The sequence below is a fragment of the Helianthus annuus genome, chromosome 16, assembly GCF_002127325.2.
Source record: "Helianthus annuus cultivar XRQ/B chromosome 16, HanXRQr2.0-SUNRISE, whole genome shotgun sequence".
Lineage (NCBI taxonomy): Eukaryota > Viridiplantae > Streptophyta > Magnoliopsida > Asterales > Asteraceae > Helianthus > Helianthus annuus.
The window spans coordinates 14,880,076-14,952,164 of NC_035448.2; the positions used below are offsets into that span (position 1 = coordinate 14,880,076).

Consider the following 72,089-nt stretch of genomic DNA (forward strand, 5'->3'; position numbering starts at 1 on the left):
CGAACGAACGGTCGTTCAATCGAGTAACAATCTGATTGGTTGGACACTTAGTAAGAACAAGTTCACTACAGTTTGTCACGCGATCGGATTGCAATCCGATCGGGTGGCAATCCGTTTGGAACTGATATGCATTTAAGTGTTGAAGTTCAAAAAATCATATGGTCGGATGGTCGTTCAATCGGATGGCAATCCGGTCGGACGGCAATCCATTCGACGTATAAAACTTTTGAAAAGTTGAAACATAGTTTAAGTGTGGAACCAAGTGCAAGCCGATCGGACGGCTGTCCGATCACGTGGTAATCCGATCAGATGGTGATCCGATCGGACGGCAATCCGTACCGACGGCCTCAGATTGTCTTGACACTTGATTGTTTTGAAAGTTTTTCTCGAGACGGTATGACAACGTGCCAAACAACAGAACCCTATCAACACCCAGGTGATCCGATCAGGTAGGAATCACCATAGTCCGGTCGGTCAGCTGTTCGAGACGATGGTCCGTGTTTAACCCGAGATCGGTTGTCCCGTTGATAGAACACAGATCTTGAACCGACAAAACGCTAAGAAGGAGTAGAAGATCAGAACGAGCTCCGATTCTATCAGTTTTGAGTGCATTGAGTGTAAAAGAGTTGACAGAAAGTTAATAACCATCTTTCAATCCTTTTCACCATGAATTCCTTCATTGTGTCCCACGGCCCATCACCAACTCCAACTAATAAAATTAATAGTGGAAGGTTGTTGTAAAAAGAATGTTAACCACTTCAGTTGTAAACTATAGAAAGACTTTTATAACTTATTAAAGTTGCAGAAAAGTACCTTCCATCAACTAAGGCATCTATAATTTTATGTTTTTGTGGACTCAATTGACCACGCCCATTATCCACACTTCTTGTTACCTATATAATTCACAAAATAGTGAATTCCACACAATTTAAAAGTAGCAAGCTTTAGATATGAATCTTATTGTCATCAAGCTGCACCTGAGACTCGAACCCACCGAAACAGCTTCAAATCTTCCAAACAACACGAATCTGACATCCTTAAAAGCCACCATCATGAATTGCCACTGACCGGTGGATGTTCATCTTATTAGTATATGAAAGAAAATGGCCAAAGAGGCTCAACCTCATATACTATCAACACAATTCTGACATCCTTCCACATTTCAAGAAACTTAATCAAAACAAACGGCATGTATTATACTCAAAGAACAACAAAGAATGAACAATGCCTCAACCAACCTAAACACAAAAGACAGAAAAAATGAACTAACCGATGAACGACGCAGAGGAATTGCAGACAATGTAAGTCATGAGCTGAAATAACAACAAAACAACAAGTTACAAAAATGCTCTAATCTTCATAAGATCAACGACACGAAACAGAAATAATTACAATTCAAAATTCTCCAAACCTATCCTTTAATCATCTGCGATATGATCCTCATTTAACCTCCAGACTACATATACATCAAATTATGTTAAATTAGGTTATGTAAAACATATAAATACCTCGAGATTAACATGCTCAATGATTTAGTCATTAACCGACACATCAAGTATAATTTCTAGATAAAATAGAAAAAGCAATCAAAATATTATATTTGGTCAACTTAACCAACATTTCATGACTTAACTAAAATAAGAGAAACAATAACAAACCACCTAAAGTATATGACTATTCCAGCAATTATGAACTCATTTATTCACTCTTTCTTTACACCCATACCATGAGTTCAACTTCATCGAATAAGGGACCTATTTGACCACATTCTAATAAAAGGACCAAAATCGAAAATCTCCACTAGAGGAGGTATTGTGATGCCTGCAATCGAATTCAAACCAAAAGAAATTTCATCCTTAAATACCAAAAAAAGAAGATTAGTGATGGCTACACATGATTGAAGCGTGTAACTCATTTACTTTTATTATATTCAATTACAATTATATTTCAGTATAGAACAAATGTTATTAAAAAAATTGTATGCATGTTCTCTTTGGCATAACATCAAGCGGTTGGTACACATAGATAAATGAAAAAAATGCTCAACAAAGCCCTTGTATCCAAAAACACCAAACTTTAAAACCCGTGGTTTTATCTATATCAATTGATTCGATACGGGCGTATTAGTAGTTAAGTCAGTTTTTACCTATAACGGGTACTTTTATAAACACCAATAATCAAACATAATCTCTTACTCTTACAAATGTTTAAATAATTAAGAAATGACATTTGCGGTGTCACTGAAAGAATATACCTACAATATCTTATACCAATTTTACCAACTTTCAAACTCGTTCAAATACAGTTTACAATCTACACACAAAAAAAAATGTATTTACTTACTCCCTAAATTCTTAGATTTGAAACATATTTGATTGAATTTACAAGAAATCACCTCCGATGACGATGACGATGACGATGAAAACATGATTGTCGTTGTAGAAGAAACATCAGCATCCATCACTATGTCAATGAAGACGGAAGCCTTTTTAATTTTTAAGGGAGACTTCTCTTAGTCCACATTAATATATTATTCTCCCTGATGGTTGATTAATTAGATGATGATAGAGATCTTATATACTACATACAAATTCAATTAGCTTGATGAAGATTTTGAACTGAATACATACAAAATCATAAACTAATACCAAGAACGGAAACAAAACTGATGATCGAAACAATTAAAATGTATGGTAAACATGTATTACTAACCAAAATTCTTCTGCTCCCAAACTATCATCATCTTCATCTTCCATCTTTCTATCACACATTTGCAATCGTCTTCACCTTGAATCACAACCAACACTCTGAATCCACAAATAATGAAACAAATTAAGTGTATATAACTACAGTTCAATCGATCTACTTAGATTCAAGCATAATTAAGTAATAAGGCGCATAAAACATGAACCAAACTATCCAGACGAAGGAAACGACTTACATATTTTTCGTAAAAGAAGAATCATGTTATACATCTAGGGTTTATAATAGATAATGGAAACAAAATCATAGATTTTAAGAAAAAAATGATTTGATTGAAAATGGATTTGGAGTTTTGATTGGAAAGATAAGAAGCGTGGTGAAGAAGGGTTATGTGAAGGAGAAAACAATTTGCCGCAATCGGAGGAACGAATGATTGTCAAAATCGTCTTCTAGGTCTTCAATTTCTTCTTAAATCTTGAAACGCATTCCAATTCTCCTTAGCAAAATCATTTGGCAATTGAAATACATTGGAAAAAGAAGAAGGGAAATAGGGAGAAAGAAGGATCTCATAATTTTGGCAAGATTGGATTGGATTGATGAAGAGAGAGAGAGAGAGAGAGAGAGAGAGAGAGTGAAGGAAAAGAGAAGAAAAATAATGCCGCTCAAATCTTAATTCTCTGCATCAAGAGCAATGTCACATAATAGTCAAATAATCAAAGTTATTTTGCTTTAATAATAGAGATAAATACGTACAAAAAGAAAATAGATTTGATGATATTATATTGCCATAGCACTTAGGCTATGCGGTATGGTGACCATCCTCCCTTGGAGGATGATCCGCCACGTAGGCGCCACATCATAGTTCCTTTGAGAATGATCCAACACACTGAAACACTGGAAATGGGAGGATGATCCTACCCCACAAGTTTACTTTTTTTTTATTCATCTACTTTTTTTTTAACATTTAACAAATAAGATAGAAAAATAAATTCATTAATATTAAAAAACATTACATAAACTTAAAAAAACATAAGCTTAAAAAAATCCTAAGAACTTAAAAAATATTAAAAAAAACTACTAGTCTTCATCCGGCATGTGGTCGTCAGGTTCGTTTTGTGCGTTGTTCCAAATGTACTCCACCAAGTCCGCTTGTAGGTTATGATGTGTGTACTCGTTACGTAGAGAGAACATGTTTAAATCTTGTTGTTCCAAACTAACTGGAACAGAATTCCCGTTAGACGCGTTTTCGTCGTACTCACATATCGCTCTACCTTCGTCTTCAATGAACATGTTATGAAGGATGGTACAAGCGTACATAATGTGTCGTAACCTCTTTGGTGTAGCAGAACGTGCTGGATGTTCAATGATATGCCATTTTTTTGTAGAACCCCAAAACACCGTTCAATATCTTTTCTCGCACCCTCTTAATACTTTGCAAATTTCTTTTTTTTATCGTCTGTAGGGTGCGGAATAGTTTTAATGATTTTCGAGTACGTTGGGTATATTCCATCCGCAAGGTAGTAACCCCGTCTGTATTCCACCACCGAAACCGTAAAACTTGTGTCTGGACATGTTCCTGCCACTACATCGTCAAATATCTGTGATTGGTATATGATGTTAAGGTCATTAAGCGAACCAGGTAGACCAAAAAAAGCATGTCAGATCCAAAGATCCTATGACGCAACAACCTCTAGAATTATAGCGAGATGACCATGATCTCCCCGAGTATACTGAACTTGCCAAGCAGTAGGGCAGTTCTGCCACGGCCAGTGCATGCAATCAATGCTTCCGAGCATTCCTTGAAAACCATGTCTTTGTTCGTGTGCTGAACGTCATTTGCGTTTGGTTTCCACAGGTATTTCTTACTATATAATTTGACGACCCATTCGCAAAACCTGTGCAAACATTCACGTGCGGTTCTTTCGGACATCCTTAAATACTCGTCCAATGCATCGGGTGCGTACCTATATGCGAGTTGGCGAATGGCCGACATACATTTTTGTAAAGTAGTGAATCCCCTTTGCCCCCTAGCGTCGTATCGCAGTGTGAAAAAACGGATCAGACTGGGCCAAGTCGTCTGCGATACGTAAAAAAAGTCGACGACTCATTCGGAACCGACGTCGAAACATCTCGTCCGTGTACACAGGTTCGTTGGCAAAATAATCGGCCACTAGTTTATCGTGGGCGGCTATATATTAAATACGCAAAATAAATTAAATTCATTTTTAAATTTAAATAAACACACTCTAAAAAATTAAATTACCTTCTTTGTCTCGGTTTAATTTGGCTCTCCTAGTTTGCCATTGGGACGACACTTCAGAGTTTTCATCCTCGTCCATGAACATCTGAGCCGCGTACATAATGACGTTCGCGAAAAATGCTTCGTTCTCACCCGAAGATGACGAATACCACATTGAAGGAGAAGATGAAGACATGACTAATTTTTATAAAAAGTATGAAAGTTGAGAGAGAGATGGGGTTGTAGTGGGTAAAAAATGAGATAAAAAGGTTGAATTTATATAAAACTTTGAAGGATTTTGGGTGAGTTTGAAATATAGTCGTTTTTTATTTAATAAAGGCAATTATTTTTTTAACGGTTATAGCATGGAAAATGGGGAAGCTTTTGTCTTCTGGTGGAGCGGCTCCAACGTCTCCAAAGAGACGGAGAGGACGACGACGCGCGCGCGCGCACGCGCGCGGGGGGGGGGGGGGGACGGTGTTCCACCCGGCGCCGGACCAAGACGGAAGGGGAACGGACCTGTACCGTCAAGCCTTACATAACCGATCACGTCTAATCATAAAAGATCTAATGTGAGGCTAGCCCATTTGATAGAGTCTTATCTCTTTTGGAGAAGCCGTCTTGGTTTAATTTAGGCAATGATTAGTAATTTAGAATTATTAGTTTAATAGGTTAAAATCAAAAGTTATCATTCCAAAAAAAAAAAAAAATTAATTATAAAAGAACACTAAATGTATTTAAATAGATATAGTATAAGGAACAGGATGAGAACAATAGGGAACTAGATTACAAATGATGAATTATACGAGTTTTTAGCTAACAATTCTTAGAATGATATATACACTAGTGTCTGCACTCTATAAAACTTAAACTTCTAACTTTTGAACATCATTATAGTATACCACTTAATCACAAGCTCATCCCCTTAGGAACAAGTTTTCATAAAAAGAAATGTGAACGAATTCAAAAATTAATTAGAATAAAACATGTGATGATATAGTACCTCACTTATGACCCTCCTTATAGAACCAATCACTTCTGATCATAAAAAAGAACAATATAAATGTATTTAAATATACGTTGATAAACATGTAAGAACAATAAATGAATTTAAATAGTAAAAACATTTAATAAGAATAACAAAACATTAACTTATACGAACCCACCGACATGATTGTTGTTATGAAGGTTAGGGTGAAGGGGGTGGAAGTGGGGAAGTGAGCGGGGTGTATTTTTGCCGCATGAGGGGTGCACCGACAACAAGGAAATGTCGCGCGGTGAAGGAGATGTGCTGGGAGTTGTTGCCGCATGCGAGGAAGAGGAGGGAGTGGTGAGCCCCACTCTCTTTCAACCAATCATTATTTTTTTAAATGGTTTGAGTGAAACCACCTCTTATGTTTTTTGGGCAAGAGTAATGTATGAGAGAGTAATTGACATGACACATTATGATTGAGTGAGTGGAAATTTCCCCCTATCTCATAAGGGGTGCACCCGTTTACCTTTAGGCCATGTGTAGTCATAAAGTCCCTTTGGGGGCGTTATGCGACACATGTCATGCCACGTCACACATGGGCTTTATAGAGCGTTATATCACTAGAGTCCGTAGTTATAAAACCCCTAAATCATCATTACTCGATTAATTAATTTTCAATTTTTAATTAATTTCTAACATTTTTAAATTAAAAACCATTACATTAAATTAAAAAAAAATTAAATAAAATAACTTTTCATAAAGTTATTTTACAAGTACTAAAACTATCACATTTTTAAAGTTATAAATAAGAGAAAAACAAGTTTTAAAAACCAATTTTAGATATTTGAGAAAATATAGGGACCAAATGTTTGTTAGAAAAATAACCACTGTTTTGTAACCACTGATTAGAAACCACTGATTAGATTGATAAACTACTGATCAGTTTGACTAACCACTGATGAACTTAACTACTGATCAGTTTAAGCACTGATCAGTCTAACCGCTGATCAACCACTGTCTATTAGAAGCAGTGGCAAGTTGAAACAGAACCACTGATGAGAACAGTGGTTAGAGAAGATTGCAAACAGAAGTAAAAAGAAACAGTAAACGAATTAACCGGGCTTGTGTTTGACACAATTCCCTTAAACAGATTCGCCGTCTGTTCCCAGGGTACGCCGGTTCGAAACAGCACCGAGCGCTGCCGGACTTGAACACTTGCCTGAAAAATAAACCGGAGAATGCTGCAGAGAGATCGAGAGAAGAGATTGTATTTCGGTGTGTCTAACTGTGTTGGTCTGCATTGGGTTTTATAGGCACAGATCATAACTGATTCTGGCCTCATCATTGCAGAGAATTAACTCACATAATGGCTCAGCGGTTTCGTAACTGAATAGTATAATGGTTCTCATTAAAACTGAAAATCATTTCAGTTAAAGACCTATTAAGACCAACCGTTTTAAAGACTAAAAAATAATTAGTCAGTCTCGAGTGCAAAAACTGTCTCCCGCGAGCCCGGGTTTTCGGAGCTGCATTCGTGTCCGCAGGACGTGCGGGCGTACACGAGTTCAACTAAATCCGGTTCCATTTTTTGCACCCCCCCTGCGTGCGCGCGGGTAGGACTTGTGGTAAAACATGTCATAAGACTTCAAAGGCTTCATTAAGGTTTCTCCTTATATCTAGCCTATCTTTTCACTCCCACACCGATGTGGGACAAAGTGAATTACCAACTTGAGACTTTCATTCACACTAAACTTCCAACAATGTTTATAAACCAAAAACTTTCAAAATCAAATACCGCATCCTGGCTTCTTCTCCGATTTTCCGGCCAACTTTCCGGCCGACTTTCCGGCAAAAAACAAATCAATACCGCCTCCTCTGTCTTCTTCTCCGATTTGCAGGGACCAAATGTGTATAAACCAAAAACTTTGAACAACCTTCACGCCGCTATGCAGATAGCGCTTTCATCCAAAACCCACCCCATAGCGCCTCTTGTTATGGTGTGGCATGCGCTATGGGGCGCCATCCACCACAAAAAATCCTCCATCACGCCCCACTACGGATGACGTTATATGAAACAAGAGCAAGAAAAGAAGTAAAGTCTAAATCATGTAAAGGTACATAGAAATCATGTATTTAAAAAGTATTTTCTAACACAAAAACGTGTAGCTCGCACTTTGAAACCAATACGAATTATTTTCTTTTTCCTTTGTATAAAAGCTCAAATTATGTTAGAAACATGAACCCTAACATGATTCGCATATTTGTGGGCTGACATGCACACAAGCAAGCTAGAGGTGTTTTTTTAATCCAAACCTAGCCGAATTAACCCAAACTATTTAGATGGAACTGGAAACCCAATCGTATAGTTTGGTAATTGGGAGTTAATCGGGCTAACATGATTAATTCGCTTTACATTAAAGAACACCAATTATACCTATACATACATAATCAACAAAAAAATTATGGTTTTCCTCCCATTTGTTTTGTTTCAGTATTAATAATTTAACAACTTGAAGAGAAAATTGTATAAGGTGATCTTTACATATACTTAATATCGGACTGAAAAGCGATGAATCGTAGATCGATTTTTGTAACGTTTAACCAAACAACTATACACCCGGATATATTCCTAGCTCACTTGATAGAGCCATATGTCTTTTAGAGATGAGGTGTCAAGTTTAAACTTGGGCAAATGTATCCGTTTAGGATTATTGGTGTAAATGAGTAATATTTGCCGTAAAAAAATCTGTATAACTTCTATTTACTTTGGGAAATATAAATAAAAATTCGTTATGTTGTAGGTTTGTTATTTTAATATATGTGTACACGGTTTACCCACGTGTATACGAATTAATACTGAAATCTAATAATTTAATAAACATGTTTCGAATGATACATGTCCGGTGGGTTATCAGTTTTTTTTTTCAATCTTTTTAAAACATAAGAGATAGATACAGAGTACCTATACCATCAGTGACGGAACTAGGAAAAATTTTAAGGGTGTCCCAATTTTTTTTATCTAAGGCCGTCTCTGAGAATTCGAGAGAAAAAACCAACTAAATTGCAAGTGTGTAAACTTAAAGTTAGAGGTTGTAGTGTAATTTATTAAAGTTTAGGGGTGAAATGTTAATGGGTTAAAGAAAAGGGAAGGTAGAAAAAGCTAAACAAATTGAAAGGTTGTAAACTACAAGTAAACTAAAGTTTAAGGGGTGTTTTTGCCTGATAGTGATAATATATCACTTCATCTTCTTCATGTTTAAGAACTGCCACCGCTGCAAGTGTTCTTCCACTGGAAAATTCCGTTTCCATCAACCGTTTAAGGGGTGTTTTTGCCTAATCAAATTGCAAGGTCCGCCCTTGGATTACACTACCGATACGAAGTTGAGCCCTGTCCCGTGCTACGGCTCGTTGTATGCTGGTTCCGCCCCTGTATACCATAACTTTAGTAAAATATAACTGCTCCGACTATTCAAGTATATATTTCATTTGTGAATTGGATGAATGTGATCGGTTACTTAATTTGACACATTTATTATTCATTGGTAAGGGTGCAAGTTATAATTTTTGTTTTTTGGTTTCTTACGCTATGCGGTATGGTGATGGTCCCCCTTGGAGGATAATCTGCTATGTAGCCGTCATGTAGGATGGGTGTGGGGATGAAGCAAAGGAGATGAAACTAAGGAAATGGGGGGATGAGTCTTATATATATATATATATATATATATATATATATATATATATATATATATATATATATATATATATATATATATATATATATATATATATATATATATATATATATATATATATATATATATATATATATATATATATATATATATAGGACAAAGATCCGTTAGGAACCACCCTTTATTGCGAGAACCGCGAGAACCAATGTGAACACATGGCACTATTGTAAATATATTGAACTACAACACAACGCGGTGGCATATATTGTAAATATATTGACGTCCCCTGTTTTAGGGTTTCTCTAGTTCAATTCAATCATTCCTAAACCACAATCTGCATCATCAGCCATCATCGGCAGCGACACATTGAGGGATCACGGCTGTTCACGGCGGCGTACAGGCGGCGCACAAGAGTGTACGGTGGTTCTCACGGCAGTAAACAACGGTTGATCCCACAAATTTCACAGGTTCGTTCGTATCTCATCGGCCGTTCACGGATTTTACGGTGGAGCGGCAGTCGGCGTTCACGGGTTCCACGGCGGGGCATAAGTCGGCGGTGGTGATGGTCTGGTGGTGGTGAGCATGACAACTGTGTGTCTAGGGTTCCGGCGAGGGTACCGGTGTCTCTCATCGACCGATCTAGATACAGAGTGTGACACTTGAATGTGATCTTGAACAACCGCAACGTCATTGACTTGAATCGACCGATCTATATACAGAATGGGACACTTTGAAGGTGATATTGAAGTCAGAGACTTGAATCAGATACTTGAATCGGTGTTCCAGCGAGAATTCAGGTAATCTCTTTTCGTTTGCATTATACATCTATTCTTGTAAATTATCTATACTTGTGAATTATACTACTGCATTAAAATGATAAGCAATAAATTATACTGCATTGAATGGTATGTAAATGTGCATTATGTTGACAAATACATTATGTCGTTATATATTAAATGATAATGCATATGTGCATTATGTGACAATTACATTATGCACGTGTGCATTATGTAGACATTATTATGTTGTCAACTACATTGTGCACATTTGTGCACATGTGCATTACTTCGACAATTAAACTATGTAGACATTTAACGACAATCCGTAACCATCACAAATTAATCATCACATATAAACTTTTAGCCAACCCAACGGTACATAACTATACATATGTTTAAACATCACTAATACCACCTATTTATCATTAATAAACATCAAACAACTAACTTATTGTTTTCTTACGTATATTACTTATCATGCACATGTGCATCCCATTACCACACCCCCACACCCTGTAATAATTACAAACTTTTAAACAACTTTTATTTATTATTTACACAGGAACAATACAGGAATAGTACGCCTAATGGCGCCTAATGGCACCCCATATTGGATACCCAATGTTGACGATGATCCCGAAGAATCTGCATACATACAAGAATCTAATCTACATACATACAAGAATCTGAGCAAACTCTTAGACGTTCAACCAGACCAGAAGTCCGTAAATCAACCAACCCGACTTATTATTCTTGATTGAAGTATTTACGACGATAAACGTTTTGCACTATATGTTTGTTTTCAAATGTTTATGATTATCATCGTTATATTTTGTTATCAATTACCTATTGTATGTGTTATACTTTGTTACCAATTACCTGTTATATGTAATCGTTTCATATTTTATTATTATCCATCTAACATATATGACCAAACTTACTATATTGACAGAAAAAATGCACATGTGCATACATGTTTACTGTTTGATTCCATATGGTTACTGATATGAAAAAAATGCACATGTGCATACACTTATTTAATAATGCTCATGTTCATCCAAACATATTTTGTTTAACAACGTAAAACACAACACAACGATTTGATAAGCATATACATCGATCACGTGTAGATATGCATACACATCGCTCTCATATACATACTCTCATATACATATTACATCGCTCTTGATATGCATATGCATATACATAACTCTAAAATACATGATGCACACAACTACGAAAAAATCAAGGCTGCCAAACTTGCTGCACGAGCAGCTAAACGTGTTGTTGCTATTGCTGTTGGACTACCTGCTCCGTCTGAATCCGGTTCTGATGATGTTGATCTTGATGACACCGATGAGTATTCTGATGAGAATTCTTCTTATTCTGACGATAACCCTGATAATACCCTTGAAGTCCCTACATATGTGCAAGAACCTGAGCAAACTCTTAGGCGTTCGACCAGATGTCGTAAATCAACCAACCCAAACTCGTGATTCTTGATTGATTTATTATCTATTACAACTTATGATTATCGAACTTAACTACTTATGACTATCAATTTTTGTTTTGATTATGTTTCTTAATGGACTATTTATGCGTTTTTTAATATATTCATCATTGCCATCATCCTAATTTGTTATAAATTATGTATTACATGTAATTATTTTTGATTTTATTATTACCCACTTAACATAATGTAATTTTATTACTACCCATTTAACTTACAATATTAATATTAATGCCTAACTTACAATATGCACATGTGCATATGTATCTACCAGTTGTATCTAACAGTTGAATCCACTTGTTTACTGACATACCATTGTTTATTATTATACTTGTTACTAATATTAATATAAAACCATTTGTTGTACCTTACATATAACTATACCCATTTGTAATACATTACATACTACACAGTACGTTATATAACTTTATGCACATGTGCATACCCATCATTTAATTTATTAACCAACATAATATAACATATTTTAACAATCGTGTACATCTATAACACATTATATATTACTAACACGCATTTAATCATTACTAACATTCATTACCAACCATCTTGTTAGTTTAACCATTTTAATGCACATGTGCATAAAGAACAACTACCAATACGAACTCCAAACATCGATTACTATATCAGCTAAAATACCAACTGATTACTATATCAACTATTATACCAGCTGTTGTCAACCACATTTAACCAAAACTATAAACGACATCATAACAAAGTACCATCTAACGTGTTAAAACAAACAAAACAAAAAACAAAGTACTAGTTTCATTAACATAAATCACCAACAAAACAGAAATACTATATGTTCCTACAGTTAATAACCTGCTGTGTTAACTCATACCCTCAAACTTTGTCCTCGTTCTTCCATTTGTCAAGCATGTTCCAACATTTGTCTTGTTTCATCGCCTCTTTGTCTAACATTTTCCGCATTTTTTCATCTCTCAAACCAGGTGTTGTCTCTTTTGCAAGTTACATAACAGTTTCCTTGTACATGTTTGCCTCTAATAGTAACAGTTTTGTTGCTATCTTCATCCTCAAGTTTTTCAATCCTTTACTTGTTTCCTTGTACATGTTTGCCTCTAATAGTAACATTTTCTTGTTTCCAGCGCCTCTTTGGTGTCTTTTACTTGTTTTCACGATTTTACAATCCTTTTGTTCTTTGTCTTAGATGTTACGTCCAAACCTTTGGTTGTTTCTTCGTGTTTCCGTTTGCTTGTCCTTCTTTCTACAACAATACATTTAGTTGCATCATCTCGTTTATGTATGCTTTTGTCCTTTTGTGCGTTCTTTTCTACCTTTAAAATACCTGAATTCAAAAAATTAATGCGTTTGCGCGAGTTATAACATTTGAAAAAAAAACTGATAATGCACATGTGCATAAATGCATATTGCGTCATTAACCCTAACTAATAAACACAAATTCAATAACATACCGAAATCAGAACGTTTATATGCACATGTGCAAACAAATCAACAATATGCAAACGTTTATGATACGTTCTTACATGCTAATGCACATGTGCATAAAAACATATCCGAATCAAAACAATTATTATAAATAATCAACATGATATAACCTTTTTGTTTATTATTCATATTACCTTTCATTGCCACTGTTGTGTATGTGTCCGCATCCGTGTCGGGCATCTTTGACGCTTATGTGTCCGCATCCGCGTCGGGCATCTTTGACGATCCTTCATCTCTTGGTTTTAATACAAACGTGACTTTCTTCAATTTTTTTTCCGATTTTTTTCCATTGCTGATATACAATTGACATGTTGAAAAAAGCACAGACAATAAACCCAGTAGCCAGTACCTCAGACAGACAGTAAGCGAATGTAATATAACTATGCACATGTGCATACAGACAGTAAAGAGCGGATGTAATATAACTATGCACATGTGCATACATACAACAATATTATGCACATGTGCATTCCAAAACAAACACAAACACATAATCGTATTTATATACCAATATTATGCACATGTGCATTCCAAAACAAACACAAACACGTAATCAACATAAACACGTAAACGTATTTACATGAATAGTGTTATGCACATGTGCATTCCAAATCAAACACAAACACGCGATCATATTTACATTAACAATATTATGCACATAGAACAATATTATGCACATGTGCATTCCAAAACAAACGCACATGTGCATTCCAAATCAATCACAAACACTTAATCGTATGCACATGTGCATTCCAAGTCAATCAAAAACACATAATCGTATCGGTATTGACCTACATCGACTGTAATCTATATGAACAAGCACATAATCAGATGTAATCTACATGAACAAGCACAACTCTGTAATCTACATGAACAATCACATACATGAACAAACACAACATAGTATGAACTTACATCAGTATGAACTTACATCGGCTGTGTATGAACTTTCAAGTGCGTAAATCAATGCAACGACGACGTATGCTCTTCGTAATATATAAACCTCGCCGAATATGCCGAGTATGACCGTTTTTTGCCCTAACTCGATTCGGTATTTGCCCTAAATCGATTCGATTCGATATGGCCGTTTTTTGCCCTAATTTCGAGCCGGCGATTAATGTGCGGACGGCGATTGAACAGCGACGATTATCGTATGGCGAAATTGCTGATAAACTGCTGGAATTGGGAGCGTCAGCGAGTATCGGCGATTGAGTATTGAGTATCGGCGATTGAGTATCGGACGACTGAATTGGGAGAGTTGTGATAGTTGTTTGGAACTGAAACTGTGATATAGATCATAATTTAATTCAACGCTGACGTCCGGGGAGCGCGGGTTTCTAATTTTTTTTGTATTATTTACAAAATTGCCATCCGTTCACATTGGTTCTCGCGGTTCTCGCAATAAAGGTGGTTCTCGCATGAACCTCACCCTATATATATATATATATATATATATATATGTATATATATATATATATATAGGGGAATGCTAGATAGAAAACCCTTAAATTCTTAGGAAACTCTGGAAACTCAAAGCTCCCGACTTTTTTTTTTTGAAAAAAATAACATATGTAATATACATGTTTTTAAGAGTTTTGGGCAAAAAAAAAAAAAAAAACAAAAAATCGCTAAGTACTTTTTTTTTAAAAAAAATAAATAAGTTCCAAAAACTTCGTTGACTAACATGTGTTAGACAAAAAATGCTGAAAGTTGCTGAAATTTGTTTTTTTTTTTTTTAAAAAAAACCCTTCGGCGCTTTTTTGATTTTTTTGGCCCAAAACTCTTAAAAACATGTATATTACATGTGTTATTTTTTTCAAAAAAAAAAAAAGTCGGGAGCTTTGAGTTTCCCGGGTTTCCTAAATATTTAGGGTTTTCTATATAGCCCAACCCTATATATATATATATATAAGTTGTATGTATAGGTGTGTATAGAGGAGAGGTCCGTCAGAAATGTCCGCAGGAAGACACCGAGGACGCCACAACTGGGGGGAGGGGGCGAAATAGAGAGGGGCCGGCGCCGGTGAAGGACGGTTCAAGGCTGATCTCCGCACCGTGAATCCTTATTTTCTTTTGGTTCTTCATCCATTTCTAGAATGTTGACACATTTTCTTTTTGGAAGTTTGTAAATTATGGGCACAACTACAATTTCTTTTTGGAACAGCAGCAACATAAAACAAAGCCACCAAAATGACCAACAAAGCTCGATATCACCAAAATGACCAACAAAGCAACATATACTTGCGTCCATGTGGCATTTTTTTTTTTACCTCAAGTGGCTATTTTTAGTTGTTTAAGTATTTTTAAAAATCTCAATTTTTAAATATTTGTAAAAATAATTTTTTGTACCTTTAATCTTTATATATTTTTAAATTGTACGTTTTTAATATTTACAATATTGAAGTTTTAATATTTATTAAGTTTTTTTACAATTGAAAAAAATGTTTTCAATTATTTAAGTTTCTAAATATTTTAAAAATTAAGTTTTGGTAGTATCAAGTTTTAACAATTTTTAATAACAATAAGTATTAATAACTTTAAGTATTTAAAGGGTTGAGAAAGGCTAAGTTTTAAAATTAAGTTTTGGTAGTATCAAATTTTAACAATTTTTAATCACAATAAGTATTAGTAACTTTAAGTTTTTAAAGGTTGAAAAAGGCTAACTTATTAAAAGTCGAACGTACTTTTAAGTATTGATTAATAACTTTATGTTTTTGAAAAACTAAGTTATACTTATTTAAGTTTTAAATACTTTTAAGAAGTAAGTTTTAATGATTTTTAAACTAATTAAGCTTTAATAATTCTTAAGTTTTAGCTGTTTTTAAATAAAATTTTATTTATTTTTTATTAAATGATGAAAGAAATCACCAAATCATGCGCTAACGTGGCGCATGATACATTTTTAAAGAAAAAATGGCACAAGATTATCATAGTTCTGTGCCGACATCATGTAAGACTTGACATTTTGGTCATGTGTCATCGACGACAAAATTCTTGGTCAAGAGTATTTCAATGGTTAAATTTTGTGATTTTCCAAATATAAAAAAATAGGGCCATTTTTCTAAGGTTTGATCTATTTTTACTCTATTTTTATTTTGGTTATGGATGTGCTCTCTGGAATGCTTGAAAGGGCCAAGATTGATGGTTCGATTAAGGGGCTGATGCTGCCCAACAATGGTCCGTCTATATCGCACTTGTTTTATGCCGATGACGCGATTATCATCGGGGAATGGTCGAAAGATAATATCGCGAACGTGGTTCGTACCCTTAGGATTTTCCACTTGTGTTCGGGGCTGAAAATCAATTTAGACAAATCAAGTTTGTTTGGTATGGGGGTTAGTTCGGAGGAATTGGTGGACATGGCTTCTTTTGTCGGATGCAACTCGGGGTCGTTCCCTTTCAGCTATTTAGGGCTTAAAGTCGGAGCGAATATGAATCGGGTTGTTAACTGGGATGCGGTGTACAAGATCTTTGATGCTCGATTGGCTAGCTGGAAGGCTGCGCTTCTTTCTATTGGTGGGAGAGTCACGTTGATCAAGTCCGTGCTAGAGAGTCTCCCGAGCTATTATTTCTCGATATATAAAGCTCCCAGTAAAGTAATTTCGGACTTGGAGACAAAAATTAAGAGATTTTTATGGGGAGGAAATGAGGAATCCAAGAAGTTGCATTGGGTGGCTTGGGAAGTGGTTACGATGCCTAAAAAAAGGGAGGGCTTGGATTGTGTAAGCTCAAAAATATTAACGTGGCGTTACTCGCTAAGTGGGGGTGGAGACTGAAGACGGAAAACAACAAACTCTGGGTTAAAGTTATTGAGGCAATTCATAGTACGAGACTTAATTGGGATTTTATTCCTACTAGAACGTCCATGGGGGGGGGGGTTTGGTGTAACATTTCGCGGGTTCTCTTCAAACAAAAGGTGGACGAGATTCCTTTAAGGAATTTTTTCAAAAGCAAGGTTGGAAATGGTGACTCCACGGCGTTTTGGTTGGACCCGTGGCTGGGTAATGAACCACTCAAATTCAAGATGCCGGAGTTATTTAAGCTGGAGAAATGCAAGAATTGCAAGGTGTCGGATCGGGTTAAAGCTCCGTTGGGAAGCAGCGTGTTTGGCCACGAGTTTGTCTGGGATTGGAGAAGAAATATTTCAGCTGGGGTCGAAGTCGATGAGTTGGCAGAACTGTACAGCAATCTGTCACGGGTCAGCTTGGGGGACGGTCCGGATAGGTGGGAATGGATTGGTGCCGAGGACAACCAGTTCAGTGTCGGAGCCGTTAAAAGGTTATTAAACAGTCAAGGTCAGCATAATTCGCTTTCTTTGGTCCCTTTAGAAGAATGTAAGTGGATCCCAGAGAAGCTAAACATTTTCATGTGGAGATCGGCGCTTAACAAAATTGCGACTGTGGAGGCCCTTCACCGCAGAAATATCCAGGTGCAAGACGATAGGTGTGGCCTTTGTAATGAAGGGGATGACTCGGTGGACCATATTTTTTGTTCGTGTTATGTGGCTTCAGTTGTTTGGGGTTTTATAAGCAGGTGGTGTAGTATTCAAAATCTATATTTTTTTAGCTTCAAAGACATTATGGAGGCCCATAATTTTGTTGGCCTGTTTGGGATAAAGAAGGAAGTGTTTAAAGGCATTATCAGGATTGTGGTTTGGTGTATTTGGAAAGCGAGGAATAAAAAGAGGTTCGAAGGAAAGGAGGCTCGCATTGGGGACATTATCAACGACGTGAAAGCATTAGGGTTTTTATGGTTTAAAAATAGAGGCAAATGTAAAAACGTAGAGTGGATAGAATGGTGTAAATTTGTTTTTTAGTAGGTTTGGGTGGTTTTTTGGCCCCTCGATTTGAGGGTGTCGTTTTGGTGTTTTTTTAATGAAGTTTACTTTAAAAAAAAAAAAAAAAAATCTAATCTAAGTCTTCTATTAAACTTTCTAGAATGCTAGGGCTAGCCACTCAGTATATGCTAAAGTATTCATTCGGGTGTGTGAGACAAACAATTTGGTAGTTAGTCTCATATTTTTTGTTTTTTCGCTTTTGGATGTGATTAAGTTGGTCTCATATTTGGCCAAGTCGAATGCTAAGAAGGAGAGGATATATGGAGTAATTATTGTGGCGTGTTGGACTATGTGGAAGACTAGGAAAGATAAAGTCTTTAATAGGAAAGATACGAACGTGGCCCAAATTGTTGCGGACGTCAAACCCTTGGGATTTCTTTGGTATAGGAGTAGACATAAAGAGGGATCGGTCGATTGGCGAAATTGGTGTAATTTTATTTTTTCCGTGATGTAATTTATTCTCTTTTTTTTTGGCGGTTCTTCTCTATCTTGGAGAAGTTCGCCTTGGTTGGTTTTTAATGAAGTTCACCTTTTGAGAAAAAAAACAATTTGGTAGTTGCTAATGGAGGAAAGGATTTCATCGATTTTTTATCATCATTATCCTTCATTCAGTCGATTTTGTCATCATCGTCATCAATGACTTTATTCTAGGGTTCGATTTGTTACCATCTTCATTCGTAAATGTTATTAGACTAAATCATTTGACTTGGTTGCTTAAAAGAATAAATCTGATTATACAAATAGAATATTTTAAAAGGGGAAATCTAGATAAGAAATCACCATATTATTTGTTGGTTTGTTTTGGTTATTTAGAAGTTGGGGATTTAGTGTCATCAATGCATTTTGGTTAATTGGGATTAACTTAAAAAGAAATGAAAATAAACATTGTTATAAGTAAGGATGTATGAAATACACACTTGTATAAAACTACTATTGTTTTTGATACCTTAGAACACACCTAATGGTTCGCTAGGGGTTCCAAAGATATCCTTTAGAAGGGTGCAATGGGCACAACCTCTAGCTACGGTTGCGCCACTTAGTCAACATAGAAATTGTGTATTTTGAATGGCTAATGAAAAGTTGCATATTAACGACCATATATAAGGTGGAAAGTAAGTTACAACTAATCATTAGTAGGGACTATAACTAGTGGCAAATTCGATCAATGACAAGTACGATCGAGTTGTTGCAGTTATAATCAATGGCAAGTACGATAAGAGAAGTATGACCATTGGTAACTAAGAACATTTGTCAACCCCCTCCCCTGTTGAAGCTAGTCTTAGAATGATATGTGAGTTGTAGGGTCAAAACTCAAAACGTATGATTATATATGGTGTTTTTATTGGAATACCCGTCGATGCTAAAGTGGTATGACATGTCTAACTGAATTGTTAAGCATTTTTGGGTTATTGAATTTAAATAACTTGAACTTTTATTATTTGGACCATGTCACTCAGAACTTTCAACAGATATTCCTACGACATTCTCAAACTAACTAAACCCTAACTCAATTGGTTTTTTGCTGACGTGACACTTTTTTAATGACGTGGCATATGGCGTGACATTTTTATGACGTGACATCTGATGTGACACTTGTTTAGTGAGATAGCATCTGACTCAGCTAACTGGGTTATTATTCAATTAATTTGGAGGGCCAGAGGAAAATAGTTGAAAGTTGAAAGTGACGTGATACAATATCGGTCAAAAGATGAAAAGTTTGAGTTATTTAAATCCAATAATCCAACATCTTTTTAATAGTTAAAAAGATTTAAACATATATACTAAGTGTGAGAAAACTTATAATGAACATAAACATAGTTTTAGTGGCAGATCTTGCCCGTTGAACCTGCCAGGGCCGAAAGACACGTACACTAAAATTAACACTACGGCCGAAAAACTTGTCAGGGCCGAACATAGTATATATACAAAATTTCGATCGAAATGCGAAAAATTAGCACTACGGCCGAAATACTTGCCAGGGGCGTGGCCCTGCCACGGCTCCACTAAGATCTGTCCCTGCAACTATTTATAACCTTACTATATGGACACATGTTATTAAATTAATTTAATTCCTTAGACTATCTCCAACCCTTACAAGCCCTTGAAGATCCTTACTATTGGAGTGCATCTATCCTAACATGTCCTTAGGTTAGATGCCCTTGCACAAGGGCATGGTTTACCTCGGTTCATGCGGTGAGGTGGGCCCAAAGTAATAAAAGAAATGTTTTATTTATATATTGTGTATAATAGATAGGTGATGAGGTGGAAATTAAGAAGGGTAAGGATATTTGTAGGGTTGGAGATGAAATTAAGGTTTTTAAGGATTGGTAAGAATATTATATGACAGATGATGTGGCAGCTAAGGGCGTCTAAGGGCGCGTTTAGCAGCGTTTAGTTAAGTCATAATCTCCACTTTAAAGACACATACGTTCCTCATAGTCTATGTGATGAGAGTTCAAATTCCTATATGAGTTGTATACTTGTATCTTTTTATTCGGTCTTTATCTCTCTCTCTCTCTCTCTCTCAATCTGCATGAAGCAACAGCTGACTTTTTTTTTTTTTTTTTTGCAAACCGGAGTAAATGCTTCTTGCTGTCTTCTTTTGCCTTTTCTCCACTCATTTCTTTGTCAGCGTGTCAAATCATCACGACCTCTTCTTCATCTTCTACTCTCTCTCTTATCTCTCTCTTCATATCTATATATAGTGTCCAAGCTAGACCCAAAGATTATTGTCTAGCCATTTTTCTCTTAAGTTGAATCATAGGAAACTAGTGTACAAGCTATACCAAAGATTACTGGCTTGCCATTTTTCTCTAAGGTTGAATTATAAGAAACTAAAACACACACTAACACAGTGAGTGTGAAAATTGGAAAACAAGATTGATCTTTGAACCAACTATTACAATGGGAAGACCACCTTGCTGTGATAAGATAGGTGTGAAGAAAGGGCCATGGACACCAGAAGAAGACATAATCTTAGTCTCTTATATCCAAAAAAATGGTCCTGGCAATTGGAGATCTGCTCCTACTAATACTGGTATACTTATTTCCTAATAATATTATCTCTACATCTTTCAGTTTATTTGTTTTGATTCATTTCCTTTTGGCTAATTCTAGTTTAGTGATTTTTTTTAATCTTTTATTTGGAGGTGGGTTGGTTAGATCATTTAATTAGGGTATTTATTGTACCCTGCAACTTTGTTTTTACCTGAATTTTTAGCCTTTTGTATCTTATTTATCATCTTCATTGATTGTTAAGCTGATGTTAATTACCATTGTGTTGTGAATTTAGGTTTGCTAAGATGCAGCAAGAGTTGCAGACTGCGTTGGACTAATTATCTTCGGCCCGGTATAAAACGCGGTAACTTCACTGAGCAAGAAGAAAAAATGATCATCCATCTTCAAGCCCTTCTTGGCAACAGGTAGGGTTTTACATTTCTTTCATGAAATCACACTTTCCGGAAAAACTTAGAGTAACGGTAAGGGTGCTGTCATATAACATGGAGGTCCAGTGGCGGATCTAGGGTGTTTCGGGGGTTCCTGGGAACCCCTTAGTTTGGAAAAAAAATGAAAAAAAAAATGTGGAAATTTTGTATGATTTAAAAAAAAATAGTGAGAATGAGTGAAAATCTATCAAAAGGAACCTGGTGAGAAAAATTTCTAGATCCGCCACTGTAGAGGCCGGGATAAAAACGTGTACAATAGTACACCCCGGATCCCACCCATGTGGGAGCCTCGTGCAAATTTTCTCCCATGAAATCAAAGTTTCAAACTTTTAGATCCCAAATGACTGATTTTGTTCATCTTTAACTTTTATGGCAGATGGGCAGCAATAGCTTCGTATCTTCCACAAAGAACAGATAACGATATCAAGAATTACTGGAACACCCATCTCAAGAAAAAGCTGGACAAGCTCCAAGGCAATTCAGATGAAGAAAACCATCATCATCGACGACATAGCGATTCAAAAGGGCGTCACTCATCGCCATCATCTGAAACCACCATGACTAAAGGTCAATGGGAAAGAAGGCTCCAAACCGATATCCATATGGCCAAACAAGCCCTTTGTGAAGCCTTATCTATTGACAACAAATCTATCAATCTTCCTGATTTACCCACATCTCCAAGTACCGCTACTTACGCTTCTAGCGCTGATAACATTGCGCGGTTGCTCCCAAACTGGATGAGTAGTTCCAAGAAATGTTCACAAATGAGCTCAGAAAGTTTTGAAACATGTCAAACAACTCAGACTCAGAGTTCATTGATCAACCAGCAATTTCAAAGTCCTCTAAGTGAAGGTTACACCCTTCAATTTGGATCCAATAATAATCTAAATCACAACAATCAGCAGAAAAACTATTGCTCCAATTACAGCCATTCGGATGCTTCGCAGTCCTTTTCAGCTGAAACAAGTGTGTTCCAAGATGAAAGTAAACCAAACATGACAGATCAAATGCCACCTCTTAGTTTTCTTGAAAAATGGCTTTTGGATGATGCTGCTACTCAAGCAGACCTTATGAATTTGTCTTTAGAAGAAAGTAACTTCTTTTAACTTCTTTGTTTATTTTTCAAAGCTCTCTCACTTGGTTTTTTTTGAGGGGTTTACTCCATGTTTTGGGGTTGAGTTTTATTTTTCTAGTATTAGGTGAAAGGAAATGTAAATTAATATATACCCAGTAGTATATAGCATAGTAATTAAATGTGACTATATATTATGTAGCATTAAGAGTAATAATGCTACTTTCAATCGCCTTTTTATGGAGTGAACAATGTATAGCTCTTGTAAAAAGGGGGAAAAGAATGAGAATTGGAGTTTCCTTTGAATGATCTATAGCTTGGTGAAAAAAATAGTCTTCTGTCATTTTATTATTTTATATTATCTTTGAAATTTCGGGTTAATCCTTCTCTTGTATTTACTTTTTATTTGTTAATTTTTCTCTTACAACAATTAACTAAAACACACTATAATCGTACTTCTAAATTATACATTCTTCAGTATGACACTAAAACTCTAAACAACTTAAGAAAGAATATTACCATCTTTACATCTTAAATATATATAGATTAGTTTAAAGCCTTTAAATAAAATATAAAGATCAAAAACCCTAACGAACATTAATGAACGCGTTACCAAACGTTTACGAGAACACGAATTTTTTTCATGTTTGTTCGTTAAACTAAACGAACAAAGCTTCTTGTTCGTGTTTGTTCATTTATTAAACAAAAGAACTTCACATAGGACGGCTCACAAGTGTTCACGGAACATTCGATTCATTTGCGACTCTACAACTGATCATCAAAAGATGATAACAAATTGCAATCTTTTTCTCTTATCTTCCTATAGTAATAAATAAAAATCCTTTTGAACACATGTCACTTTCTGGTGCTTTCTCACCTTATTTCCAATTTATCTTTCATATTAAATAATAATAATAATAATAATAATAATAATAATAATAATAATAATAATAATTTTAAACAAAAATTTTATATAAGGATAAAACTTTCTGGTATTTCTCACCTTATTTTTCTATTTATCTCTCATATTAAATAAAAATAATAAGTTTAAACAAAAATATTAGATAAGAATAAATATATAGATAAGGATAAACATTTGTTCTTATTATGATGGTATTAAATAATAATGATAACAATAATAATAATTGTAAAAAAAAATAATATAAACGTTTATTTTTATTATGATCATATTAAATAATAATAATAATTTAAAAAAAATTAGTTAAGAATAAATTATTTAAACGAAGTAAAATGTTATAATAAGTAAATAGTATATTAAAGTTTATTTTTAAATGATAAATCTTGACGACTGTATGTGTTAACATATATGACATTATATTTTATTAAACACGTGCAATATATGAGTTTTTTTAAAGATATATTTTTTATTATTTATTATATAAAATTACATTTATGCAAAATAAAAAATAAAGTAAAATGTTATAATACATAAATAATATATCAATATTCATTTTTAAAAGATAAATCTTGATGACTGTTTGTATTAACATATGAAATTATATTTTATTCAACATGTGCAATATACGAGTTTTTTTTAAATATATATTTTTATTATTTATTATATATAATTATGTTTATGCAACCTGTATAATATACGGGATTTTAACCTAGTGCAATATAATTTAAGAAATAAATGCACTAATTTGTAAACAATGGATCGTAATTACGACTTAATGCAAATACATCTATTTTTAAATTTTTTTGAGCGTCAAACCCGTACCCTCATAAAATATACTTTTAAAATCTACTTATTGTTCAGTTTGTGTGCCTATAAATCTATAATCCATAACACTTAAAAAAAACCAACACATGATATCACTAGATCATCAGCTTTAGTACTTTTAGTTATCATCACCAATACTGAGAGATTTTCACGTGTTATAGTGGGTTACTACTAATCTCTATGAAAAAAACAAAAAAAAAAAAAAAACACATAATGTCACTAGACCACAGTACTTTTAATTATATTTTCACGTGTTAACTACTATGAAACAAAATAAAATTTAGAAAAAATTTCCAAGAGAACTGACAATCAATAAATTTTCCAAGAGAAGTGACAATCAATATTCAATAAACACATTAATAAAAGAGAAATAATTGATCTTTATGAAATGCTTTGTACTACTTTGAGCTAATAATGTAAAAGTTTTACTTTAATATAGACTGCTTAAGTTTCATACCAATAAATGTGAAACTAATTCTACGAAAGTAACGTGCCGAAGACCTACACTTCAGACTCTTACCTACCACTTTCACAATTGGTGTTCGTTTTAGCTAGATACAAAAACATTTAAAAACCATTTACGGCGAATTTATGAGAGATAATGGACGCGAACAAAATTGTAACATGTGGGTGCATAAACCGGCAAACTTTCAAAAATATGAGTGAAAAAGTGTTGTCATTACTGAGTGGTGGTAATGAGTATGCATTTTCGGCTTGGTGGTGTATGAGACGGAACATTTTTTTAGATGTGACATTTCTTTTAAATCTAAAATCGAAGTTATCTATGGCGTGTATGAGATATTTCTTCACAACAATATTATGGCAAATGTTTCAATACAAATGACCCTTAATGTTATCGAAGTCGAACTATTGCATTGGCCCACCACCAATTAGTGACATATACTCGTTAGTCAATTTTATCAACAACTGCATCCGTCCATATATTTCCAAGCTTTTATCATTTTCACGTTATTAATCTTTTACATGTTAGTGCATTTCATATATTTTTTTATGCTTCATGTGATCTATTGTCAAATCCTAAACCTGGAAGAATAACTTTATTGGAAATAAATAAGAAACCATTGTTCAAAAGCAAACACACAACGGAACTATCAATACAAAACACAACCAAACCAAAAAAAAGACGTCTAAAGGAATCATAGTTCAAATGTTCATTAAAAATCTTATGCCAAGTCTTTTGCCAGACGCCAAAGCCGATCGAATGTCACTGGTCACGCATGACCCCTACCCTTGCTAGTTGAGGTCGATCACACCCCCTGAATTAAATGTTTAAACCGGTGAGTACTAAGATACCATTTCAAGAAATACATTCATAATCATCTTTCAAGATTGATGTCATTTTGAGTTACCTAAACACACAAACAACTAGGTCACTGCAACAACCCCTACTACTTTCGGAATGTATCACACAGTGGCGTCTCTGAGAATTCACGTACCCTATTCGAGCTCGAAAAATGTGCCCATATGCTTTAACTATAAACGATTTAATTACGAAAATGACAAAAATTGTAGTATTTGACAAACAATGCAATTATGATAATGACAAAATCATTGTATTCTAATGAGTTACATACTGTAATAATTAATAAGTTAATAGCTAACCAATGATTCGTGCAGCCCTTTTTACATTCTTCATAGCAAATTGCTGTATCAACTCACAATTTATATTATCTAAGACTTCGTTCTCGATAGCTATCATCGCCAACCCACTATCTTAATACTCCAACCTTTCACATTATCTTTCAAAATTTGCCAACAATTAATAGAATTTCCAAAAATAGTATAAATACATTGGATGTGTCCAAAAAAGCTCTTTCCTTTAACACAACTATTAGCCATATCACATAATATAAGGTTAAGTGAATGGCTACCACAAAGAGTGTAAAATGCTCTAGCATTTTCTTTTAAAAATCTAGTTTGGACTCCTTGGCGTGACCCTTTCATGTTTGCCCCATTGTCATACCCTTGGCCACGCATGTCACCAATTTCAAGACCAAGAGATTTTAACTACGCACAAGTAACATCAAATAGCTTTTTCCCAGTGGTATCATTAGCATTCAAAAACCCCAAAAAAGACTCCCAACGATAACAGAATTAGATGATATCTTTACATACCTCACTATGATTACCGCGATCTACAATTTACATCGTTATTTGCAGATTACCGCGATCTACCAATATAGGACAATACTCAATAGTCAATTCAATATGATAAGCCGTACACGGATATGGGCAACATGGTTCTCATGTTAACAACAATTAACAGACAAATAGTTTAACAATTAACACTAAACCGACAAACAGACCTTTTGAATTCTGATTCTTCTTATCGATGTTCTTGTTTCCGTCTCTGATCAATGTTGTTCTTGATCACGTCTCTGAATCTTCTATTCGCAGCAGCCCAGGCCCAACGATTCAGCGAAGTTCTGATGAAGTGATGATGTTCGAGTGTTCGTTACTCTGATGAGTTTGTTCGTCTCGTCCTTTTAGATTCCAGGAGTCCATGAAATTGCCGCCGTGTGTTCTAATTTTTATTAAAATCATATTAGTATTGGACAATAAATCTAATGTGTAGTGGGCTAAATTATAAACCATTAAAAAGTATTTGATAATGGGCTTATATTGGAATTTGTATGTGTTTACAATTGTTTCTAAATAACACACACACACACATATATATATCGATTTTTTTTTTAAATCTCGCACCTCTCGAAATCACGGGCCTTGTGCGGAAGTCCTCACTGCACACCATCATAGCCGGCCCTGGTATCACATATACTCTCTTAGTACACATATCAGGTCCAATTACTTGTCCAAAGGCCACCGCACGAAGGCCACACAAATAGTAAACGCATACACATAGGTAAACAAGTAATAGGGATGACTAACCATAGTTTTTATCTTTTAAAACTAATGCAAGCATAAAACAATCATTATTGCATGTTATTATAGAAACATTAGAGTGTATTTCAGTCCAAAAAGACAATTATTCTATAGCAACCTTCACCATCGGTCACCAAGAGACTACAAGCCTATAATAAGAAAGGGCGGAGCATCTCACAGGTAAGGCCTCGCGGATATGAACCCAAGCCAGCACACGACCGCTACCCCAACTAGTAGGCTGGGCGGGTAGCAATGGCCAGCTACGAAACCCGCTTACTTTGAATGTTTTGACCGTTTTCAACGGTCATATGACCCCATTACTTTAAAAAGAAAATTGATTTTTAATATCTTTAAATAAAAATCTCATACCCATTTCATTTCCATCTTATATCATTCTCTATCTTTAAAAATAATTATATTTACATTCATTTTCATGGCTAATCATTCGTACAAAGAGTTAGGTATTTACCTACTGCCAAACAATTTCGAAGACGATTTTCAACCGATAGTAGCCTAGTTTGTTTTCTTGGAGAAGCTAGAGGAACTCGAAGCGGAAGACACGGCAAATTCGTCGGCCATTCCAAAAAAATGTCAAACGTGATTACATATAAGGTAATCTTAATCTTATGAACAATTACTTTGTTGATGAACCAAAGTATGATGAAGAAACATTCAAATACCGTTTTCGTATGTCGAAACGTTTATTTATAAGAATTGTTGGTGATATTGAAAGTCAATATCCTTGGTTTCAAGAAGGATATGACAGGCGGTTGAAAAAAAGTTTTACGGCGATTCAAAAAGTTATATCTGCAATCACACAACTTGCGACCGGTAATACTCCCAATGAAAACGACAAGTATTTACAGATGTCCGAAAGGACTTCGCGAGAATGCCTTTAACTTTTTTTGCAACGCCGTTAACCAATTATATGGCAATGAGTTTATGCGTAGGCCGACAATCACTTACGTCGCCAATTTATACAAAAACCACGACGAAAAAAACCACATTCCAGGGATGATGTCGGTGGTATTGGTTATACACTTTTTGTGTAGAGGATGTGTCCGACGACGTTACGAGGCCAATATATGAGAGGTGATCACGAATACCCAACGGTCATGGTCGAAGCGGTCGCATCACAAGATTTATGGTTTTGGCATGCATATTGTGGACCGCCCGGTCCACTGAGTGATATCAATGTTCTCCAACAGTCTCCAATATTCCTTGCTGAACGGAATGGAACCGCACCGAAGTGTCCATTTCAATTGAATGAACATACATATAAACGCGGATACTATTTAACGAACGGGATCTACCCTACTTAGTCAACTTTTATGAAAACGTTTCCGTATCCAGGCGATCCGAATGAAAAGAAGTTCAAGAAACTGCAAGAAGGTGTAAGAAAATATGTGGAACGGGTTTTTGATGTCCTAAAACGAAAATGGGGCATACTCAGGAGACCCATGCGTGCTATGACGGTGAACAAGATTATTAGCGAGACGTATACGTGCATGATACTTAACAATAGGATCTTAAAAGATGAGGGCATGCGTTCTCACCCGTCCATATTAGGGATCCAGTAGTCGAATCCGTTTCTGACAACGCAATGCTTACGGAGTTGATGGACCACGATACACATTAACGACTAATAAATGATATTCTTATTCATATTGCAGCCCAAGATCTACCGCACCACGAGGAGGAAGATGATGATTACGAATGTCTTTTAAATTTTATTTTTACTCGTATGTGTTGAATTATGTATTTTTATTTAAATTAATGAAATTCATTTTCTATATAATATTTGGCAATATTTAAAAAAAATAAAATAAAAATTTGTGGCTAGGATAGACGCCACCACCACTTAGGCTAGGGGGTGTGGTATATTGTCTCTGGCCACATCATCATCGTTAGCGCCCTATGGAAGAAAAACAAAGATAGTTGTGTGATTTGAAACAATTTAGGATTTTTATGTTTTACACATTCCAATTGAAATTCAGTTTGTACCATCATTCACTGATGGGAACGATCTAAGATCAATATTGTAGTGAATTTGATTGGTATTCTAACTTTAAAACATGAGAATTATAAATTTTGACAAAACTAGGCATTTTGATCAACATTGACTTGTATTGACAAATTGGTGAACCGATCAAAGGTGACCTGTATCAGCGGTTTTGAGACAGGTTGCTGTTCCAATATCAGTTATTTTCACTTTTCATAATCATAAAAAAAAAACCGCTACAATTGTAGTTGAGTGCACAGCTACCATATTGAGCGATAAAATTACCATTCCTACCAAAATTTCCTATTCATTTCCTACGATCGAAAACGCTGACACAATTCCTATGAAATTCCGACAAACAAAAAAGGATCTTAGTTTTGTGACAAAAAAGCCACAAATTGGTATGTGTAGGAAAATCTGTAGGGAATGTGTTAGAAAAAAATTACCCACGAGTAGAATTCCTACAACCCATTTTCGTGGGAAATCCGTGAGTAACAGCTGCTACCCACTGATTTCCGACGGAAATTAACGTAGGAATAGTAGCAGTTTTCTAGTAATGATCTACCAACTCATAAATATGTATCATGCAATATGGGATGTAGTTTTGACAAATACTGCCTTAACTAGCACGCTACTGCTAATGTCAAATTAAGCATAAAATTTGCGCCTTTTTGAAAGATAAAGCAGTTGAACTCACAGGATGCTCAATGTGTTCCCCCTACTGTTTAAAAGAAAGACAGATTCAAGTTTCAACATTCAACATTCAAGTTGTTGCTCTAAAAATATCAAACTAATAATATTTACTATTTTTATTGCATCTTAAAATTAAATGCATTAAATTGCAAGTGGGGACACACGTTGAATTGGTTTCTTTGTTATAACAAAGTTATTTAGAGCTTTTTGTTTTACTACATGACTCAAAAATTTTACACCCTCTCACACTGATAGAAAACTGGGAGGTTTGCTACGCAGAAATGCGTAGCAAACATCAGTGATGGAACCAGAACGTTTTGGTATGTGGGTCATCAAAAGCTTAATTTCTTTACAGGTTACAATTAGAGGGTCCTTCTCATGATTGTTTTTATTTTTAAAACTCAAACTTTATAAATAAAAATTCAATAAAATTCTGGAGATCGAAGGGTCTCTTAACCCCAGGGGCGGAACCAGAGGGGGGTCAGGAGGGTCCGTTGACCCTCCGGTCACCGAAACTTTTTGAATTTTTATTTATAAATTTTGAGTTTTTGAAGAACAAACTTAGAGATGGACCCCCTAATTTGAACAAGTATAGAATATAAGCTTATGATAACCCCTAACTAAATCGTTCTGGTTCCGCCACTGCTTAACCCCCTCCGGTTCCGCCCCTGGCAAACACCCATTTTGTGGGAAAAACTTTGTGACGAGAAAAATCACCTAATTGGACGTTGCTACGCATTTGCGATGTATGACTTTTAGGGCAAGTATTAATTGGAAACATGCAGTTAAAAGACTTTTGTGTTTGACTTTACAGCCTTCTTTGCATGTAGAAAGTGTCAGTCCAGAAAGACAAACAAGGGTTCCATGCATAGAAAGTAAGCTTCCTTCATGTGTGTGTGCCGTGTGTGAGTGACACGATATATATTATGGAAGAGTTATGGCTTTTAAGCTGGCATGCATGGGCAAATGGACCCCACCATGTTCACTCGTATTAACTATCTATAAACACGTAGAGCCGGACCTATAGTTTAATGATTTTTACACCCTAAACTTTTTTTTTAACAGCAAATTATTTCCTCCATATTTATACACTTAACCAGGTTCGAACCTGGATTTCACCAAAGCAGTCATTGACTACTTACCACTGGGCCACAGCCCAAGTGGCTTTTTACACCCTAAACTATTCGCTTTTTGTTACTTTGAAATTACTCATCCCGTGTTCATTCCTTGTACTCTAGTGACGGATTCAGAATTTTATTTTAAGTGGTTCCTTTTTTTAAATTCTCTTTAATTTTCACTAATTTTTTCTAAATTCTACAAAATTCTCACTATTTTTTTCCGTTTTTTCCAAACACATTGGATTCCTGGGAATACACATATGTGGGTTGAATATGCCCCTGTTGTAATCAGTAATCTGTTAGTGGACCGGATTCTTAAAAAAGAAAAAAAAACTTGGGGTTCACAATTACCCCGAGTTCTCACTCGGTGGAGGGTCACATGTTTTTCTTTTAGTTTTTAAGTGTCTGGCAAAAGTGAATACAGAATTAGAAAACTAGGATTCAAGGGTTTTGCACGACTTTTGGGATTATTGTTTAAAAAGTTCCTAACTCAAGTATATTGTTTTATGAATTATGATAACTCAAGTATATTGATTTATAACTTTTTATGAAAGTATATTGTATCATCAACCTTCAAGTTTATCTAGAAATTGAATATTTCCATTATCCGGTGTTTTAAACCATTTTAGTTTTATTAAGAACAATGTAATAATTAGTGTCATTCACAATGTCAACTAATCTATCTAGATATGCGAACTTATGCACACGATTAGGTTGCAACTCATGATAAAATTACAATTAATCTATGTACTTCAACAAGGTATATATCATTTGGGAAACTTACTCACATTCTACCCGACTTTGGAGTAACGTACTACTCCATCCATGTTTAAAAATGACAACATAAATGGATACAAACACAAATTTACAATATATATTACAAATGCTAAAAAGCATCACGCATCCGGTCAATGTTTGAGTCCCAAATCAACTAATAGTCAAAATAATGCTAATACAAAAGCAGATCATCTTTCTTTTCTCCTTTTCCGTATCATCATATGTGACTTTAAGTTCTACCCTCGTCCCTAGCATTCTTGTTGTCATCAGGTTCGACTTCAATGACATCACCTGTCATGACAAGACAAATAAGTTCTATATCTTCATTCACTTCTATAGATGTTGAATGGCTCGCCCTATCGTATATATCAGATAATTGTTCTTTATCTAAATTATCATCATCGGAGCGACTTCATTAACAGTATTGACAACTGCAAACCTATGTTTCAAATTATCTTCCATCAGAGGATACAACGTATAATACACTTGTTATGCTTGTGATGTTAAAAAAGATTTGGTTGTTAGTTTTTAGCCTTGATTTGAATTTAAATTCGACCAAACCATGTTTTGTTCCACCCTAACCCTATGGCTACTATCAAACCATGTACACTTGGAGAGCACAGCAACGCAACAACCAACACCTTAGTATTCAACCTTTAAGACCTCATCGAGAAATCTATAATAGTCATATTCTGACTCCTTGTAAGAAGCCCACTCACACATAATTCACTATTATGTGTTAACCACCAAGTAGCATGTTTATGCGTATAGTATCTGTATCCATTTACAAAATATCTTTTATGAGGCAACCATAACTATCCCAAGCAAGTGTTGCTATTCAAAACCTTGATTCCGAAGAGAAAGATCAGAATGAATAAACCAAATGAGCTATATTAAATACTTTTTGGATTATGCTCGAAGTCAACAAAAGAGTTACGCTAATAGAAGACGCAAACCTTTGAAATTCAATGTTGGTGATCATGTACTTCTCAAGGTATCCCCTTAGAAAGGAGTAGTTCGATTTGGTAAGAAAGGTAAGCTCGCTCCTCACTTTGTAGGTCCTTTCAAGATTCTCGAAATGATTGGAAAGGTAGCGTATCGATTCGATCTACCTCAAGAACTCAACAACGTTCATCCGACGTTTCACGTTTCAAATCTCAAGAAGTGCTTAGACGAAGAAGGACTTCAAGTTCCACTCGACGATCTCCAAATCAACGAGTCTCTACATTTCATCGAGAAACCGGTCGAAATCATGGACCGAGGAACCAAGCAGCTAAGGCGCAGTCGAATTCCCATTGTCAAGATTCGATGGGAAGGAAAACGTGGCGCTGAATTCACTTGGGAACTCGAGAGTGATATGAAGACCAAGTATCCACACTTGTTCATTGAGTCTTCCTCTTGAATAAATTTCGAGACAAAATTTCCTAAAGTAGTGGAGACTGTAAAGCTTCGCATTTTTTTTACTTTCCTTATTTAGAAAGTGTCTTCGTATTTCTATTTTTGGAAACTTATAATCATGTCATAATTCGTATTTCCTTTCCAGTCTTGTAATCTGAGACTTTGATCATAACGGAATTCATATTTATACTTATACATGTTACGTACTTGTGTTATACGCACAATCTCGAATACATGTTTATACACAAAAACCGAAACTTGAAATTATCAATTATACGTGAATTATACTCATACACTACTTTGATACACTTGGAATACCTAAAAACATGTTTAATTTTGAGTTTCTAGCATAAAATAATGGAATTATCAAACTCTGGGGTTAAACTGCAAATTCTAGAAAGTTTGGTAAATTCTACAAGTGGTGCACGGCCATGCAAATGCAACTGAGGTGCATGGCCATGCATACTGCGATCTGCATGACCGTGCACCTGATGTGCACCACCCTGCGATCCGCGATCCGCACGGCCATGCAGAATATTTTAAAACACGCGAATTTTGGCTCCATTTCTCTCCTTTCAACCCTCAACCACCTTATTTAACACCCAAACCCTAATCCCAACTATAAATACAATCCTTTACCACCTCCTAAACACTTCCCACTCACATAACTCTCTCTCAAGCTCTCAAATTCTCTCAACTTTCTCAAACAAGGCAGAATACTCTCAAGTATTCTAAGTGAGTTTTCACTTACTTCTCTTCTTATTTCTTCATGTTTTCTTCTTCTAAACTACTTGGATGACCTCTAGGAAGGTTTCCACAAGTTTGCCATGGCAAACTAAGGTGAAACCTCACCATATTTGAGGTCCAAAGTAGAGTTATAATTCTGCTTTGATTTGTATACTTATTTCTTGTATATTTTGACTAAAACTTAGTGAAATCTTATACCCACCAAGCTCCCAACTAAGTTCATAGTTGTGGGTTTGTGTTGTGGTTGATTTCTACCAAGAAACAAGGTTAAAGCTCTTTCAAATTCTGCTCATATATGTTCTAAGTGTTGAAACCATCCAAAATTCACCATCTTTAATATGGATGAACTTGTGTTTTGGTAGAAGTGTGAACCGTGGGAGTCTTGGCTTTCTAAACTAGTTCCACTACCTCACTTGTTATTTTTGTTTACGTTCATCCAAGTAGCTTCCAAGACTCATAGTAAGACAAACCCACTGCACCTCCAACATTTACCATGATGTGTATGGAATCTTACTTGGCTACTTGGCAAAATTAGTTAGTTTATGTTATTCTTATTCATAACCAACCGGGTTTATCAACTATGTTGATAAACTTTGTGCTTTGGTGAATTCATACAATGAGGTCTAATGGATGTTTATCATCCTACCTCCATGCTTGACTTACATGATTTCTATGATTATACATGATGGACTAAATAAAATAATCTATACTTTTACATGATTTCTATGATTATACATGATGCACTAAATAAAATAATCTATACTATATAATATAAAATATAAAATATATATTTAGCCGAATTCATGATACTAACCGGTTTATGGTTAGGTGTTATGAACTTGAGTTATTTTATCTTTGTTCTAAATTCAACATTTATGATTCTATTGGGCAAGTTAGGATCCATGAAATCACATAAAAACTTAGTGTCAAAACGAGTGTTTAGACAAGATATATTTTCGCATACTTATACTTTTTATACTTAAATTCCGAATCCGAATCTTTCACAAATCCGAATACTCACACACCTTCGTTTCTCCAATGTAGGGTAACTTCAGTGTTCCAACTCTCAACGCTCGTCAAACTCTCGGTTTAATCGGAAAGCTAGCAAAACTGTGAGTGTACATGACCCTTTTTCTTTTACTTAACTTTTGGGTGCAATACTTATTCCTTATTCAAAACGCACACATACACTTTCAAACATGCTTGCAAACAAACAATCCAATCTACATGCTTGATACGTGATACTATAACTCATACATGCTAGATACTTATTGTGTTATACTTGTCATTAACTTCGTACGAGCCTCCCTTAACATGTATAGCGCTATAGGATTAACGCACCGCCCTTATTCTTGAGGTCATGTTAAGTTAAACAAAACGGTCTTGTCGTTGCTACGACAAGATTACGCTAGCGGGAATCTTTGGGTTGACAATTATAAGCGCATGCTAGTATTGTTATGTTGGTCTTAGTTTACGATTATGCCATGTGGATTTGTTTAAACGTTTATACTTATGCTAGTACTCAAACTTGTATGCTCGCCAATACTTTATGTGTTTACATGTACTTTAATACGTATTGCAGGAAATTGACGATGATGATGAACGGAATCTAGTAGGATTTACTAGAAACCCAGTTTTAGTTTTAGTACTTGTTGTATTTTATTTTCTTTATTCAAGTATTGTATCTTTGCCTCCAAACATTGTACTTGTTTTAGTATGAAATGAAATCTTGATTATTAAATATTGTCACAATTAGCGTTATGAAGTCTCTTGCAATCTCGTTTTTGTCTCACTCCGATGTTTCTGCCATCAGTTGGGGTGTGACATAAATAAACAAAGGTGACGTTTGGTTAGGATGAAGGAAATCAATTATAGTTATAGGTATTGAACGAAAACAAGACTCATTTTTTTGCTATCATTTACAGTTTGGGAAATGGTTGATAATAGGTTGCCATTTATGGTAGGTTTCCATTGCTATTTATAGATTGTAATTTGCAAATAGGCCCTTTCCAGAAATCGACTGAAAAAATAGGCGGGAATATTATCCTCGAATTAGCTTAAGATTACTGATGAAAGTACATTCGTATAAGCACCCGCATCGAAAAAAAGATTAAAATTTTGGGCAGGAATCTAATCCTCAAATCAATGATGAGGGTACCTATGTCAAACTCGTCCTCAAATCAGCAACAGATCTTCTATTGGAAAGAGTTCAGAGACCCGGACTTACCCAGATCGGATGTCCGTCACTAATTCGTCAGTGATGGTCACTTTTTCCAAGGTTATGGTATTCGTCGGTGATCTATTCATAATCAGTGACAAATCACCACCGTTTTCCTAATGTTTTTTCCATTTTTTTTTGTTTTTACTAGTTTCTGTCGGAGACGCATTAGTGATAACCAACAGATACCACCCATCATGATTGACCGTTGGTAATACTCATTTGTGTAGTAGTGTAAGGAAATTGGATTTTGAATTAAGGTTTTGAGTAAAATGCAATTTTACTATGACAACCCGAATAGTTAAGGTTAGCACTACTTAAAAGTTCTGCAAGCTTTGGTGTGACATCCCGAAAATATAAACTCTTAAATTTCAATTAAGTTGCAAATAAATTAGTAACATAAACTAACTAGGAATGACACTAACCTAGTTAGATGATGACTTGTTAGTAGTTAAGGAGCTAGAACAAAATAGAAACGAAAGTTGAGGGCCCTATGTTGCTAAATTTGAAACTTTATTTCATAAAACAAAATTAAAACACACCAAACACACACTTTGGGTGTGTCTGGTCGATCAAGAAGCAGGGGGCGACAAGGGTTCTCCACCAAACCCTAACTCTCACTAAAATTGATCAATTGAAGGTTTAATTCAGCCCCAAATCGAATTCTAAACACGAATTAGTGATCACCTCACTGAAAGGATCACAAGGTATGTGAAATTCTAGTATTTGGATTCATCTCAAATTCTAGGTTAATGATGAAAAATCGAAATTTAGCTTGATTGTATCTTGCATGAATGTAATTAGAAGAGATATGGTGTCTAGGGATAAACCCTAGGTGAAATCTTATTAAAGGATTGCATGATAATTATAGAGTTCAAATCACCATTGTAGGTGATTAAGGAGTTTGAAGAAAACTTGATAAACTCTAGAATTTTATGATCTTGTTATAGCACAACCTGAATTTAGGAGTAATTTTGGAAATATTGATGTTAAGACATGTATGGAATTGACTAATTGAAGTTAGTTTAGATGATAATTACAAGTCATGAACTTGGTTTTGTTTATATAAAAATCTGACCCGTTAGGTGTTCGATGGAACGCCTAAGTGAGGATTAAATGTTAACAGTTGAGCAAAAACGCAGATTTGATCATTTTAGAGAAATATGCGTTAAAGTTTATGAAAGAGTTCTAAACTTGTTGTGAATTGAACTCTTTAGGCAAAGAATCTGGAACGTCAAACGGACACGCCGGGGGAGATACGCGCTTGAAGGGTGTGCTCTAAAGGTATGTAACTTGATTCGTTACATTGGGTGAATATTGATAATTAGCATATGTGTAGTTGGATTACAGAATAAAAGTTGTGTTGATTTAAAGCGATAATGTTCGTTATACTGAAAAAGAGTTCAAGAATTGGTTAGGTCTCGTTGGTAGTCATCATAATGGAGGAATTCGTAGATGAGCCAAACGGGTCGAATAATCAAGTAATGTGTGGCTAATGCCTTGTAATATGGTAAATTGGTCATTTGTGATTGTTAATAAATGACAGATTAGAATATGAGGATTTAGAGTGTTGGTTTGTTAGAATAATGAAGTCCATAAGGGTGAACTAAACGGGTCACCAAGAGAAGGTATGGATTGAATAAAGGTAGTAACTTACTTGTAGATTTTAAGCCCGAGCGACGGGTAGCGAAATATTAAACACGCAAACCGGTGATGGGAGCGTGGGCGATAAAAATGAGGAATCCAGGATTTGGGTTTTGAGTGAAATAATCAAAATCAATCAAAACATAAATGTCCAGAGACTACCGTAACTTACGGTATCTACCGTAAGTTACGGTAGTCGCTGGATAACTTTGGTCTGCCGTAAGGCAGTAAAGAACTGCCGTAACCTTTTTATTTCTACCGTAAGTTACGGTAGATACCGTAACTTACGATAGTCTCTGGACGTTTATGTTTTGATTGATTTTGATTATTTCACTCAAAACCCAAATCCTGGATTCCTCATTTTTATCGCCCACGCTCCCATCACCGGTTTGCGTGTTTAATATTTCGCTACCCGTCGCTTGGGCTCAAAATCTACAAGTAAGTTACTACCGTTATTCGATCCATACCTTCTCTTGGTGACCCGTTTAGTTCACCCTTATGGACTTCATTATTCTAACAAACCAACACTGTAAGTTACGGTAGAGCCCAGACATGTTTGTTTAATCTTGCATATTATAGTTAATCGAATCCGTTTCTAAGCGTAGTTTCGATTAAGCAATAATTCTAAGAATTCTAACTCTAATTTTGGTTAAAAATCTCCAGTTTTCAGGTATTGCAAGTATGTGGACGATGATCAAGTTGATGCTCCAAGAACCGAACACGAAACTTTTGAACGCTTCCGCACTAAATGAATCTAGTTCAATTATGTAGTCTTGTAAACACTACTAAATGATTTATGTTTGAAACTAGTTATTTGACTATGTTAAACACTATGATGAAGTATAACTTAGTCTACTAACTAAGTTTTTATTAGTTAAATATATAATTTATAAATTCCACGTTTCATATGATTAAAATAATGAAATAAATGGTCGGGTGTTACAAGTTGGTAATCAGAGCTTAAGGTTGTCAACAAAGTGTTCGGTTCAAGCTTGATCGATCGTTCGGTAAGAATTAACTTATTATTTTAGTAGATTATACCTTGTGTAAGAAACGAGATGTGAATGGATGTGCATGGGACGAGTGTGTTAATTCACTCAAACCCGGAAAGTGCACTAAAAGTGAACGGTTAAAGCAAGTTAGGAACTTGGCTAAACTGAAACAAATAAAGTTATGTTACAAATGAAATGTTTAACGTTTAATGTAAACATTTCAGTTTCAAGATGTCGGAAAGAAATGATGATGATCTGGTGCAGACAAGCACCGAACAAATGAAAGAGATCATTGCCGAAGAAGTGGGGAAGGCAATTGAAGGTAGTCTATCCGGTTCATAGACAAAATTCAAAGCACGGTGTTATCATTAGTTGAAGAACGGGTCAAAAGGTTGGAAGATAGCGTCAACCTTATAAAAGAAAAATCGGGAGAACGCAAAGGGTGTTCGTACAAAGAACTCATGGCGTGTAAACCGCCAATCTACAACGGGGAGGTCGACCCGATAATATGCCAAAGGTGGTTAAGTGATGTCGAAGGGGTGTTTGAACGGACCCATTGTGACGTAGGTGACTTTGTTGCTTACGGAACAGGTCAATTGAGGGGTCAAGCCAAGGATTGGTGGGACAATAAAAAGTAGGAAATAGGAGCCGAAGCGGCGAGGATTATGACTTGGGATGAACTTAAGGTGCCGTTCCTTAAACACCATAGTCCTAAAGCAGTTATAAACAGGATCAAGGAATAATTCATCCAGCTAAGAAAAAAGGGGGAAACAATCGACAAGATCACGGGCATCTTCATGGATAAGCTGAGATTCTGTGACGAGTTAGTCACCACTGAAGAGCAAAAGATATACTACTGAAGAAACACTAGATAAATGGTCGGAACCGAAATATCTAGGGGATTTGAATCCGCATAAAAGGTTAGTTTCCACTCGACTGATTCAGATCCGATTGACCTTCTTCTCCGATAACTCTGCAAAAAAGAGCACCGTTAGCCTCGTCAAGGGGAGAAGGGGTTCTCTCCTTGACCCGACTCCGGTGTGAGAATAAGTATTGGTAATGAAGAAGAAGATGATGTATTTAGTAAGTGTGTGTAACTTGTTTTGTACCTGGGTTTTATCTCTTATTTATAGCCGGGAGTCATTTGGGCGGGAAAACCTGTTAGTGAAAAGTTAACGGAAGATGCTAACCCCGTAAGCGGTTACATTTCCTTCCGTTAAGCTTTCTGATCTGACGTGAGAGCACACGGATTATGACTTAGATCGAAGGCTGGGAGTCTGCCACGTGTAAAGTGATCAAGTGGAGATTACTCTCCATTTGCATACTTCCGTTGTGATTCCAGAGACGTATTAGATGGTGACACGTGTCCATTCGGTTGTAACCGTCTTGGTGGTGCACGATTGCATTCTTTCTAGAAGATTACTGCTGTAATCTGGTGTGTCACCTTATCGTGTGGAGACAGGTGGATAAATAATTCTCAAGTCCGAGTAAATAATATCCAAGTCTGGATATAAAGGCGGAAGTATTTATCTCAGGATTTTCATCCTTTATTTATGGGAGAAAGCGCAAAGGTTTATGAGTTCCTTTGGGCGCGTAAGTGTTGACAGTTTGACTGTTCTTTAGATCTCTATTTGTAAGACCAGTGCGCGGCCGCGCAAGGTATAAGGTTTGATCTGTAAGGTTTTGGTATGGTTCCCATCGCCTTTTATGGGGTTTTTGGGACCTTACCCCTTCAAGTCCCCCCAGTCTAGTGTTGTACTTATGCAAGTAAGTGGAGCACTGGACTTTTGAGAGGGAAATGCTTTTTGTTACGAAAAATGAGGGGATATCTTCTGGAGGAAGACTCATTCTGATTTTTCGTAAAGGTTTTGTAAATTTTTTGGTTTTGGATAAGACTTGGTACAGTAAACCTGAATGACAGTCTGTCATTGTCAGTTATTTCTACTACACGTGTCCTACACGCGCGTTTGTAGGCACGTTTGCGTCAGTTACTGTTCTCTGTTCTGCCTGGAGAACTGTGTTTTTCGAAAAAGTTGTTGTGGCGGTTCCTATTCCATTTATTGCGATGAGTATATATAACGATTGAGTGACTCCTCCTTTTGGGTAATCATTATTTTGTTGAAAACTTCTCTTCTTTCGTTCTTTTGAGAAAAAGCTTATCAGTGCCTCTTCTTATGTCGACCGGAGAACACCACGAGGATCTTGCTGAAGAAATGTCAACTGCTCTTCCACCGTTAAAGTGGTCCAGAACGGCCTTTGATGGTTTGATTCGGAATCTTAAATTTCCGGAAAGCTGGGGTGCTCTGTATCCTGAAGAGGACAGACTGCACCGGATGCTCCGGCTGGGTATATTACACTTTTTTGGGATTTCTTTTGTGAGGGTAACTTTTGCTTGCCTGTTACTAAGTTTTTTCTTGAAATCCTTGGATTTTACAACCTACACATTTCCCAACTTCATCCAATCGGTATGGTTAGGGTTCGTCATTTCGAATTTGTGTGTCGGACGATGCATGTTGAGCCAACTGTTTCCCGATTTAGGGTTTTTCATCAGATGCATTGTACCCAAGGGTTTTATTCGTTTGTTCAGAGGGCTTCTGCGAAGAAGATTCTACATCAACCCCCCAAATCTTTTCACGACTGGAAACAAAAATTCTTTTTTATCAAGGCCGGAATAATTCCGGTGAAGATGGTTCTAAGGGGGAAGGAAGACGTTCCGATCGAGACGCTTCAGACCCCTGTTGATGAAACTTGGTATCAAGATTTGAAGGATGTGCCTAATATTGCTTTACCAGATAGAGCTCTTGTTGGGGCTGGTATGAGTTTGAATTGGAAGATGGATCATGATGACAAACTGGTATACACCGAGGATGGTCATGGTACGATTGGAGTTTTTCCCCATTCCTTCCACTTCTTTCCTTTCCTTTTTTTTTTTGATATTTCTCCCTTGCAGTTGTTTCCTTGTATGTTGTTGCCTTCAAGAGGGAAGGCGGAAGGATGGGTACCATTAAGAAGAAACCTGACGAGGAACTTTGGTACCATCGTATTGTAGGAAATTTTGCTCGTCCGCGAGATGCGGATCTGTCTGTCCAACCAACTGCTGGTGCTGGTATGTTATATCTGCTTTCATTTTTCCTTTTCGCGCTTTTGTGGGTAGATTTTTATGTGCGCTTTTGTAGGTGAGTTGTTGAATCTGGGCATAGGTCCTGAAAAGAAGAAACGTGCAGTATCTTCTATTCCTGCGCCGAAGAATGGTGGTGCTGAAAAATCCCATAATTTGAAGACAAAGAATGTTGGAGAGAAGAAAGGTACGCGCCGTTCCTCTGACTCCAAGTGTGATTATGTGGTGGTTTCTGATTCTTTGGAGGGTCTTACCCCTGCAGTAACTGTACGAGAGCTGAAACCTGAACCGAAGGATCCTGCTGATATTCCCCCATCTAATCCAAGTGATCCTATCGATTTGGACTCTAGTCCCGAACACTTGGTGCCCAGGAAAACTGGTAAAAGGAAACAAGCTGATGCTGATGCGGAGGGTCAACCTCCTAAGAAAGTTTAGAGGAAGAAAATTACCAGAAAAGGGAATCTTGACTCTTTTATTTCAGAATCTGTTGGTAAGTGTTGCCCTTCATGTTCCTTTTATGTGCGTTGAAAAATTTCTTTTAATACTTTTATTGCTTTCCCAGAAGTTCCTGTTTCTCCCATTCCCACAGAACTGCAATCTGTGGTAAATGAAGAGCTTCCATCCACCCCTCCGCATGCTTCTGGGGTTGACCAGTCAGAGTCTACAGGGGTTGTTGATGGTGGTGCGGAGAATGTTGTTGAGGCTAGGGAGCCTGTTGACACTGCTAAAGAGGCTCAAAAGGTTGTTGATCCAGGTGTAGCGGATGATGCTGGTAAGCCGCATACCCCTGAAACTGTTGCTGACGACCCTGGGAAACAAGCATTTGCTGAAAAAATTTCAATTTCGCCACCTACTCCTTCTGATGCTATGCCCGAGCAAGTTGAGATGGTGACGGTTGAAAAGCAAAGCTCATCTGCTGATGCTGGTAAGCAGTCTCCAATTCGTCCGGAAGAAACTCTAGGAGATTATTACTACCGGACTTATGCGGAGAAAGATGCCTCTGATCCTCACACTCCTGTTTGGAATTTAAAGAAGGGTGACACCTTCTCGAATTGGCGCGTGTGCCAAGACTGGATGCAGGGGATACTTCCCCCTGGAGAAGTCAAGTTTCAAGAAGGCCAGTCTTATGAACAAACCTACCAATCTTATTTTGAAGAGACTGCTTCTCACGTGTCTTCTACTTATCGCATAGTGCGTGAGTGGTATAGTATGCATAAAGACCAGGAATCCTTTATGGCGTCTCAAAAGAAATTTGCCAAGGATGAAAAACGCTTGGCTCAGTTGAAGGCTTAATTGGAAGCTTATCAAGCCAAGTTTGAAGCTGAGCGCAAGACTGAAGAATGGTCTGTAGCTGGTTGGAAAAGAAAGGCGGAAGCTGAAGCTGCTCTCCTTTCTGAGGAACGCAAAAACTGGAGAATAATTTGCGAAAAAGATAATGCTGAAAAGTCAAACCTTCGTGACATCATTAATAACCTTAAAGCTGAGGTTGAAAAGATGAAGAATCAAGATGCGGAAGTAGACAGGTTGAAGAAGGAGAAAGCTGATGTAGAAGTTGCGCTAGCGGAGACGCGTTCTCATAGGGAGCGCAGTGAACAACGAGAGGTACGAGCTTTAGCTACTCTTGCCCTTAGAGATAAAGAGTTAGAAGAACTTACTGTTTTGGTTGCTGATCAGGAACAACTTAGAAAAGATCTGGAGCTTACGCACTCTGAGAATACTGAAACCTCTCGCCGTTTATCTGAAGCTAAAGAGAAGTTGGAGAATTCAGAAATGGCACGAGTTACGGCGGAAAGCAAGCTTGAACCTTTGAAGAGTGATATGGCTTGGTTAATAGATCGTGGTATTGCTTGCGTAAGTTTCTTTTCTCCTTTTTGTTGTAAAACTTGTTAACGCGCTTTTTTGTTCATTCATCTTTTTTCTCTCTTTGCAGGTTGCTGAATCTGTGTTGAACTCTGAAGAATTAGATAAAACCGTTGCTCGTTTGGTGGTTGCTGCGCGAAAAGATGGGTATGCGCAAGGATATGCTGAATGTTCCCATCATGTGAACAGCGCTTTAAAGGTTGAGTGGGATAATAGTAAGTCTGCAACCTTTGGCGTGGATACTAGTGCTGCACTTGCTGCCTTGAAGACAGAGTTCAACAATTTGCAACTGCCGGTTATGGATTTGATAAATGTTGCGCTGCAATCTGATGATCACGTAGCGCAACTAAGAGAAATCTTTCCGGATGAGGGTGAAGATTTGTCATAGGTTGAAAAATGTTTTGAACAATTTTCTTGTAATATTTGGGATGTAAATCCTTATTTCTGCCAATGCGCTGCTGCGCAAGTAACTTAAACACTGTCGTGTTTGAAGCTCTTTTTATTTTTCTTTGTTTAGGGCATATTCATACGCTAAAAATTGGATGATGTTTTTATTTGTCTGTTTACAATATCTTGTGTGAGTACGATTGCTTTTGTTGAGTAAGGCGAATGAAGTTGGTATAAAGCTTATGTTTGAACCTGTGGCCGTTTGTGATGTTATCACTGACCGTTCATGTGTAGGGATGAGATCGGTACGATACCGGTACCATACCGGTACCGATACCGTAAATACCGTTACCGAAATTGAGGAAATGTGGATACCGATTACCGTACCGTATTTATAGATTCGGTACCGGTACGGTACCGGAATCGGTACCGGTATTTCGGTACTTTACCACATTGGTACCGCTTTGGTGTCATTCATTGTTTTACCTAAAAAAATATCATGTGCAACCCATCCATCCATTATTAACTAAACTAGAGTAATATATAGAGGAATGTAAAAAAAAGGTAAACATATTAAACATCCATGGGTTCGACTTTTACCCAATTCCGAGTCACCATCAAGTTCGACAAAAGGTGTTTCATCAACAATAGTGTGGTCTCCTTACACAACCAAACACAAAGATATTAAAAATCTAAAAATAAGAAAATATATATTGATAATTTATAACCAAACAATTAAGGGGCTGTTTGGTAGCCTCTGAATGGTCATTAAGAGGCTACCTCTTAATGGAACTGTTAAGAATTTTACCAATGATAAGGTAGAAAAATGTGACATGTGATGATTTACCATTCAGAGGTTACCTCTTAACCATTCAGACTTGAGGTTACCTCTTATTCATTCAGAGGTTTTAAACCATTAAGAGGTAGCATCTGTATGGTCATTAAGAGGCTACCAAACATCCCCTAAGAAATTACCTTACTTCAATGGATATCATGCTTTTTACTGATGATTATGAAATCCGGTATTAATACCGGTATTTACCGAAAAATACCGGTACCGGTACCTTTTTTACCGATACCGAATTTTGAAAAATCTATTACCGATACCTGTACCGTTTGTGATCGGTACGGTACGGCATCGGTACGGTACCGGTATGGTACCAGTACGGTACCGGTATTTCAGTAAAAAATCTCATCCAGCTTGTTTTAGAACTCACCTTAATGTTTTTGCGAATTTCGAAAAATCTATTACCGATACCTGTACCGTTTGTGATCGGTACGGTACGGCATCGGTACGGTACCGGTATGGTACCAGTACGGTACCGGTATTTCAGTAAAAAATCTCATCCAGCTTGTTTTAGAACTCACCTTAATGTTTTTGCACTTACTAAAAGAAATTGCATGCACTTTGTAAACATAGAAATAATAACAACTTTGTAATTTTATTTACGGATAGAGCACAGGGGCTTTTACAAAGTTTTGCTTAAAATAATTATGTGGAACTTAACTTACTCTCTAATATTCCCGTTCTGCTTGATGAACCATGTCTTTCCGTAGGAAACTTAGAGTCGTTTCTTAGGTTTTTGCCCGTTTGCTTGGGCCTTCTTCACCCCGGGTTATCTGCTTAATCTCTTTGCGCACATTTTGGAGTAAATGTGTGAGTTCGCCGCTCTTGAGGGCCTTTTCTATTTCTGTGTGTAGAGAGATGCAGTTGTTAGTGGTATGCCCGTTATCTTTGTGATATTCGCAGTATTGCGCCGGGTCTTGTCCACGCTTGCTTTTCATTGGAATCGGAGGTTTGAATTGATAGTCTTCAGTACTTAAGACCTCCGCAGGGGTTTTTGTTAGGGGAGTCCATTGCCTCTCCCTGTTTTCATGTTTGTTTTCCCTCTGCGCGGTGAGTTTGTTGATTGTCGTGCGGGCATCTTCAGACGAACGACTTCCTGTTCCAGATTCACGCCATGATTTCTTTGACCTTCTTTCACCGGTTGAGCTTAAGTCCTCGGCCTGTTATGCGCGTAAACCTTGGCTGCCGCCATTATCTTCTCCCAACTTTTGGGAAGGCCTTCGGTTCCAGATAAGACCTTAATCATGTCGTCACATCTAACCGCATATTTGAATTGTGCGCGGATTAGTTGCTCATGAACTCCGCCAATCTCCAATACTTCTTTATTGTATCTGGTGATGAAATCCTCCAGGCTCTCGTCATCGCGGCGCCAAATGTTCATGACGTTAGATGTATCGCGAATGGAACGTCGTTGCTGGCTAAAGTGTGTCAAAAACTTTTCACGCAGATCCTTCCAGGATTCAATCTATCCGATTGGTAAGTTATCAAACCAAATTCGCGCTGGTCCGGTCAAGGTCTAAACGAACAGATGACACCATAGTGGGAGGGTCCAACCCCCAACCAGACCTGCGCTGGTAAATACTCTTAGGTGATCGTCGGGGTCTGTCAGCCCATTAAATTTTCCCACGTTGGATGGTAATTTGGCTTTCTCAAGTGGAGCCAAAGCTATTTCCATGATGAACTTTGAATTTTCCGCTGCTTCCGCAGGGCGGTAAATCAAATCATAATTGTGTTCTGCCTCGGGGTTATAAACCGCTCGAGGCCTTCTTTTATTGTAGTTTGGCTGTAATCGATTGAACACACTGGTATTTGCACTTAAATGATATGTTGGGTCAGTTTCGTCAGTGTAGGTGTCTTGTTGGGAACCTAACCTGTCATGGACCGATCGTCTTTGGTGAGGATGTGATCTACCATGATTTTCTCTCTGATGACTTCCTGTCTGAGTGTATTCATGTTGTGATGTGGATCTGACGTAAACTTCTGTACCCCCGTAAGCTGAATTTTCTCGTTGGGAAGCATTTGCTCGAGATCCTGGTCTTCGTGACTGAGTTAAAGGAACAGTCTGAGCACACAGCTGTGTGTATACTGCGTTTAGTGCCCCTTGAGACCTAACATACCAGAATATTGGAGTTTCTCCTAGTGGCAAAATTGATTGAGCAGGGTTTACTGGTAACACTCCTGGAGGGTCAGTTGCCCGGTTAGACTGAACTTCGTTGTCATACAAGGCATCATCTGGAATTCCTTCTATTTGAACATTGTTTCCGACGTTTGGTCGAAGACCGGTTTGTCGATGAGATGATGAATTTTCTGCCATAATGGAGGATAAAAGGAACTGAATCGAAACGAGATGAAAACTGAAAAAACAGAGGAATCGGTGGGCGCCAATGAAGAAACACTAGATAACTGGTCGGAACCAAAATATCTAGGGGGTTTGAATCCGCATAAAAGGTTAGTTTCCACTCGACTGATTCAGATCCGATTGACCTTCTTCTCCGATAACTCTGCAAAAAACAACACCATTAGCCTCGTCAAGGGGGGAAGGGGGTTCTCTCCTTGACCCGACTCCGGTGTGAGAATAAGTATTGGTAATGAAGAAGAAGAAGATGACGTATTTAGTAAGTGTGTGTAACTTGTTTCGTACATGGGTTTTATCTCTTATTTATAGCCGGGAGTCATTTGGGTGGGAAAACCTGTTAGTGAAAAGTTAACGGAAGATGCTAACCCCGTAAGCGGTTACATTTCCTTCCATTAAGCTTTCTGATCTGACGTGAGAGCACACGGATTGTGACTTAGATCGAAGGCTGGGAGTCTGCCACGTGTAAAGTGATCAAGTGGAGATTACTCTCCATTTGCATACTTCCGTTGTGATTCCAGAGACGTATGAGATGGTGACACGTGTCCATTCGGTTGTAACCGTCTTGGTGGTGCACGATTGCATTCTTTCTAGAAGATTACTGCTGTAATCTGGTGTGTCACCTTATCGTGTGGAGACAGGTGGATAAATAATTCTCAAGTCCGAGTAAATAATATCCAAGTCTGGATATAAAGGCGGAAGTATTTATCTCAGGATTTTCATCCTTTATTTATGGGAGAAAGCGCAAAAGTTTATGAGTTCCTTTGGGCGCGTAAGTGTTGACAGTTTGACTGTTCTTTAGATCTCTGTTTGTAAGACCAGTGCGCGGCCGCGCAAGGTATAAGGTTTGATCTGTAAGGTTTTGGTATGGTTCCCATCGCCTTTTATGGGGTTTTTGGGACCTTACCCCTTCAACTACTATTACAACATGCTGAGTGCCGAATAGCGGGAGTTTATGACTCCGCCAAAGTACTAAACCCTCACGGAGATTATCAACACCGCCCGGGAGCGGGAAATCGAGTTGAAGAAACAAGTTGAGAGGGGCGAGCGAAGGGCACAAGATGTGAATCCAAGCCCTACAAAGAAAGCTAGAACTACTGAATCAGGAAAGAAGGTGGATACTAAAGGCGGGTCGCCAAGTTGTAAAGTGTGCGGAAAGGGGCACAAGGGAGAATGTCAGTTCAAAGACAAACTGTGCCCCATATGTAGTAAAATGGGGCACACGTCGTCTCTATACCCGGGTAAAGTCTCGGTTTGCTACAAACGTTATCAGCCTGGTCACAAAAAGTCTGAATGCCCAGACTTAGTTGGAAGGAGAGACGTTAAAGAACCTCCAGCAGAAGCTCCAAAGGCAAAGGCTAGATCCTTCCAACTTACCGCGGCTGAAGCAAAGACAGAACCCGATGTGGTCTCAGGTATATTCACAATTAACTCAATTCCTGCACGTGTATTGTTTGATACGAGTGCGAATAAATCCTTCATTTCGCATGGATTTATTCGACATCCTTCATTTGTATTGACGAAATTATCTGTGCCCTTAGAAGTTGAAATAGGGGACAACAAAAGTTTCATAGTTTGTGATATTTGTCGAGGCTATAAATTAAGCATTGACGATGAAGAGTACCTGATAGACCTAATCCCAATGTCAATGGGGGAATTTCAAATAGTCGTTGGGATGGATTGGCTATCTCAGCACCACGCGAAGGTCGTATGTTTTCGTAAGGAGATAAAGCTAACATCTCCAAGCGGAAAACACGTTACAATCTATGGCGAAAAGGGAGGCAATCCTATAATATGCTCGATGATGAAAGCTCATAAGCTCATGAGGCACGGATATAAAGCGTTTATGATATACGCGAATGAGCCCAAGAAAGAATTACCGAAGATTGGAGATGTACCCGTAGTACGTGACTTTGAAGATGTATTTCCGGATGATTTACCGGGAATGCCGCCTGAGCGGGAGGTGGAGTTCGGAATCAAATTGATTCCGGGCGTAAAACCCGTAGCTAAAGCACCATACCGACTCGCGCCGTCGGAATTACAAGAACTGATGTCCCAGATTCAAGACCTGCTTGACAAAGGATCCATAAGGGCGAGTGTGTCTCCTTGGGACGCACCGGTACTGTTCGTGAAAAAGAAAGACGGAAGCATGCGTATGTGTATCGATTACCGGGAGTTAAACAAACTCACGGTAAAGAACCAATACCCGCTTCCGAGGATAGATGATCTGTTCGACCAATTACAAGGTGCGAACTGGTTTTCAAAGATTGACCTTAGATCGGGGTATCACCAACTAAAGGTCAAGGCGGAAGATGTGCCGAAGACGGCTTTCGCACGCGATACGGACATTACGAGTTCCTCGTGATGTCATTTGGGCTGACAAATGCACCCGCGGCTTTCATGGTTCTCATGAACCGGGTTTGCAAGCCAATGCTAGACATATCAGTCATCGTGTTCATAGATGATATTTTGGTGTATTTGAAAAGTGAAGCCGAGCATGCACACCATTTACAAGAAGTGTTAGAGACACTTAGACGAGAAAGGTTGTATGCGAAATTTTCTAAGTGCGCCTTTTGGTTACGAGAGGTGCAATTCCTCAGCCACATCATAAGTGTCGATGGAGTGTTAGTAGATCCGTCAAAGATCGAGGCCATGTCGAAATGGAATCCCCCAAAGAACCCTTCAGAAATTAGAAGCATCTTAGGGCTTGTGGGGTACTATAGGAGATTCATTCAAGATTTCTCCAAGATTGCATCGCCACTAACAAAGTTAACCCGGAAGGAGGAAAAGTTCATTTGGGGTGTTGAACAAGAAAGGGCGTTTCAAACGTTAAAAGAGAAGTTAACTCAAGCTCCGGTATTAACGTTACCGGACGGAGTCGAGGACATGGTGGTCTACTCAGCTGCCTCATTATCGGGTCTTGGATGTGTTCTGATGCAACGGGGCAAAGTTATAGCTTATGCCTCGAGACAATTGAAAATACATGAAAAGAAATATCCCACGCATGATCTCGAATTGGCTGCGGTGGTATTTGCATTAAAAATATGGAGGCACTATTTATATGGGGTAAAGTGCACCATATTCACCGATCACCAGAGCCTAAAATACTTCTTCGATCAGAATGAGTTAAATATGCGCCAGAGATGATGGTTAGAAACGGTGAAGGATTTTGACTGCGAAATACACTACCACCCCGGAAAGGCAAATGTGGTGGCGGACGCTCTCAGCAGAAAAGCGGACTATGTCCCGATACGGGTAAGGTCGATGCAGCTTGTGGTGACCTCGGGTATGTAAGATTAAATATATTATGTTTAATATTTAATCTATAGCCATCTTAATCATTTACATTATAGAGATCAAAATATATTAGAACCTATTATTAATTAGTTGGTAATTGTTGATGGACCATATTACCCTTAGTAACTAATTAGGTTTCCTCCTGGGTGCTTATATAAGGAGAGTTATGTGGAGGTTTAAGGGTTACTCAGTTTCACAATTCACACCCCATTAGATCATAACATCATTAGTTTCGGCCTCCTCTCCAAAGCCGATATCCCTTTTCGGTTTCTTAGCACCATCATCAGTTAGCATCCTAAGGAGGAACCAAATCAAGATGACAGGCATGTCGAACTCCCTCACTGGATTCTCCTCTGCACTATCTGCTGTGACAGGTATGATTTATTTGTTTTCCTTCATGCACAAACAGAACTGAACCAACATGTGGTATCAGAGCATATGTTGATTAGTCAGTTCTGGTTTTCGTATCCATAATTCTGGGATTGAAACTTGGAAAACGGAATTTTGAAACCTTTAAAAACATAACAGCCGATTTCGAGTTCATCATGTTGCGACTCGAGATCTCTGATTTTCGATGAAAAAGATAAATTGTTTGTTCACCGAATTAACTGGATTATAATTTTAGCCGAAATCTGTTTAGTAAAATTATTAAAAATTCAGGTTTTGGGTTCCAGAATTTTATTTTTTATGATTAGGGTTCATCATGTTCATGTGAAAATTCGAATATTCTGTTATGTTTTGGAATATGATTTGGATTATTAAGTGTTTTTCCTGATTTTGATCTAATTTTGTCCTCTAAATTTTTACAAAAACTGTTAAAAGATAAGCAGATTATAATTTCGAAATCTGTTAACAAAATTAGATCAGCTTAAACAGGAAAGGATATCTCTTAATCCCTTAGATTTCGAATTTTCGGTTATGATATCACAATTACAGCTGTTAACGAGGTTGCTACTCGCAACCATGAGGTTGCTACTCGCAACCATGAGGTTGCTACTCGCAACCATGAGGTTGCTACTCGCAACCATAACGTCATTAGTCGCAATCACGAGGTTGCTACTCGCAACCATAACGTCATTAGTCGCAATCATGAGGTTGCTACTCGCAACCATAACGTCATCACTCGCAACCATGAGGTTGCTACTCGCAACCATGAGGTTGCTACTCGCAACCGTAGTTGCGACTCGCAACCATAACGTGATTAGTCGAAACCGTAGTTGCGACTCGCAACCATAACGTGATTAGTCGAGACCGTAGTTGCGACTCGCAACCATAACATCATTAGTCGAGATCGTGGTTGCGACTCGCAATCTCATTATTTAAGCTGTTTAAATGTGACTCGCAACCATAACGAAAAATTTTTTTTTCGGGGCCCCGCCCCGAACCCCGGGCGGGGGCACGCTGTTCCCCGCAACCCCCAGCGAACTCACCGCGGAGTTCGATCCGCGCTAACGGGTGGTTTGCTATTAAATAAATGGTTTTGTAATTTACTTAGTTAATTAATCAGAATCAGATAATGTAATGTTTTACAAAACCAGAAATAGCTTAACTTGAATGAGTTTTTGATATATCATTTCTGGCCAAAGCTGACTTGATACATCTACTTATCGTTCAAGTATTACGAAAGCTATGCTAAGTGTGCATCATAAGCATGAATGTTTTAATATCTGGCCAAAGCTGATTTAATTCTTTCATAGATGGCATACTTAGCAAGTGCATAACTAAAGTGATTGTTTCAATTTCTGGCCAAAGCTGATTTGTTACAACCACTTTGCACATATGCTTAAATGATTACACTTCTGGCCAAAGCTGTTTTGTTTTCGTTTAAGTAGAATTTTTTAGTTAAGTCTATTATTTTGATGTTAGTAATAGACATTATCACAGCTTCATTATGTAAAATGGTCATTATTTTGCCTGCCTTAGTTTAATGTGCCCATAGATCACATTAGTTTTCTTCCTTAGTATCATAACTTGCTCATCTTATTTCCACTATCAGCACCCAACTGCGGGATTCCACCTTTAACTGGTGATAACTTTGCTGCATGGAAGGATGCTCTCATGCTTACTCTCGGATTGCTTGATTTCGATTATGCTCTAAGAGAGAAAAAGCCAGCGGACCTTACCACTCAAAGTACTGCTGCTGAGCAGTTAACTCATGAAAAGTGGACTAGGTGTAACCGCATGTCTCTCATGTTTATGAAGCAATCCATAAGCAATGCAATCAGGGGAGCTATTCCTGATTCTGAAGATGCTAAGACCTACTTGGAACATGTGGAGGCTCAGTTCAAAGGGACGTCTAAGGCGCACGCTAGTACTCTTATTCTCAAGCTTGTGACAACTAAGTATGATGGGAGGAGCGGCATTCGCGAGCACATCATGATGATGAACGACATGGCCAATAAGCTGAAGGGGCTGGAAATGGAAATCAGTGATGGTTTCCTTGTTCATTTCATCATTACTTCGCTTCCTTCTTCTTTTGAAGCATTCAAGATCAACTACAACACTCAGAAGGAAAAATGGACGATGAGTGAGCTGGTCGCCATGTGCGTACAGGAGGAGGAGCGTATGAGGATGGATCGCCATACTGATGTTGCCAACTTTACTACCTCCAATCCTAAGAAAAGGAAGCACAATTATCAGAGGAAGGATGCTTCTAAAGTCCATAAGTCTAATCCTAACACTAATGCAAGTGCACCTTCCAGCTCTAAGAACTCCTTAGGCAGTATCCGCTGCAAGTTCTGTAAAAAGACAGGACATATGCAGAAGGAATGCCCTGACTTTAAGGAGTGGCTGGCTAAGAAAGGTAACGATTATTTTATGATACTTGAGTCCTATAATTTAAGTGTTCCTGCTAATTCTTGGTGGTTTGATTCTGGTTCTATGGTTCATGTTACCAATTCTACTCAGGGATTCCTTTCAATCCGGAAGCTGGAAAGAAACCAAAGAACGCTTAAGGTTGGGGATGATCGAGAATTAGAAGTGAAGGCCATTGGAACATTACAATTAGTTATGAAAACTGGTTTATGTATTAAACTTTATGATACCTTATATGTTCCTGAGGTAACTCGGAACCTTGTATCAGGACCAAAGTTAGACATGGACGGTTTTATTGTTTCCCATGGTCATCGCCAACTCTCTATCCATTATGATTCTGTTCTTTATGGTACTGGTGTTCTGGATGGAGGTCTCTATAGATTAGAACTAGATGATGGCTTTTCCAAATCTTTGTTGTCATATAATATTAATGAATCACTCACAAAGATGGAAGAGAAACGAGACTTAGAGACTTCATCCATGTTGTGGCATCAGCGTTTAGGCCACATTTCTAAAGAGCGATTAAATCGTCTCGTAAAGGATGAAGTCTTACCTCCTCTCGATTTCTCTGACTTTGGAACATGTGTCAAATGTCTTAAAGGTAAAATGACATTAGCGAATAAGAAAGGTGCCACTAGGAGCTCTAATTTATTAGAACTCATTCACACTGACATTAGTGGTCCCTACCAAATCGCTGGCATAACAGGACATACTTCATTTATCACTTTTATTGACGATTATTCTCGTTACATGTACTTGTATCTTATTAAGGAGAAATCTGAATCTCTAACAACTTTTAAAGATTATAAGGCTGAAGTTGAAAAGCAATTAGATCGTCAGATTAAAGTTGTGAGATCAGATAGAGGCGGTGAGTATTATGGAAGACATACTGATGTGGGTCAAGCTCCTGGTCCATTTTATGAGTTTTGTAAGGGCCAGGGGATTGTGAACCAATACACCATGCCTGGTACACCTCAGCAGAACGGTGTCGCTGAAAGAAGAAATCGTACTCTTATGAACATGGTGCGCAGTATGTTAGCCAACACTAACTTACCATTATTCCTCTGGACTGAAGCGTTAAAAGCAGCTGTTCATATACTCAATAGAGTTCCTTCTAAGTCTGTCCCTAAAACTCCTTATGAACTTTGGACAGGAAGGAAACCGAGTCTTAAATATATGAAAGTATGGGGCTGCATTGCTGAAGCAAAACTTTACAATCCTTTCCTAAGGAAACTTGACCCTAAAACAGTTACCTGTTTCTTTATCGGGTATCCTGAGAACTCTAAGGGTTATCGTTTCTATTGTCCTTCCCATGTCACTCGTATTGTTGAAACCAAGCGTGCCGCGTTCCTGGAGAATTTCAAGGTCAGTGGGAGCAGTACCAACCCTTACGAAGAATTGCAAGAAGTACAAGACGCGGGGGGGAGAGACTCGTCGCTTACCATTACTCCGATTACTCCTCTTGTACCCAATGCAATTATTACACCTGAAGCTACTGCACCAACTCCAAATTCACCTCTACAATCAGAACCCATTATACCTCATGACGAAGGCACATCAAACGCTCAAAACCAAGACAACGCTGAACCCGATAATCTACTCAGGAGGTCATCCAGGCAAAGAAGGCCTCCTAATTGGGATGATTATGTTACCTACCTGACTGAAATGGATCCCGGAAAGCTCAATGATCCTATCTCTTACAATGAAGCCATTAGCAGTGATCAGTCTTCTGAATGGAATAAAGCAATGATTGATGAGCTTGATTCCATGAAGAAAAATGACGTTTGGGATTTGGTAGAATTACCCAACGGAGTCAAACCCGTAGGATGCAAATGGGTGTTCAAAACAAAACTGGATCCGAATGGTAACGTTGAACGCTACAAAGCGAGATTGGTTGCAAAGGGCTACACTCAGAAAGAGGGAATTGATTATCAAGAGACGTTTTCACCTGTCTCTCGTAAAGATTCATTAAGGATCGTCATGGCCCTAGTAGCTCATTTCGACTTAGAGCTGCATCAGATGGACGTTAAAACTGCTTTCCTTAACGGAGATTTGGACGAAGATGTTTACATGAAGCAACCTGAAGGCTTTGAGCCTGAAGGTCAGGAGCATCTAGTCTGTAAGCTGAAGAAATCCATTTACGGGTTAAAACAAGCATCACGTCAGTGGTACCTCAAGTTTGATGAAGTCATGAAGAAGCAAGGTTTTGTGAAGAATCAAGTGGATCAATGCACCTACCTCAAGATGAGTGGGAGCAACTTTACTATACTTGTCCTTTACGTTGACGACATTCTATTGGCAAGTAATAGTTTAGACATGTTACAGGAGTCGAAGCGGTTACTCTCGCATAACTTCGACATGAAGGATCTCGGAGATGCGTCTTACGTCATTGGCATCGAAATTCACCGAGATAGAAACAAAGGGATCTTAGGATTGTCCCAAAGGGCCTACATAGATCGTGTCCTTACACGGTATAACATGCAACAGTGCAAACCCTCCGTCGCTCCAGTAGTTAAGGGAGATGTTTTCGGTTCGTTTCAGTGTCCGACAACAGAGGTTGAGAAGGAGCAAATGAGCCAGATACCTTACGCATCAGTAGTCGGGAGCTTGATGTATGCTCAAGTCTGTACTCGTCCAGATATCGCTTATATTGCTGGAATGCTAGGCCGTTATCAGACTAACCCTGGCCTAGATCACTGGAAAGCAGCTAAGAAGGTACTTCGATATCTGCAAGGGACGAAAGACTATAAGCTGACTTATAGAAGAAGTGATCATTTGGAAGTGGTGGGCTATTCTGATTCTGACTTTGCTAAATGCAAAGATGACAAGAAATCCACTTCGGGCTATATCTTTATGTTAGCAGGCGGCCCTATCTCTTGGAAGAGTCATAAACAACAGTTGACCACAACTTCCACAATGATGGCAGAGTACATTGCTGTCTATAACGCAACCTGTCATGGAATGTTGATTAGAAATCTGGTCACTGGACTCAAAATCGTTAATTCCATTTCTAGACCATTGAAGCTTTACTGTGATAATTCAGCTGCCGTTAGTTTCTCGAACAGTAACAGTTCGACTGGAGCTGGTTTATATCTCGATACGAAATATCTTTTTGTACGTGAACGTGTTGAGGAAAATAATCTTTGTATCGAGTATATTAGTACTAAGGATATGCTTGCGGATCCGATGACTAAAGGTCTCCCTCCTAAGGTTTATGAAGAACATGTTCGGAATATGGGATTATGTAAAGACCTTATTTGAGCATATTGTACTAGCTTATGTTTTATGTTTAATGAAATTTCCTCAAGTTTGATTTTGTATGTCTGTTAGAATATGTTCAACCGGTATAATGGCATATAGACAAATAAATAAAAGTTACAAATCAAACAAAGGGCTTACGTGTATTTTGATCATGATGATTAGGTTTTAAATTAAGGCTATAGTATGATTAATGGGGGTCCTGAGTCGCATAATGATTCAACGGCTGTATTTTTCTGCTATAGTACTTGTTTAAGGCTAAAATGAGTGTTAACTCCTGATCAGGCTTAGCTAATACTCATAGTAAATGATTACTCGGCTAAGTGGGAGAATGTAAGATTAAATATATTATGTTTAATATTTAATCTATAGCCATCTTAATCATTTACATTATAGAGATCAAAATATATTAGAACCTATTATTAATTAGTTGGTAATTGTTGATGGACCATATTACCCTTAGTAACTAATTAGGTTTCCTCCTGGGTGCTTATATAAGGAGAGTTATGTGGAGGTTTAAGGGTTACTCAGTTTCACAATTCACACCCCATTAGATCATAACATCATTAGTTTCGGCCTCCTCTCCAAAGCCGATATCCCTTTTCGGTTTCTTAGCACCATCATCAGTTAGCATCCTAAGGAGGAACCAAATCAAGATGACAGGCATGTCGAACTCCCTCACTGGATTCTCCTCTGCACTATCTGCTGTGACAGGTATGATTTATTTGTTTTCCTTCATGCACAAACAGAACTGAACCAACAGGGTATACTTGAACGTATCCGGGAAGCGCAAGTAGAGGCAGTGAAAGAGGAGAATTGGAAGAAGGAACGAATAATCGGCCAGTTGGAAGACTTGTCGGATGGAAAGAACGAGTTGAATACTCGATCCAGAAGAATATGGATTCCAAATACTTGTGGGGTGAAGGCGCTATTACTTGATGAAGCCCATAAATCCCGATATTCTATTCATCCGGGTGCGACCAAGATGTATAACGATTTGAAACAAAATTTTTGGTGGCCCGGAATGAAGAGGGATGTGGTGAAATATGTGGAGAAATGCTTGACTTGCTTACAAGTCAAGGCGGAGCACCAGAAACCTTATGGGAAACTGCAACCTTTGGAGATCCCGGTTTGGAAATGGGAACATATCACTATGGACCTATTGACCAAGCTACCTAAAACAATTCGGGGATTCGACGCCATATGGGTGATTGTGGATAGATTGACGAACGCGAAACATATACGTCGGAAAAGATGTCCGAGGTGTATACAAATGAAATAGTGGCACGTCACGGAGTACCGGTATCTATTGTGTCGGATAGAGATACCCGGTTTACTTCAAATTTTTGGCGAGATTTCCAAGAACAGATGGGAACGAAACTCTTCATTAGCACCGCCTACCATCCTCAGACGGACGGGCAGAGTGAGAGAACAATACAGACGCTAGAGGATATGTTACGGGCATGTATCATCGACTTCGGTGGAAGTTGGGATGTTTATCTACCCTTGGCCGAATTTTCATATAACAATAGTTACCATTCGAGTATCGGCATGGCACCTAATGAGATGCTATATGGTAGAAAGTGTAGAACCCCGGTGTGTTGGGGTGAAGTGGGACCACGCGAACTGGCCCATAAAGATATTCTCCAAGCCACTAATGAGAAAATTGAAGTGGTACGAGCCCATTTGAAATCAGCCCAAGATAGGCAAAAGTCTTATGCCGACAAAAGACGAAGACCGATTGAAGTTCAAATAGGCGACATGGTTATGTTAAAGGTGTCCCCATGGAAGGGCGTTATCAGATTTAGAAAAAGAGGGAAACTAAGCCCGAGGTTTATCGGGCCATTTAAAATCATCGAACGGGTTGGTAAGGTAGCCTATTGCCTTGAGCTACTGGAAGAGTTGAGTGGAATACATGGTACGTTTCACATATCACAACTACGAAAATTGCCTAGCAGAGGAAACATCTTACATCCATTACGACGATATCGAGGTGGATGATCGCCTGAATTATGCGGTAAGGCCAATAGAGATTGTAGATCGAGAGGTTAAGCACTTGCAAAATAGACAAATCGATCAAGTCAAGATTAAGTGGGAGCATAGGAAAGGTTCGGACACTACGTGGGAGTCCGAAGAGGAGATGCGACGTCTCTACCCTACATTATTCAGTACGTGCTCTAGTTTCGGGGAGGAAACCCTTCTAAGGGGGGTGGACTTGTAACATCCCGAAAATATAAACTCTTAAATTTCAATTAAGTTGCAAATAAATTAGTAACATAAACTAACTAGGAATGAGACTAACCTAGTTAGATGATGACTTGTTAGTAGTTAAGGAGCTAGAACAAAATAGAAACGAAAGTTGAGGGGCCTATGTTGCTAAATTTGAAACTTTATTTCATAAAACAAAATTAAAACACACCAAACACACACTTTGGGTGTGTCTGGTCGATCAAGAAGCGGGGGCGACAAGGGTTCTCCACCAAACCCTAACTCTCACTAAAATTGATCAATTGAAGGTTTAATTCAGCCCCAAATCGAATTCTAAACACGAATTAATGACCACTTCACTGAAAGGATCACAACGTATGTGAAATTCTAGTATTTCGATTCATCTCAAATTCTAGGTTAGTGATGAAAAATCGAAATTTAGCTTGATTGTATCTTGCATGAATGTAATTAGAAGAGATATGGTGTCTAGGGATAAACCCTAGGTGAAATCTTATTAAAGGATTGCATGATAATTATAGAGTTCAAATCACCATTGTAGGTGATTAAGGAGTTTGAAGAAAACTTGATAAACTCTAGAATTTTATGATCTTGTTATAGCACAACCTGAATTTAGGAGTAATTTTGGAAATATTGATGTTAAGACATGTATGGAATTGACTAATTGAAGTTAGTTTAGATGATAATTACAAGTCATGAATTTGGTTTTGTTTATATAAAAATCTGACCCGCTAGGTGTTCGATGGAACGCCTAAGTGAGGATTAAATGTTAACAGTTGAGCAAAAACGCAGATTTGATCATTTTAGAGAAATATGAGTTAAAGTTTATGAAAGAGTTCTAAACTTGTTGTGAATTGAACTCTTTAGGCAAAGAATCCGGAACGTCAAGCGAACACGCAGGGGGAGATACGCGCTTGAAGGGTGTGCTCTAAAGGTATCTAACTTGATTCGTTACATTGGGTGAATATTGATAATTAGCATTTGTGTAGTTGGATTATAGAATAAAAGTTGTGTTGATTTAAAGCAATAATGTTTGTTATACTGAAAAAGAGTTCAAGAATTGGTTAGGTCTCGTTAGTAGTCATCATAATGGAGGATTCCGTAGATGAGCCAAACGGGTCGAATAATCAAGTAATGTGTGGCTAATGCCTTGTAATATGGTAAATTGGTCATTTGTGATTGTTAATAAATGACAGATTAGAATATAAGGAATTAGAGTGTTGGTTTGTTAGAATAATGAAGTCCATAAGGGTGAACTAAACGGGTCACCAAGAGAAGGTATGTATCGAATAAAGGTAGTAACTTACTTGTAGATTTTGAGCTCGAGCGACGGGTAGCGAAATATTAAACACGCAAACCGGTGATGGGAGCGTGGACGATAAAAATGAGGAATCCAGGATTTGGGTTTTGAGTGAAATAATCAAAATCAATCAAAACATAAACGTCCAGAGACTACCGTAAGTTACGGTATCTATCGTAACTTACGGTAGAAATAAAAAGGTTACGGCAGTTCTTTACTGCCTTACGGCAGACCAAAGTTATCCAACGACTACCGTAACTTACGGTAGATACCGTAAGTTACGGTAGAGCCCAGACATGTTTGTTTAATGTTGCATATTATAGTTAATTGAATCCGTTTCTAAGCATAGTTTCGATTAAGCAATAATTCTAAGAATTCTAACACTAATTTTGGTTAAAAATCTCCAGTTTTCAGGTATTGCAAGTATGTGGACGATGATCAAGTTGATGCTCCAAGAACCGAACACGAAACTTTTGAACGCTTCCGCACTAAATGAATCTAGTTCAATTATGTAGTCTTGTAAACACTACTAAATGATTTATGTTTGAAACTAGTTATTTGACTATGTTAAACACTATGATGAAGTATAACTTAGTCTACTAACTAAGTTTTTGTTAGTTAAATATTTAATTTATAAATTCCATATTTCATATGATTAAAATAATGAAATAAATGGTCGGGTGTTGCATTTGGCGTATGTCTCTACGTTTATTTGTCCGTTCCATGCACCACTGAATGGTTATGTGTGTATGTTTTGCAATTGTGCTAGGAATCACAAAACGTTTTTGTGTGTGTTTAAAGTAAGTGTAATGGATTATATACACTTACCCGGCCAACACCCGTATCCCTGATCATCTCGGTCTACGGTATTTGAAGCCCAACCCACCACCTTTACCCATTAAAATGACAACTTTGCCATAAGTGACGGCAGCCAAAAGCTGTGGGCTTGAGCCCACCTCGGTCAACAGTAACCACCCCACCTATATTACTTATAATTATTTAATATAAACTCTAAACCAACTTTATCACTTATAGCATGATTGTTATAATAATTTAATATAAACTCTAAACCAAAAACAACCCTACACCCCTTTAGTTCGTGACGGCAGAAGATACCCCATTGACGCAACACCCCATCTAGTCAACATCTGAATTAAGTCGAATTCTCGGTTAGTGCATGCTTTATGTTATTTGATTCCATTCTTTGCTAAAACATGGACTGCATGATATTACAACGATTTGGTTAATTGTTTAGTGCATAGAGTTTAGATGTTGACAAGCTATTTAATCCATGATATATGATATTGCACGGTTCATAGTGATTAACTGTTAGAAGTTGTATGATAACAAGTTATGATCTAGTGATTATAGATAATGGGATTGATTGTTTTCTTATGTTTATAAAGTGTGAATGTTATGTGTGGATGAATGTTATGTGTGGATGTATGAAACTAGATTGATTGTTTTCTTATGTTTATAAACTCTACCGGTAGTGTTTCGTCACAGGTAGTTTCGACGAAACATGTTGTGATTCGCCACACATGTAGTCCGATGAAACAAAGGGTTTTGCCACCAGATCTTTCGCCATGAGGACCTCGACGAAAGAGTGTGTTGTTCCAAATATAACTTGTTAAACTGATTGTTGTGTGTATGCATTGTTACGCCCTAACACGTTTTACCTTAAAAAAATAACAACCTTAAATCGTACATGACAAAAATCGGAGCGGAAACATGAACCATAAAATTTCTTTCATTGCAACAACGTGACTTACTTGAAAGTTTGTTTTAAACATAGCTTTTACTCAAAACAACAACATAACTTCCGTTTATTAAAATACATACTCGATTATTTCCGTACAATCTATCTTGTGACTCGATCTTCGATCTCTATTCCTCATGATAATCGCCTGTGATCTATACAACCTGCACTCACCACATACCTTCAAAACGTTAGCACACAACGTAAAACAAGATTATACGTGTACACTTCACATTTCATTCTTTTACAAACTTCCAGCATTTCATCTGCGTATCCATTTCCTGGTGAGGCTTCATGAGTGTACCTGCATTACTTATCATTCTCCAGGTACACCATTAATAACGTTAACCCTCAATGTGTCTAATTCAACACACATATTTACTTACTTACATACATACATACACATCTACGTACGTACATATACTCATACCTATCTTTCACATACCGACATACACCGCTACATACTTACCTACCCTTACTACAGCTTTACATACATACATGCGCTCAAACATATCCTTATACATACACACATACACGTCTACAACCGTACATACCCTTCCTACAACTAGACATACATACATACACTCATACATACATATCACATGTCTTCACACAATCCTACATACGTGCATACCTTCGTACGTACTCACTTGCGTACATAAAACTAGCTTTCCTACATACACACCTACATACATACTCTTAGAGTTATAAAACATACATACGTATAGTACCCACATACTATAAACGTACCTACGGTCACGCATACCTTACTTACATAACTTCTACATACGTGTACAAATGCATACAAACGTACATACTTGCTTATCTACGAAGGTACATACCTATATTCTCATGAGAAGCTTTACGAATCATCGAGTAATACACCGGGATGCGTTACGAATCACTCGGAATGCAACACAAAGCAAAATCAGAGAATCGGGCTAGTCAACCCGTCGACGACGGGGTGGGGACCCGTCGGCGACGGCCTTTCCTTATACCCGTCGCCCAATTGTCTCGTAACCAGCCATTTAGGCCGTCGGCCTCTTTCGCGCTTTTGGGAGCCCGTCGGCGACGGGGTGGGAACCCGTCGGCGACGGCCTCTAGAAAAGTCCCTTTTCTGCAGATTCGTTTCGTCGTCCGAGCGCACTAAAACGCGCGTAACTTTTGAACAGTTTACCCGTTTAACCTCCCGTTTCTTCCTACACGCTTGTAAATTCACATTCTATCATATGAACTTAAAATCCCACATCCGGATTAAAGAAATTCTTAACTTACATGCATTCGGCTTATTATGACCTTCTAATTATTTGACCCGTTCGTGCATTTATCAACATAAACTGTTTAATTGACCTCAATCTCATAAGAATTTAATAATTTCATTGACGTCTATCATAAAGATTAATTTCTCGGATATCTAGCATTCTCTTAACCCATTTTCCGCTCAAAAGCTCATTTTGACCCGTAATGGGTATTTACGCATTGTAAAGTCTATGGCTTACAAAGACCATACTTCTCACCTCCATGCTTGTCTAAAACATTACATTGATCGAACAACTTGGTTCTAAACCACTTTTACTATTGTTTGCCCAAAATACCCATCAAGGGCATTTTGGTCAACTTTAATTCAATCATTTACAACGAAAGACTTCATCACATATATGACCTCAAACATCATGTTCAATTAATTTAAACAATATATTACTTACTCCTACTAAGAAGTGATTACAGGAATCACTTACCTTATGCGTCCGTGCTCGTATCCGATTCCTCGCCTTTTCTTGACCCGTTATCCTTTCATGCTCGAGTCCGTCACGACGTGATTCCTATACTTTCATTTCATCGAAACCACGCTCTTATTAGCATACTCATTTGTACATGTAACAATCATATCATTCGCATAATTCATACTTAACTTTCCTTAGTCATTTCTAACAAGCATCAAAACATCTAATCAACTTCATATCCTTTCCAACACACGTAATTCATCGGGTAATCAAAATTAACACATATTAACATAACATGTATCAAACGACTTCCTATAATCCTGCTTTTACAATAACGAGTCAAATCATGTTTCTTGTGCTTGTTGACTTCCAAAAGTCAACTATTAACCATAGGTAACTATCGACTTATCAACATATGCCCGTAACATCATAATCGACTATACGGACGACATTGTATGCATTTTATCATACACTTACATAACTCTTGCATTCACATATAGTATGCATTCCATAACACTTTTTTTTATATAAAAGGCCAATTCCATAATTTTCTACATGCAACACAAGACTTCATAATTCATTCAAATTTATAATATTACCCAGTCAAGCATTTAATCGAACACTTGGCGTGCATATAACATTGTAAGCTCTATGTACAAGTATACAATGCACACTTTCACTAGTAGTCTTCATGAATCATATAATCAACTAAATCCACCTCACTTATTCATTCTACAACCTAATAATCTGTCTATAACTTGCACACAAACAATCACCCATCTGAATTTCTTGATTAATTCACTACTAGTTCACTATTCAACTAAACCAAATGGGTTTTTATTCAAACTTTCAAACAAATCAGTATTATACATAAAATATCCTCTATTTGATGATTCTAACTCACAAGCAAGTTCAATTTCAAACTATCTCATGGATTAATCAAAACCCTTATCATCATCTAGCATAAATTCACAAAATTCGACTTACCCCATGATGGAAAATCCTTAGATAACCGAGGAATTGGTCACATGCATTTGATTATCCATGAGATTTCTGTCCAATTTGATGAAATTGGTGAAACTAGGGTTTCACCTTGTTCTCATGCCTCTGATCGATCGTACTACACACACACGCATATGTGTGTGTTTTTAATTTTTATTTTCTTTTAATATTTCAAGTTTTACCACTTTACATGTTTGGCCCCTCAAGAATACTATTTGTATTAATATAACTAAAACTATCCTTACTTATTTATAATTAGCTTGAATTAACAACCTCATGGAATTTGGGGTGTTACAAATCTACCCCCCTTAAAGAAGGTTTCGTCCCCGAAACCTTTCTCATTCCTACTAAACCCATTCCACTCTTACCTTTTTCGCCTTATTCATTCGCGAGGCTTACTACAACTTAAATACATTCAGGATCTTGCCAGTAGTCCTGTTCAAGCATAAACATAATTTTACACATTGTCCCTACGTTCTTAAATTAAGCCACATAAAAAGGTCAGAACTTGTCCAGAGCTCTTATTAGTGTCTTTTACTTATAAGACTAGCTCTTAGCACATATCATCACTAGCGTTTCATTCATCGAATTTATTCCAAATGTATAGTATCGTTCGTACAGGCCTAAGTTTACGGCTTCTTCCTATCTTTATAGTTAAACATAATGCGTTCGTATGCTTACTTATTTAACATAATTAGGTTCGTTTCATTCTATTCATATATTATATATATAATATTTCATTTTGTTCACCGTGAACAAACCTTAACATTCCAATACTAACATTCCTTCTAATTACTTTCATACCCATATGAGAGGTCAACATACTATCATACTCAATCTATGAGCATTGGCTGACTGGTTAGCCATTACAACATGACTACTTGACACGAGGATTAAACATCATCCTACGTTTGTTGTTGTCACATGATGCTAAGTACATTCTTAGGTTATTTTCTAAACTAGGTCATTCACATCACCTCGTGTTGTCCATCTGTTTGTTTACACATTACTTTCTATACGCACATATATGCGTTATTGAACGACATTAAGTCTGAACTAAAACTTCATTCCTTTGTTGGCCTCTACAAGCCAAATCTTTCATACCATTTCATACTCGTGTCACCACCAGTTCGCATAGAAATATTGTTCAATATGTAACTTTCTATTTAACATCCACAAGTTAAACCATTTACTAACCTCGCTAATTTGGCACAAACCAACGTGTAACGACCCGAGTTGACTTGCTCCTTCATGAATCCATAACTTAATAGGGTTGATCTTGTCCATCGGGTATCATAAGCTTTCATTCATGAGCATTCTTTCACCGTCCTAGGTAGATTTATCGCATCATGATTCCTGCCAATCTCATTATAAAATTAGGGGTTTACACATTCCATTCAATTTCATTCAGACATGATGTTTATCACATCGCCTTATTTATATATTAATACTTTCTCAATTCCTTCGTAAGACTTTAGTGTGTTAGACCTATTCATAACGGGTCAATACATGACCATTTCTTAATATATCATTCTTATTATTTGACACGTTCTTGACGGGTAAATACATAACCATTATTTCGTAATTCTATAACTCATTTGGTGTACTACTCTACACATTTCCTTTCTTCTCTAGCACTCCCACGGTTTGAAATTAAATTATTTCTCAGCTTCTGCAGTTTGACTTTTCAAGGTCAAACCGCCTCTTATTTCTTATTATATACATATATATACATGCGTACCAGAGTACATGTTTGTACCCCTTTTCAATTCAGACATGCTTGCGATCTCATCACTTCACTGTTTCAGTGTTTTCTTGCAAACACTTGCCCTTCCAGTTTTAAAAGTTAGTCATAATACTTATTTCGCTTACAATACCAACATTTTAGTTCCATTCGCTTATATTCTTTCATTTCTTTTACGCATTCGATTACCCAATTAAATGGGTAATAGCATATACTCTCATAATGAGATTCAAGCATACCACTTACGACCCGGTCACATCGGGTTAATTGCTTTCAACATAAATCTTTCGTTCTATCCGTATAACGGATTGAACTTCATACATTTGTTATTGCATTCACGACCACCCGTCCTAAACGGATGGTACCTTATCCTTACTCGACTTGTTCAACTTGAACCGGTCGACTTGCATAGCTTATCATAGCATTCGCTATCATAACCAAATCCGCAAGGGATTTGCATCATTCGTATCTTTCATTCCTTGAATCCGTCTCGCGGATTCAAGCATTGCATTCGCATATTTCATTCCTTGAATCCGTCTCGCGGATTCAAGCATTGCATTCGCATATTTCATTCCTTGAATCCGTCTCGCGGATTCAAGCATTGCATTCGCATATTTCATTCCTACAAAGTACTCTCAATCCCCCGTGAGTCCTACTACCCATTTCACCCACACGCCTACCTGCTACCAAACTCTATCGAACATACCTGTAATAATTATCACGGTCTCACGAACGTCATACGTTTCTTGTGTACTGGCCAGGTACACATTCCACGTACTAGTTTCGTGTCTTCGCATAATCGCCACCTTATGTCCGAAGAATTTAGTTTCGGCTCGTGTAACATTTTCAAAACTTATTTACCATGTCGTTATCATAATTCGTTCAAATTTTTTTTTTCTTTCACTTGCTTAACCATACCATTTCATACGCCCATACGCTAGGTTTACGTACCTGGGGTCAATTCGTTTCATTACTTGCCTCGATGTCGGTCCTAGACCGCATTCACGGATCATCTCTTCCAACAATTGCGCTTACCCTTCACAAAACGTACTATTAGTTTCCTTCAAATACATAATCTAATACATATTTACATTCGCTTTTGCCTTTAGGCCTCGATCGAGTCTTGGATTGCACGGGTTCTTGGTCACGAGAGCACACCGGTTTGAGTTCAAGTATTTACCTCCTGTTACTTGATTCTCTCAAACCAGGGCTCTGATACCAACTTGTTACGCCCTAACACGTTTTACCTTAAAAAAATAACAACCTTAAATCGTACATGACAAAAATCGCAGCGGAAACATGAACCATAAAATTTCTTTCATTGCAACAACGTGACTTACTTGAAAGTTTGTTTTAAACATAGCTTTTACTCAAAACAACAACATAACTTCCGTTTATTAAAATACATACTCGATTATTTCCGTACAATCTATCTTGTGACTCGATCTTCGATCTCTATTCCTCATGATAATCGCCTGTGATCTATACAACCTGCACTCACCACATACCTTCAAAACGTTAGCACACAACGTAAAACAAGATTATACGTGTACACTTCACATTTCATTCTTTTACAAACTTCCAGCATTTCATCTGCGTATCCATTTCCCGGTGAGGCTTCATGAGTGTACCTGCATTAATTATCATTCTCCAGGTACACCATTAATAACGTTAACCCTCAATGTGTCTAATTCAACACACATATTTACTTACTTACATACATACATACACATCTACGTACGTACATATACTCATACCTATCTTTCACATACCGACATACACCGCTACATACTTACCTACCCTTACTACAGCTTTACATACATACATGCGCTCAAACATATCCTTATACATACACACATACACATCTACAACCGTACATACCCTTCCTACAACTAGACATACATACATACACTCATACATACATATCACATGTCTTCACACAATCCTACATACGTGCATACCTTCGTACGTACTCACTTGCGTACATAAAACTAGCTTTCCTACATACACACCTACATACATACTCTTAGAGTTATAAAACATACATACGTATAGTACCCACATACTATAAACGTACCTACGGTCACGCATACCTTACTTACATAACTTCTACATACGTGTACAAATGCATACAAACGTACATACTTGCTTATCTACGAAGGTACAGACCTATATTCTCATGAGAAGCTTTACGAATCATCGAGTAATACACCGGGATGCGTTACGAATCACTCGGAATGCAACACAAAGCAAAATCAGAGAATCGGGCTAGTCAACCCGTCGACGACGGGGTGGGGACCCGTCGGCGACGGCCTTTCCTTATACCCGTCGCCCAATTGTCTCGTAACCAGCCATTTAGGCCGTCGGCCTCTTTCGCGCTTTTGGGAGCCCGTCGGCGACGGGGTGGGAACCCGTCGGCGACGGCCTCTAGAAAAGTCCCTTTTCTGTAGATTCGTTTCGTCGTCCGAGCGCACTAAAACACGCGTAACTTTTGAACAGTTTACCCGTTTAACCTCCCGTTTCTTCCTACACGCTTGTAAATTCACATTCTATCATATGAACTTAAAATCCCACATCCGGATTAAAGAAATTCTTAACTTACATGCATTCGGCTTATTATGACCTTCTAATTATTTGACCCGTTCGTGCATTTATCAACATAAACTGTTTAATTGACCTCAATCTCATAAGAATTTAATAATTTCATTGACGTCTATCATAAAGATTAATTTCTCGGATATCTAGCATTCTCTTAACCCATTTTCCGCTCAAAAGCTCATTTTGACCCGTAATGGGTATTTACGCATTGTAAAGTCTATGGCTTACAAAGACCATACTTCTCACCTCCATGCTTGTCTAAAACATTACATTGATCGAACAACTTGGTTCTAAACCACTTTTACTATTGTTTGCCCAAAATACCCATCAAGGGCATTTTGGTCAACTTTAATTCAATCATTTACAACGAAAGACTTCATCACATATATGACCTCAAACATCATGTTCAATTAATTTAAACAATATATTACTTACTTGTACTAAGAAGTGATTACAGGAATCACTTACCTTATGCGTCCGTGCTCGTATCCGATTCCTCGCCTTTTCTTGACCCGTTATCCTTTCATGCTTGAGTCCGTCACGACGTGATTCCTATACTTTCATTTCATCGAAACCACGCTCTTATTAGCATACTCATTTGTACATGTAACAATCATATCATTCGCATAATTCATACTTAACTTTCCTTAGTCATTTCTAACAAGCATCAAAACATCTAATCAACTTCATATCCTTTCCAACACACGTAATTCATCGGGTAATCAAAGTTAACACATATTAACATAACATGTATCAAACGACTTCCTATAATCCTGCTTTTACAATAACGAGTCAAATCATGTTTCTTGTGCTTGTTGACTTCCAAAAGTCAACTATTAACCATAGGTAACTATCGACTTATCAACATATGCCCGTAACATCATAATCGACTATACGGACGACATTGTATGCATTTTATCATACACTTACATAACTCTTGCATTCACATATAGTATGCATTCCATAACACTTTTTTTTATATAAAAGGCCAATTCCATAAATTTTCTACATGCAACACAAGACTTCATAATTCATTCAAATTTATAATATTACCCAGTCAAGCATTTAATCGAACACTTGGCGTGCATATAACATTGTAAGCTCTATTTACAAGTATATAATGCACACTTTCACTAGTAGTCTTCATGAATCATATAATCAACTAAATCCACCTCACTTATTCATTCTACAACCTAATAATCTGTCTATAACTTGCTCACAAACAATCACCCATCTGAATTTCTTGATTAATTCACTACTAGTTCACTATTCAACTAAACCAAATGGGTTTTTATTCAAACTTTCAAACAAATCAGTATTATACATAAAATATCCTCTATTTGATGATTCTAACTCACAAGCAAGTTCAATTTCAAACTATCTCATGGATTAATCAAAACCCTTATCATCATCTAGCATAAATTCACAAAATTCGACTTACCCCATGATGGAAAATCCTTAGATAACCGAGGAATTGGTCACATGCATTTGATTATCCATGAGATTTCTGTCCAATTTGATGAAATTGGTGAAACTAGGGTTTCACCTTGTTCTCCTGCCTCTGATCGATCGTACTACACACACACACACGCATATGTGTGTGTTTTTAATTTTTATTTTCTTTTAATATTTCTAGTTTTACCACTTTACATGTTTGGCCCCTCAAGAATACTATTTGTATTAATATAACTAAAACTATCCTTACTTATTTATAATTAGCTTGAATTAACAACCTCATGGAATTTGGGGTGTTACATGCATGAGTTTGTTATAGCCTAGTGGTTCTAACATGAACTTTAATTTGTATAATGATGAGCATGGGTAAACCTAACAGTGAAATAATAGAGATGATCATTTGTGTTTTAAACTATAAAGATGATGAAAGAATATAGAGGTTTGTCTTAAACACACCATGTGATTGTTATGAACAACTGTGAAGGATTGAAGATGTGTTTTAATGGCAGTGTACAACTGAATATGCATAGCGTACAACCTGAATGATACGAATTGAAATTGTGCATTAAATGGTGTTGTCCTTTTCTGTTGACTTAGGAGAACATGATGATTATGTCAAAATAAAAATCGCACACTCATGATGTAATTTAATGGTACTACTGTACACTCACAAACGAATAAAGGACTCAAGTCGGCTTATTGGGTCAACTACTCACAACTAGCATTAGGAAGCTCATGTTATTATTTATGAAATTTAGTGGTAATATCATGATCTGTCTTATGACATGTACTATTTACGTGCTGCATGATTAATTGCGCTTCATATTTTTGGACCACGCATGGTTAATGAATTATCATGCAACATGCTTAACTGGTTAGACTATTGTACGGTACGATGAATGCCACTATTTGTGTTTTGTGCAGTATTTGATATATAAACGTGGAATGATACGTACTGGGCTTGTATGCAAACTAACTGTTATTGGTAACCATGGTAGGGTTTGATTGATCAACTGGGAACGGGTAATGTATCAAAACATACCGAGCAAACCTAAGGTGAGTTCACTGCTATTTTTCAAGCATGCATCCCGGGGAGGGATTTCGGGTAACGTTCCGGGGACGAATGTCAGGTTATTGGGATGTTTGTTATTATACCCATTTTCTATCATATAAGACCCCTTACATCTACCGATAGTTGCCAGGGAGGCAACGAGGTTATTAGTTGATAGCGCTATTAGGTTTGGCACCCTCACACCGTACTATGGAGGACGGGCGTGAACTAATTTCCTTAAAGCATGACCAATGTTTTGATAGAGACATTGGGGTTGGGAAAATACATCTTGTAGCCATCTGCGGTAATCGAGTTAATAACAA

At 37.3% G+C, this 72,089-nt stretch overlaps 2 protein-coding genes across 2 annotated transcripts; both read left to right on the forward strand.

Moving 5' to 3' along the window:
• Positions 1-17,246: 17,246 nt before the first annotated feature.
• LOC110918975 lies at positions 17,247-18,197 on the forward strand. Its single transcript, XM_022163251.2, has one exon. The coding sequence runs from the start codon at positions 17,247-17,249 to the stop codon at positions 18,195-18,197; it is 951 nt and encodes a 316-aa protein (XP_022018943.2).
• A 2,679-nt stretch (positions 18,198-20,876) lies between these two features.
• Positions 20,877-23,042, forward strand: LOC110916841 (myb-related protein 306). Its single transcript, XM_022161498.2, has 3 exons — positions 20,877-21,255; positions 21,511-21,640; positions 22,041-23,042. The coding sequence occupies exons 1-3, from the start codon at positions 21,123-21,125 to the stop codon at positions 22,768-22,770; spliced, it is 993 nt and encodes a 330-aa protein (XP_022017190.1). The 5' UTR covers positions 20,877-21,122; the 3' UTR covers positions 22,771-23,042.
• Positions 23,043-72,089: the final 49,047 nt, after the last annotated feature.

Bases quoted from the DNA above. Each gene is read 5' to 3' on its own strand.
- LOC110918975 (XM_022163251.2), top strand. From the start codon at position 17,247: ATGGGGGGGGGGGTTTGGTGTAACATTTCGCGGGTTCTCTTCAAACAA.
- LOC110916841 (XM_022161498.2), top strand. From the start codon at position 21,123: ATGGGAAGACCACCTTGCTGTGATAAGATAGGTGTGAAGAAAGGGCCA. The intron at 21,256-21,510 runs GTATACTTATTT...TTGTGAATTTAG, and splicing joins ATCTGCTCCTACTAATACTG to GTTTGCTAAGATGCAGCAAG. The intron at 21,641-22,040 runs GTAGGGTTTTAC...CTTTTATGGCAG, and splicing joins CAAGCCCTTCTTGGCAACAG to ATGGGCAGCAATAGCTTCGT.